The following is a 70,035-nucleotide window of genomic DNA, read 5'->3' on the forward strand; positions in this document are numbered from 1 at the left end:
ATTGCCCTGTACAATCGTTGGGGGTTAATCCTAGGGGTCTTAAACCTAATCAAATTTGGCAAATGAATGTCACCCACATACTGGAATTTGGTAAGCATAGATGGGTACATGTTAATGTAGATACCTGCTCCCACTTTATCTTTGCAACTCCCCAAACGGGAGAGAGTGCCAAGCACGTAATTAATTAATCATTGCCTAGCTGCCTTTATGGTACTAGGTCCTCCCTTAGAGCTAAAGACAGACAATGGACCTGCATACACTAGTTCTGCTTTTCAACATTTTTTGTCTGCAATATCAAATTTGTCATAAAACTGGTATCCCTGCCCTAACTGGTTTGGCTCAATGGATAGAGCATCAGCCTGTGGACTGAAAGGTCCCAGGTTCGATTCCGGTCAAGGACATGTACCTTGGTTGTGGGCACATCCCCAGTAGGAGGTGTGCAGGAGGTGGCTGATCGATGTTTCTCTCTCATCGATGTTTCTGACTCTCTATCCCTCTCTCCCTTCCTCTCTGTAAAAAAATCAATAAAATATATTTTAAAAAAACTGGTATCCCTTACAACCCTCAAGGTCAAGCAATAGTGGAAAGAGCCAATCGTACTCTTAAAATACAATTACTAAAACAGAAAGGGGGAGATGGATGTTATGTCACCTCAAAACAAACTCAGTCATGTTCTTTATACTTTAAATTTTTTGAATTTTCGATGCAGAGGGTCATACAGCAGCCAAAAGGCATCAAGCCTCCTGTACAATAGCTTCCATGGGGTAAGCCCGATGGAAGGATGCACAAACTGGACAATGGTTTGGACCAGATCCAGTAATGATGTGGGGAAGAGGTTGTGTTTGTATCTTCCCAGAAGGAGCAGCGCAGCCAATTTGGGTGCCAGAGCGTTACGTGCGTCACCACAATAGACCCAGAGAAGCTCCTTGTCCCATCGTTCAAAAGACTGAGAGTTGCCCCGATGACAGGTAAACGGAAAAGGAAGATGATGAAGGCTATGCAAGAGACCGAGGTGCCAACATGGGGTCAGCTGAAGAAGTTAACAACTGAGGCCCAGCAGATGGCAGAAAAGCAAGAAGTAGAAGCTACTCCCTCAACCATGTTTCTGACCATGCTAGTGTTGGTTAGCTGCCAGTCTTCTGCAAACTCTTGCGCAGCCAAGTCTGAGGACTCTTGAGTAAATCAGCGAAAGAAACTTTCATTTAGTAGAAAAATATTACTGTAGTTTGATTTCTCTATTATTGTTGTGTTGCATTGGCATTGTTTTATTAATAGCCATGTCTGGGTTTTGCATTGGCATTGTTTTGTTAATATTTTAATGGTCAGAACTTTGTTCTTGATGTTTAAGTTTTACTTCCATTATTAGTAGCTTAAAATTAAAAGAAGGGTGAGATGTAGGGAGCAGTTACAGGGTTAAGCCTCGGACTGACCTGCTGGCAAAGTCACAAACAAGTCCCAGCTTGGAGGGCACAGTCCTCTAAGCATAATTAAGCTTGATCTTGTGACTGCTCCCTAGATCTTTCCTCGGTAGCTAATGGGCTGTAGGAGGGGCAGCAAGTGCTACCAAAACAAGTAAAACTTATAAGAACATTGTAAATTACCTTGTTTTCCCCTGATTATAAATAAAGCATCAGCTTTGCAGTCTGGATCTGTTCTGTGGCCTCAGCAAGGCACAGAAGATCCACCTAGACCCAGCTTATTCTCTTTGTCTGTCTTTTTCTTCATCCTTCACCGGCCCTCCCTCAGGCTCGCCAAACCCTTGGCTGTGCTGGCGCAGCACACTTCTCTATTCCTTTCTCCCTTTCTGCCTCTTCTGGCACACCTGCTATTTTAATATTGTTACGTTTCACGTAGTCCCACAGGTCTCTTAAGCTGTCCTCCTGTTTTTTAATTGTTTTTTCTTTTTCGTTCTCTAATTGAGTGATATTTTCAACTCTGTCTTCTAATTCACTGATCCGATCCTCAGTTTCTCTTAATCTGCTGCATATTCCTTCCAATGTGTTCTTTGTGTTGTCATTCTTTATCTCAGACTGTTCTTTTTCATAGTTACTGTATCTCTTTTTCATAGTGTTGAGCATTTTTAACATCATTACTCAGATAAATTTCTTATCTCTGGTTCATTTATCTCTTCTGGAGAATTCGCTAGTTCTTTCATTTGGGGGTTGTTTCTTTGTTTCCTCATTTTGTTTGTCTGTTTGGGTTTGTGACTATGTATTAGATAGATCATCTACACCTCTCAATCTCTAGTGCAGTAAAGTGTTGAAGGCTGTTTTTGATTAATTGGATCAGGCAAAGACTCAAAGCCTCCAGAGACTGCCTCTGTCTACAGACTAATAGGATTCCGACTTGAATTGCCCTGAGGCAATTGTCCTTAGGTGGGGCGAGAGTTTTTTCAACCAGGTGGGGCAGTTGCTACTTTTAATCTCTTAAGTGGCCTCAGGGCAAGGTGTTTTCTAATAGGGTGTGTCGACTGTCTTCCCCCCAAGCAAGGCAGATGTCTATGTAGGAAAGATGTCCTCTGGCTATATGAGGGAATGACTAAGCCCAAGAAACTTGGGGTGTCTGCCTTCTGAGCTCTATCCCCGAGTCCCCAGTCCTGGGTTCTGTCTCACAGCTCCAGTCCACTTCACCTTCCCTCTGCCAGAGCACAAGGTGGATGCTCCACAGGGAATTTTTGTGCATTGGCCTTTTAAGAGGGTGCCCGAACTTCCAGCTGCCACTCCCTGGCAGAGAGCACCCCACTGCTTTTCACAGCTAGATGTTATGTGGGTACCCTCCTCAGTTTGGTGTTCTCTACTGGGGAGCCCAGCTCCAGGATCAGATCCCAGAATTCTCAGTGGCACACCCCCGCCCCCCACGGCTGAGATATCTCTCTGGGACTTCAGTTGCTGTCTGTGGGTGCCCAGCCAGCCCTTTCACATCTCTGCCCCTCCTACCAGTCTCTATGCTGGCTCCACCTTCGGTCCTTGGGTATCAGGGTTCTCTCCTGTGAGTTTTCCATTGATTATTCAGGAAGCCTTTCTGTATTTCAGTTGTAATTCCAGCTTGTTCCTGGGAGCATGTCCATGCAGCATCCTCCTACTCTGCTGCCATTTTTAATCTTGCCACAAGCAGTACTCTTTTTTTCTTTATTCTTAATAGACTATTTTTGTTGTTGTTAATCCTTATTTGGTTTCCATTACTTTTTAAGAGAGAATGGAAGGGAGGAGGGGGAAAGAAGAAGAAGAAGAAGAAGAAGAAGAAAGAGAGAGAGAGAGAGAGAGAGAGAGAGAAACAATGTGAAAGAGACACATATATGGATTGTCTCCCACTTGGCAGGGCAACCAACCGCAACCCAAGTACTTGCCCTTGATGGGGAATCAAACTCCTGACCCTTCCGTGCCTGGGCTGATGCTCCAACCACGGAGCCACACTGGCCAGGGGTTAATGGACTAGCTCACAACAACTTTTTACCTTTCTATTTGTTTTTCTTGTGGTTGTTTCTTTTTTCTTTTTAAAAACATATTTTTAAATTGATTTCAGAGAGGAAGGGAGAGGGAGAGAGAGAGAAAAACCTCAATGATGAGAAAGAATCTTTGACCAGCTGCCTCCTGCACGCCCCACACTGGGCTTGGCGCCCACAACCCAGGCATGTGCCCTGACTGTGAAGGGAACCCTGACCTCCTGGTTCATAGGTCAATGCTCAGCCACTGAGCCATACTGGCAAGGCATGGTTGTTTCTTAAGAGTAAAATTCCTGACTAGCACATTCAGGAGGCCTGCTCTGGCAGAGGTGAGAGGCGAAGGGACTTGGGGTGCGGGCAGCAGGATTGGGACTTCAAGAGCCAGCGTCCTCCTTGGCTCTCGCGCTCCCACTGAAAACTCAGGAGGCGGATCCAGAACTGGGCGCTTACCTGCCTCAGAGATCCGCGTATTGCAGGCTCTCCGCTTCCCGCCTTTGTGGCGCAGAGTAATCCACTCCGGGTTTTCCCGCTCCCCGGTCCTCCCTCTCAGGCTATAATCCGTTCCGCGTTTTGCTTGAAGCCCGGAGAGCCGAGCTTGGGGGCGGTAACGCGCACGCGCCCTGAGAGCCGCCCGGGCCTAGCGCGCGGCCCGCGGATTGCGGGTGAGGGAGGTAGGACCACTGCGGTGGCGGGCTTTGGGGTCGCGGCCCGGGCGGGGCAGGCGGGGGCCCAGCGAGAGCCTCGGGGCTCCCCGGCATTCGGGGACTCGGGGCTGGACCTCTGGCCGGGGCGGCCGGTCGTGTTGGGCCACTGGGCCGGGTGGGTGCGAGGTGGCGCCTCCTGGTCGCGAACTCTCGGTGACCTTGGCCTAGTCGCTCCATCCCCTCAGAACCGGCGACTTCATCTGTGAAGTGACAACGATAAGCTCCGCCTACTGCACGGGGTGTTTTGGAGGTTCAGTGGCGAGACCCCAGGGACGGCCGCAGTCCTGGGCGGTTTGCGGGGACCGCCCACCCGGGTATGGACAAGATCCTCCTGGGGTGGCATTTTGTTACGGGCTTCGCGAAGGAGCCCTCATTTGTTCGTTTAAAAACTCCAGAGTATTAGGAAGTTGTTGCAAAACTTTTACTTAACATAAAACAGACTTCAGAGGCCTCCTTGAGGCCCATGCTGCCCCGCTATAGTGGGTGCTTTGAAGCTTAGGGGACGGTGAGGAGCAGTAAGACCCTAACCTAGCTCCGGAAGAATTAACACTTGTGATTCGCGTTGTTGGCTACAGCCCTTCTGGCTCTTTAAGAAACGGAGGCGCCGGCCAAGCAAGTCAGTGTCTGTTGGAGGGAGCTTTGCGCCAGTGCCGCCTCCGGCCTCTAGCGAACGGAGACTGCGTGGAGCACTCCTGGTGCCAGAGCTTTCTGAAGGCGGAGTGGGATCTCAGGACCCTCCCTGTGGTGGTGAGGGTGCACAGTGCAATGACGTCTCAAATGTGAATGATAGAAGGTCACAAAAGTCAGGAGCATGTGAGATGTTCCAGGTTGGGAGAGATTTAGAGTATTTGAATTGACACCCTTTCCGCTGCAGGTGGCCAGCATGCAGACAGCTGCTCTCTGACTGGCTGCCCCTCCACTGACATGGCCCACCGGGGTGTGGAGAGGGACTTCCAGTCTTCAGCGAGGCGCATGGGCACCTCACTGCTCTTCCAGCTTTCAGTGCACGAACGGGAGCTGGATCTGGTTTTTCTGGATCATAGCTATGCCAAGCCTTGGAGTGCCCACCCAGATGCCAGTAGTGCCCGGCCCACCCGCATGCTCTTTGTTACTCCCCGGAGGCAGCATGAAAGTACCATGTGAGTTTGGGTTCCTCTCCTAAGGGCTGCGGTTGCCCTCACTGGGCAGTGGTCAGATGGATTAAAGAGGACTTTACTGTGAGGATTGTGGGAAGCTCGGATGTTTAAATCGGGCATCTCTGGTAAGCAGTGCGAGGATATCAGGACTGAATGGACATCAGCATTCAAGACATCTGACAGGAAAGCAGGATGTTCCAAAGAAAGTAAACAGCCTATTCCATTTAGGTAATAGGACATATGGAAAGAGGATTATTTAACTGATGAAGAATAAGACTGACTGAAGGGCAGTTGACTTAGAAACTGCCACACAGGATTAGACTCATTCCTTTAGTCCAGTGTGCTGGCTTGCCCAAACACTGGCAACAAGAAACTTTTCCTGGTTTCACCCAAAAAGTTTAGTAGGAGTATATTCCCAAGACCTTGCTTTCTCCCTTAGCTGTTCAGAACTGTCACCCATGGGTGATCTAAACCTTTCTTAGGTCTGGTTGTATTTTCAGCCAGACTAATTACAGGATAAGGAATTTTTTAAAATATATTTTTATTTATTTCAGAGAGGAAGGGAAAGGGACAGAGAGATAGGAATATCAGTGATGAGAGAGAATTATTGATCAGCTGTCTCCTGCATGCCCCCTACTGGGGATGTGCCCTTGATCAGAATCGAACCCAGGACCTATCAGTCCGGATGCCATGCTATCCATTGAGCCAGACCAGCTAGGGCAGAAATTTTTTTCATAAATTTGGTATGTAATAGGTGATATAGTTACATTTGGCTTAAATAAACCTAGTTAGCAATTCTTTTGAGCTTTAAGGTGTTCTAATTATATTTTAAGATTCGTTGGTATATTTTGATGACCAAATCACACCATTAGTAATCTTATAAACTGTTTTGGGGAGGAGCTTTTGTTTGTTTGTTGGCTTGTTTTTAATTTTATTTTTTGATTTTGGGGGGAGGGGAGGGAGAGAGAAACATTGATTCTTCTTACTGCATTCATTGGTTGATTTTTGTGTGCCCCCTGACCAAACCAGCAATCTTGGCATATTAGGACAATGCTGTAACCACCTGAGCTACCTGGCAGCCAGGGCTTTGTTTGTTTGTTTTAATCTGATCTAATGTCTAATCTTTCCTCTAGCACAGGTTTTAGGTTTGTTGGGGAGTAGAGATCTTATATTTTTCTTCTTTAGATCCCCCATTGAGCCTTAATGAGCTAGAGTTACTATGATATGTGTTTTAAACACATACAGAATAGTGGTTTTTGTTTCATTTCCTAAGGATGGCAGCATTTTGTTGGCTTTTTTTGTTGTACAGAGCACAGGATCTCTGATTTTAGGGAATTGTTCAGCATAATCTTGATGCCTCTGGCTTGGGGCATAACTCATGAGCTCCTTTATGTAGAACTTTAAATTTTTTCCTGTTTTCTAATTATGTAATAGCTTCTTGCTAACATTGAAACTCCTGTGTTTGTATCTTGTATTTTTTTAAAAGTGAGGTTCTGTGGACTTGGCTATTTCAGTCCTTAGAAAATTATTTCCTTTTATAAACCATCTCCATATATATATATAGCCCTCGAAAGTGGGAGTTTGGCATGTTCTGTAAACTCACTTTAGGCCATTGTGTATGGAGTATAGTTGCAATGGGGATGTAAGTGAGAGCTAGGGGAGAAGTTGGATTTATATTTTTAAAAGGTCACTTTGAATTTTTGTTGAATTTTTGCTAGGAGGCCATTGCAATAGAGGGGGCCAGAGGTCATGATAACTTGGATAGGGGCAGCAATAGTACAGATGGAGAAAAATGGATTGCTTTGAGATTTATTTTGTAGGTAGAGTCAACAGGACCTGCTGTGCTGCATTGGAAAGGGACCAGGGTTAAGGCCTAAGGTGATATTAGGATGACTTTTAGATTTCTGGCTTGAGCAGCTGGGTGGTAACCTGAGTTGGGGAAAGCTCAGGGAGGATATGTTGAAATGATGAAATCAAGAGTTCTTTATGAGGCACATAGGTCTAATTGCCTGGTCCAGAGAAGATAATCAGCTCTTTCACCCACCACCCAATCTAGCTGCACATGATTTCTCTTCATTTCAGAATGGTGTAATTATCCCAGCCATTGGGAATGGATGCAGTAAAATCATGGACGTCAGAAAGTTAAAGTGATGTTTGGCAGATAATCATAGACCAGTTTGATTGGCATAGTATATAGGGTGACAGTTGGTGCAGTGAAGGACCCTTATGGTACTAGGATTTCATTAACATTTTAAAATATGAAAGGTTCTTCAGTCTGGCCTGAGTGGCTGAGTGGTTTAGTATTGGCCTATGAACCAGGAGGTCACGGTTCGATTCCTGGTCAGGGCACGTGCCTGGGTTATCGGTTCCATCCCTGGTGTGGGGCATGCAGGAGGCAGCTGATCAATGATTTTCATCATTGATGTTTCCGTCTCTCTCTTCCTCTCCCTTCCTCTCTGAAATCAATTTAAAAAAAGAGGACACTTTAATAAAGTACAAGAAAACTGAAAAAAAGAGTATCTTAAAAAAAATATATATATATACATAGAAATATAGAAAATAAAATATGAAAGATTCTTTAGATGTCCATTTCTATTTGTTTCTGTTCTAGGCCCTTTTCACAGTGACTTAAATCGCTGAGGTGTCTACATTCCAAGTGATCTTAGACAATCATGGGCTTTTACAGCATATGGTTACTACCAGTTGACTTGCTGGTGAAGGGGAAAGTTTGTATGAATAGTTAAAACTCAGATCAGTACTGTCCAACAGAACTTTCTGCAGTGATAGAAATGCTCAATACCTGTGCATCTGATATGGTAGCCACCAGCTACATATGTCTGTTGCACACTTGAAATGTGGTTAGTCTGACTGAGAAACTGAATTTTTAATGCTGTGTAATTTTTCTTACTTTAAATAGTTTCATGTGGCCTATAGTTGTTGTATTGGAAAGCACGTATCGGCATTCAACTATTTGCTTATGGAATATATTTGTCTTTTTAAAAAAACTGTTATTTTTTGCATATAGTCATTTAAAATCGACTTAATGTCCCTTAGCACATCAGAGTGTGTCAGAGGACAGAAACTTGACAAGTGTGGGAAAGATGACTTTGAACCATAATTTTTTTGTGGATATAATGTGCTTGTGCATATTTTAAAGCTGATTATATTCAAGAGACATTTTTGGCAACCAGATGATTGTTAAACATCTGTGTTGTATACAGTACATGTGGCCTGGTCCAATCTTCTCACCTGTTTACAGCGAGTCAGACGTCCCAATAGATGTGGAGACAGTCACATCAACCCCCATGCCACTCTACGACAATCAGAAGGCACGCAGCGTGATGAACGAGTGTGAAAGGCATGTCATCTTCGCCAGAACTGATGCAGACGCCCCTCCCCCACCAGAGGACTGGGAGGAGCATGTCAACAGGTAGGCTACTCTGCAGGAAGACTGGTCACTACAGGGTTGATGCTCACTGCCCTGTAAATGTTTTGTACCATCATCTGCATTGAAACACATTTATTAGGCACTTATTTCATTTGCAGCCACACACATGTTCTTCTAACTGCTTTGTAAGTCTCAGCTCACTGTGTGCAGTGAGCTCCTTGAGAGGAGGGTTTGCATCCCAGCCGTCTTTGCATCCCTGACACCTAGGACACTGCCTGGCACATAGTAGGCATATGATAAATGTTTATCAAATAAATAAATAAATTAAATTTGATAGTTATAACTAACTCTGTAGCTTATGTAGTATAAGATCTGATATGAGAGTTTTCCAGACTCCAAAAAAACAACCCCCAAAACATTAAATAATGTATATTTGTAAGATACTGTCTTATAAGGTCTGTAGCTAGATCATGAAAGTGTTTTGGCGTCACATGAAAAGCTAACATGATTGATTTGAGTGGCTGTTAAATACACATTTGCAGTCTGTGTTTTTGAGGGAATACTTCAGCCCGTTTTCATGAATTGCCTGTCTTACTACCATGGTTCCTACTGACCCAGGGACTCCACACTCCTCTCCAGGTCATTTGTCATTGTTCTTTTGGCAAATATTTATCTTTTGCTTATTGCATAACAACCTTATGAAGATAAAATTTACATACCATATAACTCACCTATTTAATGTCTACATTTTATTATATTCATCACCACAATCAATTTAATGAACATTTTCAGCACCCCAAAAAGAAGCTTCATATCCATTAAAGTCACTTCCCATTTCCTCCCAACCCCTCCAACCTCTGGCAACCACTAATTTCCTTTCTAAGTTTGCCTATTCTGAACATTTTATATAAACGGAATCATACAATATGTGGCTTTTGTATCTGGCTTCTCTCAGAATGTTTTTGAGGTTCATGTGTATTGTAGCATGAGTCAGTACTTCATTCCTTTTTATAGCCAAATTATATTTCATTGTACCACATTTTGTGTATCCATTCATCTGTTGGTGGATATTTGGGTTGCTAACACTTTCTGGCTGTTATGAATATTCTGCTTTGAATATTCATGTACTTGTTTTTGTGTGGCCCTATGAATATTTACCTAGAAGTGGAATGGCTGGGTCATGTGATAACTTCATATTTAAGTTTTTGGGGCTTTCTAAACTAATTTTCAAAGGGACTACACCATTTTACGTTCCCACCAGCAGTGTAAGAGAGTTCTTATTTCTCTACATCTTTGCCAACATTTATTACCTGTTGTTTTTTTTTTATTATGACTATTCTAGAGGTTGTGAAGTGACAGCCAGTTGTGGTTTTAATTTGCATTTCCCTGGTGGCTCTCTGTCTATCTGCCGAATGTAAGGGAATATTAAAATGCTTACACAGGAGTTGGTAGCTGGTACCCTTGCCATAATGTCGGAGAGATCTTATTTTATAATCATGGAAGAGAAAAAGGACACTCTGTAGGAAAAAAGATAGGAAGTTTGAGGCAATTGTAATGATTTATGAGTCTGGTCTGAAGTCAGGAATGAGGTTGAGCAGGTTTGTCCTGTGATCAAGGTGGGAGCTGTTAAAGGAGGAGCACTTTGAAGAGCTTGTGAATAAGTTGTTTAGGATCTTGAATTGGAATGAACGTTGTGCCCTAAGAAGGGGAAAATGCTCTCCAAAGCTTCAGATACAGAGGAAAACTCTGCTGTGAGTGAAGATCAACTGCTGGAATATTCCCAGAGTCACTGAATTCAGCAAAATGGTTATCGTTGTTACAGTTAATAATAAAAAATAGTGACAGTGGTAGTAACAAAAAACAAAACAAAACACCTATCATTTGTCAAGTGCTTTCTGGGTGCCAGGCATTGTGCCAAGCGCTTCATGTCCATGATCTCTTACTCCTCACAGCAACTCTTCAAGGTATATCCCTTCTTCGTCTCTATTTTACAGGATGGAGAAACTGAGCTCAGGATCTTAGTTAGGAAGTGATGGAGCAGGAATTTGTTCAGAGCAGACAGTCCACCTCCAGAGCCCAGTGTTCTCAACTATTCTACCCACTTCTTAAGGGCAGTCATTAGCTGAACAAGGCGACCCCTCATGGTTAGGTATCCCTCTGTGGTGTCCTCTGTGTGCAGTTTCAGAAACTGCATGGGAGAACTGCATGAAGTTTTTTATCAGTTCACCATGGACATGATTGAGAGATTTGGGGGGACTTTTTATACTTACCAAAATCATAAGACACTTAGTAACACATATGAATACCAGTTTCTTAATTTACAAGGACAGCTATATCTATAAGGCAGATGAGACACTGGAGTGGCCTGGCCAGAGCATCGATTCTCATTGGGAGAGTCTGGGAAGCCCTTCTATTCCAGAGTGGATGGCAAGTACAGAGTCTGCCCTAGAGGCTTCCTCTTTCAACAAGGTAGTTGGATGCACTATTCCTCAAAGCAAGAAGGGCTCCTGAATAGGCCAGGGCACATCTTCACCTGCCCTGCAGAAAAACACTGACAGATTCTTATCTTTGGCTTATCTTTCTCCATGGGGACCTCCATCCTTCTGTTATGACATTACCATAGATTGATATGGTTAATTAGCGCTCAGTTTATCTCAGATTATTTGTTTTTTTAGTGTCTGATGAAATTTTGGAGGCGTCCTTCTCATTAGCAACAGGCTTACAAACCATCTCTTCAGGTAGGTCACTTTTGCACACAGCTAATTTTATTATTTGATGATACTTGCTTCACTTTCAGAGGTCACCGAACTCTGACCTTGTCCCCAAACTCTGGATCCGTAACCTGTTTGGAGCTTGCAGTTAGGTCCCTCCACTCTGATTATAATCAACTTGTTGCCACTCTTACCCTTGACTTGATTGTTAAATTGCTGATTCTTTTCTTCTTGTATAAAATAATGTAAAATTACAGTTTCCCATATGAAAAACTCATGGTCTATAGGACCAGAAATTAGTTTTTCCTCAGAGATCTTTCAGTGGAATCAGAAACTTAATTTTCTTTGTTAGTGCCCTGGGTTCCCCTCTTGAATTATTTCAGTAGTAACTGCCTTCAGATAACTTTCTGTGTATAGAAATTGAAGCTTCCCCAACTGACTCTGACTTTCTGTAGTAATGCCTGATATTTTGTGAAACAGTTTAAAAATCTTCTCTGACTGATTGAATTGTCTAGATGAGGGTGAGCAAGCCAGTGCCCAGGCACCACCTGGAGTCCAGTGATTGTTTTTACACAGCCCTTGAACTAAGAATAGTTTTCACATTTTTAAGTGGTTAAAAAAAATCAAAAGAAGACACATGAGCCTAAGCTGGTTTGCCTCAGGATAGAGTGCCAGACTGCAGACTGAAGGGTTTCAGGTTTGATTCCTGTCAAGGGCACATGCCTGGGTTGCAGGCTCGATCCCCAGTAGGGGGCATGCAGGAGGCAGCCAATCAATGATTCTCTCTCATCGTTGATGTTTCTGTCTCTCTCTCCCTTTCCCTTTCTTTCTGAAATCAATAAAAAAATATATTTTTTTAAAAAGACACATGCAGCCCTAACCGGTTTGGCTCAGTGGATAGAGCATCGGCCTTCGGACTGAAAGGTCCCAGGTTCGATTCCGGTCAAGGGCATGTACCTTGGTTGCGAGCACATCCCCAGTAGGGGGTGTGCAGGAGGCAGCTGGTCGATGTTTCTCTCTCATTGATGTTTCTAACTCTCTATCCCTCTCCCTTCCTCTCTGTAAAAAATCAATAAAATATATTTAAAAAAAAAGACACATGCAATTCAAATGTCAGTGTGTATAAGCAGTTTTATGGGACCCCAGTCATGCCCACTTTTAGGTATTGTTCATGGCTGCTTTTGCATTACGACTGCAGAATTGAATAGTTGTGACAGACCATATGGCTCACAGAAGCAAATATGTACTATCCAGTCCATTATAGGAAAAGTTTGCTGACCTCCTGTGTCTGCATGCCAAAGTTGTGTGACTTGAAGAACTTTGAAAACGATTTACTTTTTGTTGGGGTAGTAATGTCCTGAAGAAGTTGGACCAGCTTTTTCCCCCCAAAAATGTTTCTTAAATGTCAAGTTTAATTAGATGCACAGCTTTTAAAAGACATTCAATAAAATACTTGATACATGATATGTCTCAGCATTGCTCAAATGGATTTTAGGACATTTCCAATATTTCAGTAAAAGAGTCTAGTGTCCTAAGGCAGGTTGCCTTATCTTAGAAATCAAAACTTCTCTGAATTCAGCCAAAAGAAAACCATTCTCCTTTTCTAAATTTGCTCTAATCAATGCTTGAAATTTTGAGTCCAAGATCTTTGTGTTGTTTATTTTCCCTCTCTCCTTCCCTCCCTCCCCCCTAACCTTTTCCTCCTTCCCTCTCTCTCCTTCCCCTTCATTCTTTTCTTCCTTTCTCCTGGTGTTTAAGAAAAAAATTTTATTATCTGAAAAAGTAAGTGTGACATTCTGTCTCTCTTGATGTTCTTTGTCTCTCTGTTTGACTTCTGGTTTAAAATAAAAAGTCCTGTAGACATTTTAATATTGAATTCGTCTCTCTTGAAAAATAAGTATCAGAGAAAGAATAATTACCTTTGAAAATTGGTCTAGAACCAATGTGACTTTTTGGCTTCTTTGGATAAGATGATCCAGAGGTCTCGACATTCAGGATCAGAGCATGGGGACCATGAGATTATCTGATCTCATCTAAGAAATGGAGAGTAGGCGTTTCTGCACTTGTGAAAATGGAATAGGATTAGGTGGAGGGACTGGTTGACTCACTGTAGTTCCCATCAGCTATTTGACTGTTTAGACTTATATTTAAAATTCTGTCTCCTGTTTTTAAATTTTTCCTTAATTATATCTTTTGCATGCTCTTTATCTTAATCTTAGGTTAGATCTTTTTTTTCCTGCCCACTAAATTTTCCAGCCTTCCACAAAGCTGACAAAATATAGAGAACATATTTCAATTCTTGGAGTCACTTTTTGTATATCCAGCAATAATCCTAAGAACTTTTTCAGGGATTTTAGACTCCCAACATTGTGGTTTTTTAATTTAATTGTAGCTGTCATTGATGTAACTTCAGGGTAGGAGAAACTTCTAAATAGCTTTCTCACCCCCTTCCCATTTTGTTCACATCATTTTCCTTGCTGTCATCATTTTGGGTTTCAGAATAAATATAGAGTAAAACAAACAAATGGAGAAAGCATCTTGTTATAGAATAACAGGCTAATTTTGGAAATGTTCCTGGTGCCTCATAAATTATGCCTCATTCACTGTCCTTGCAACCTGATCAGTAGACTCTGAGAAAGCTTAAGAGATTGTTGAACATGAAGAAATTGTGTTCTTGACTAACCTATAAATGAACAGTATTGCTGGGGATAAGGCTGCAGTTTAATAATGCTTCCATGATGTTGCAGGTTCTTTACACGTATTTTCATAGAACTAGAAATTCGAAAATTTTATAGCCTTTGGTCTTTCACTTCCACCTCAAGAAATTTATCCTTCAGAGATACTCACACAGCCATATAAAGTTGGAGATAGATGTGTGTGTTGGGGGAAAGGAGGGGTGGGCACTGCAGCTGTCCATAAGAGCAGTTAAAGGGACACAACCTAAATGCCCACCAGTAGGGCAAAACCAGCCAGTAAAAACAAAGAGGTGTGTTAATATGGAAATAGATCCACGTATCTCCAGAGAGTTTTTCAAACTGCTTGTGAACATCCTGTCTCCTCCCCGCCCCCCCCACCAGATCCCCGAGCCCACTCGAGACTCACTGTACATGAGAGAGATGCTGCTAATAATGTGAACCAGTTGTTCCCATAAGCCTTCCTGGATTCAGGGTGTGCTGAGACCCAACACTTAAATTGAAGCTTCCACTCCCCGCCTCCCATGTCTAAAATCTCTGAATCTAAAACTATAACCAAACCTGACTGGATCCTGATGAAGTAGCAGAAATAAACCAAGAGAACTAGTGGAAAATAAGAAAAAGGACAGTTCTCAGGAACCCAAGACTGCTTCTGGTCGCCACAAGAGTGTTACAAAGTGGGGAGGTTTGGAGGTTGAGAAGGGATTTATTGGAGCAAGGAAAACTTCTGAAGAATTCTGTGATCATGGACTTGAGCTGCTTTCCTTCAACTTTTGCTTCCATCTGTAATCCTAGCTCATCTGAGTTTTTATTGCGAGGAACCTTAGAGATCCATGTTTATTTTACAGTCAAGGAGACTGAGGCACACATCTCGCTCTTCACTGCAGAGCTGGTTAGAGTTGCGGCTCTGAGTTAGTGTTCTCCTGGACTGTGTAACTGTGGTCAGTTGTAAAACATAGGTGAGATTTTATTTTGCAGCAGGAAAAGAAGTTGAACCATATATTCCTCCTTTGTAGAGGGTATTTACTCTTTCCAAGGACAGTGAGATAGTTGTACAAAGTGAATTTATCCTCCCCCTTTGGTTGTGATGGGAAGGATGCTGGTCTGCTGTAAAGTAAGAGGTGTTTGGAATTGTTTGACCACCCTGGTATGGTGAAAGGGCTCAAGTTAGTTTCACCTAACTCATGTTTCAGTGTCTTCTGCTGCTCAGTTGCCAAGGGCTTAGTGTGGTGAGGAGTATAAAGGTTTGAGTTTGTGCTCAGCTGTTATCAGGGTGTAGAATGTCTATACACACAATTTATCCATGTATTTAGCAGATGTCAAGTCACTGCTATAGGTCAGATACTATTTTATGTGCTGGGGATCTAGCAACAAAAGTCCCTGCCATCTTGGCCTCTACATTCAGCAGAGGGAGATGGACTAAAGAAATAAACAAAACGGATAGAATGTGAGATGATGATATGGATGTAAGGAGGATAGGGAATCGGTATTGGCGGTTTTATAAGTAGGGATTAGTCAGGAAAGCAACAGTGGAGGTTGATACCTGAGCAATGACCTGAAGGAGGTAGAAAGAGAGCCATTGTTCCAGGGAGGGAATGGACAACTGGGGCCCAGCCGTGATGTAGGAGCATGCAGAATTGGGTTTGTGGGGGGCAGTGTGGTGAAGCCACAGAAGTCAGGGTCAGTCATGTATGATGATGTGGCTTATTCCTGCTACTTCATCAGAATCCAGTCGGGTTTTGTTGAAGTTTGATATTCAGAGATTTGGGACTTGTGAGGCAGGGAGTAGGGTCCAGACAGCCTATGGCAATGACTTTGGCTTTTAACAGGTTGTTATGTGGCCACTGAAGGGCTTTGAGCAGAGTGACATGATCTGATTTTTGTTTTGTTTTTTAATATATTTTATTGATTTTTTTTTTTTTTTTTTAAAGAGGAAGAGAGAAGGATAGAGAGTTAGAAACATTGATGAGAGAGAAACATCAATCAGCTGCCTCCTGCACAACCCCTACTGGGGATGTGCCCACAACCAAGGTACATGCCCTTAACTGGAATCGAACCTGGGACCCTTCAGTCCGCAGGCTGACACTCTATTCACTAAACCAAACCAGTCAGGGCTGACTTAGATTTTTTGATTGATTTCTTTCCAAAATTAATATTCCAAATTTACTTTCCAAAGGTTGTACTAACTTATATTTCCATCAGCAAAGTAAGGAGACACCTATCTTCTTACACTCCCACAACACAGAGTAGTATTAAACTTGTTAATTTTTACCCATTTGATAACTGAAAAATAATATTTTATTATTTTAACTAGAGACCCGATGCACGAAATTCATGCATGGCATAGGGGGGGTGTCCCTCAGCCCAGCCTGCACCCTCTCCAATCTGGGACCCCTTGATGGATGTCCAACTGCCCGTTTAGGCCCGATCCCACCGGGATTCACAATCCGGGACTGCTGGCTTCCAACCGCTCGCCTACCTGCCTGCCTGCCTGATTGACCCTAACCACTTCTGCCTGCCAGCCTGATCAACACCTAACTGTTCCCCTGCCGGCCCGGTCACCCCTAACTGCCCTCTCCTGCAGGCCTGGTCCCCGCCCCACAACTGCTCTTCCCTGCAGGCTGGTCCCCCCCAACTGCCCTGCTCTGCAGGCCTGGTCACCCCTAACTGCCCTCCCCTGCCTGCCTGGTCACCCCTAACTGCTCTCTCTTGCAGGCCTGGTCCCGCCCAACTGCCCTTCCCTGCAGGCCTGGGTCCCCTGCAACTGTCTTCCCCTGCAGGCCTGGTCACCCCTAACTGCCCTCCCCTGCCTGCCTGGTCACCCCTAACTGCCCTCCCCTGCAGGCCTGGTTGCCCCTAACTGCCCTCCCCTGCAGGCCTGGTTGCCCCCAACTGCCCTCCCCTGTAGGCCTGATTGCCCCAACTGCCCTCGCTTGCAGGCCTGGTCCCTCCCAACTGCCCTCCCCTGCCGGCCATCTTGTGGGGGCCATCTTGTGTCCACATGGGGGCGGTCATCTTTGACCATATGGGGGTGGCCATCTTGTGTGTTGAAGTGATGGTCAATTTACATATTACTCTTTTATTAGATAGGATTTGCATATTTGATTTTGAACAGGGTTGACTATACTTTTTTGTGAACTGCCTTTTCATGTTCTTTATCCATTGTTTTGAGTATGTTGTTTTTTTCTTAATTTTCTAGTGGCTTTTTCTACTTTAATGAAATGGCAGGTGTTTTGACTTTGTTTATGATACGTTATTTTTCTCCTTTACGGAAGTTTGAAATACTTATGTAGTTATATTTATCTTTCTCCCTTTTGTAGCTTCTAGGTTTTAGGTCATACTTAAGGCCTTACATATTTTAAGATAGATGATTGATAGATAGATATCACTATTTCTTCTAGTACTTTGGTAACTTTATTTTTTTATATTTAACTTTTTATTCTACTTGAAATTTATTTTTGTACGAGTCCAGGGTGCCTTTTTTAAAAATGTATTTTTATTGATTTCAGAGAGGAAGGGAGGAGAGAGAAACATCAATGATGAGAGAGAATCATCAATCAGCTGCCTCCTACATGCCCCCTACTGGGGATCAAGTCTACCACCCAGCATGTGCCCTGACCAGGAATCGAACCGTGACCTCTTGGTTCGTAGGTGGACTCTCAATTATGAACCACACCAACCGGGTAGCATTTCTTTTTCCAGGTGGTTACTCCTTGTTTCAGCCCTGCTTCCTTTATCCCCACTGGTTTGAACTGCTACCTTGGTTTCATTCCAGGTTCTCTTTTGAATCTGGGACCTACTTTAAAACATTTTTTTAAGGTAATCTTACCACCAGTTTAATTTATGGCTGGGAGATTTGGTAAACAAATATTGGGTATCTCCTATTACCTTTCTCTCAATGTCTTTAGGAAGATTACTGAGCAGAGTTGGGGTCTCAGAGTAATAAAGATTGACATGAGTGGGATGGAGGGGGACTTTAATAAGCTCCATTTTACTGTGCAGGGTATAACAGGTGGGGACAGGGCAGTAGGATGGGTTTCTAATTGCAGGGTTTCTAAGTGTGCCAGCTGAGTTGGAGGGGGGCACATCCCGCCATCCACAGCAGGGTAGAAGTGTGCCTGTGTCTGTGCTGAGATGACACAGTGTTAACTCACATGGAACAGGCATTCAGAAATAAATTTGTTAACTGAATGATTACAGAAATAAAAAAAATTCATGGTGAAAAAGGGAGAGAAGTGGGAGAATAGCCACTTCACTTGTTATATTTCTGTTCCTGAAGCTAATTTATTTATTTATTTATTTTTTTAATAAATCTTTATTCAGATTATTACAATTATTTCTCCTTTTTCCCCCCATAGCTCCCCTCCACCCATTTCCCACCCCACCTTCTGCCCTTACCTCCCCCACACTGTCCTCATCCATAGGTGCCTGAAGCTAATTTAAATAGGCCTGTTAGCGTAGTTTGAGGTTCTAGTACACTAAAATGCTTGCTCATCTTATCTGCCTCTTTGTGTGAAAAATTAGCCTTGTGAAATTCAAATATGTTTGTGCAATGGAGCCATGCTTTTATTTACTCATGGATTATTTTAGCCACTAGGTAAATAATTAGCTTGGCTAGCACTAGAAAGACTTCATTGTGACTGATTTTGACTTGTAGTGTATATATCAATACAAGTGTATGCTGAGGTGGCTTGTTGGCAGGACTGGGACCAGAATCTCGGTCTTGTGCTTTAGCTCCATGGTCTTAGACTAAGCTACTTCAAGGTATGCTGTTCCAAAGTGGGAACAAAAGACATGGCATAATCCTTTTGCAGTGTACATGTATGAGGAGTGCTCCCAGGGTTTGACTTTAATTCCTCGGAGTTTTCCCTACAGAACGGGCTGGACAATGGCCCAGAACAAGCTATTCAACAAGATCCTCAAAGCGCTGCAGTCTGACCGGCTTGCCCGCTTGGCCAACGAAGGGGTGAGACTCCAGAAAGCTGCCCATGGTGTGTGCCCCCCTCCCCATTGCTGACAAGGTGGACCTCATGTTTTATCGCTCCATATCCATCTTTCAGGCTTGCAATGAGCCAGTGCTACGTCGAGTTGCGGTGGACAAGTGTGCAAGGAGAGTGCGGCAGGCTCTGGCAAGTGTAAGCTGGGACACCAAGCTGATCCAGTGGCTGCATACCACCTTGGTGGAGACTTTGAGTCTGCCCATGCTGGCGGCCTACCTGGATGCCTTGCAGACACTAAAAGGGAAGGTAAGGCTATGATTGGTCTCTGTCTTGTGCTGGGGTAGCCAGCCTCTGCTGTGGGTTCAGGAAGTGGAACTTAGCAAGGTCATTGCTTGGTCAGCCAGGAGGGCATGACTGAATGGCAGGTTTGCTATTAAAATAGGAGACATGGTATCACTTCACATTTTCGTCTGGTATAAACGTCTTCAGCCCTATTGGCTCCAGGATGAGGTGTGGGCTTGAAAACCAGAATACACTTGTAGCCTCTCCAGCCTTGCAGCTTGTGGTTTGAGTCACCTCTGAGGTGAGGTGAGAGGAGAATTGAATTATCATGCAGAAGATGAAAGGTTTACCAGGCAGGGGTATTGAGAAGGGGGCCAGAAGCAGACCTGTGAACTTAAGAGTGCAGGGATGGGGGAGGGGGAGGTGTCCAGAGCAGGGAGGGAGATTTATGTCTCAGTCTCTCCTCATCGTGGGGTGAGCCTTCAGTAGCAACACTTTGATTTTAATAATTCTCTATAAAACATCTATATTTTTCTGCTTTCTCACTGAGACAGTATTGCACAAAGTTAAACTGGTTTGTTTTCATGATTCCAGTTTGTTGTGATTTCAGTTACTGCCTGGGCTGTGTTCAGTGTGGTAGATTATGGGTTTTGGGGCAGATAGCCCGGCTCATCTCATCGCAATCACTAGTCAACTGTGTAATCTCAGATGTGTCTCAGTTTCCTCATCTCTAATACATGGCTAGTAATAATACCTATCTAGGTTTTTTTGTGAAAATTAAATTAGTTGATCCAGATAAAATGCTTGGCACAAAATTTGACCAAGTAAGCCCACAGCAACTGTTAACAGTTGTATAAGTTTATAGGCTCTTGACATTTTTAGAGCATTTTGCTCTGATACAAAATGACCCCAGACAACTTGGATTAATTCAGTTCTTGACTTTTTTTTGCCTTAAGTTTTTCTTCTCCTTTGTGGGAAGCTGCCCATTTTGTTGGTATAATTTGCCTGGCCAACAGCTTCCCCAGCCCTACCCCCAAATTTTCAAACTCATTGTTTCCTACCTGTTTTTCAGTAGAAGGATGCTGAGTTTGTTTGAAAACAAAAGTAGACTGATTTAGTACAGAAATAAAATTCAGGACTAGATACAATAATGATATTCATGGTAGGAAATTTGATATTAGTTTATTTATTCAACAAGTAATTTATTTTGTGCCTATAATGTGTCAGGCATTGGGGTGGGCAAAACATAAATACCCCCTACTCTGATAGAACCTATTTTCTAATGGAGAAAGAGACAAATGAAAAGGTAGCCCCAGACGTCTCCTTTGCTGCTGCTCCGCAATAGAATCCTGGGCCCAGGAGGTGAATGGTGCGTGGGGGGTGGGGCCATGATAAGACCCGGCAGAGAATGGCAGCCTGAGAGTATTTCAAGCATTTTCAATGTTCTCCACAGACTCTACCCATGTAAGAGTACAGCACTGGTACCTGTGCTCTGCAGATGAGTGCTGGTAGTGCCAAGTCCCATTTTCCAGTGACTGCCGTACTCTGTGTGGCTAGTATGACTGCACTGTAATTCCCCTTGTAAGGAAGTTTGCATTGCTTCCTTATTTAAGTTACTGTCTGAACATTCCCAAGTGAACGGGGTGGTGTTCAGGTTTTATGAGCATCACAGACTTCTGGGAAGGAAGGAAGGGCCATTTTGGGGGTGAAGATTTTTTTCAGTTTGGTCATAGCCTTTGTTACTAGCCTTGTGTCCTTATTCCGTACTTGAATCTTTGACTTTGGGCCATCTGTGCCTAAAATAAGCTCTTCACATTCTTTTTTATTTATTTTTATATTTTTAAAATTATGATTGTTTCAGGTGTACAACATAGAGATTAGACATTTATATATCTTTCAAAGAATAACCCGGAAAAGTCTAGCACTACCCATCTGACTCCGTACATAGTCATTATGATATTTTTTATTCTGCTCCCTATGCTGTATTTTACATCCCTGTTGCTGTTTTTATGACTGGCAATTTGTACTTATTAATCTCTTCCTCTTTTTCACCCATCCCCCAATCCTCCACCTTTCTGGGATCATAAATTTGTTCCCTGTATCTATGAGTTTGTTTCAATTTTATTCATTCTGTTTTTTAGATTCCACATATAAGTGAAATCATGTTATTTATCTTTCTCTGACTTCTTTTACTCAGGCCCATCCATGTTTTGTAAATAGCAAGATTTCATTCTTTTTGTGGTTTAGTAATATTTTATTGTATATACATACCACATCTTTATCCATTTGTCTATTTTTTTAATCCTCACCCATGGATATTTTTCCATTGATTTTTAGAGAGAATGGCAGAGAGAGGGAAAGACACAGAGAAATAATGACGTGAGAGAAACACATCGATTGATTGCCTCCTGCTCGAGCCCCAACCAGGGCCCAGGCCAGGGAGGAGCCTGCAACTGAGGAACATGCCCTTGATCGGAATCAAACCTGGGACCCTTCGGTCCACAGGCCAATGCTCTATTCACTGAGCCAAACTGGGTAGGGCTATCCATTTGTTTATTGATGGACACTCAGGTTGCTTCCATATCTTGGTTATCTAAATATATAAAAGCCTAAACAACTGGCCAACCAGCCAGTAGTTATGACACGCACTGACCACCAGGGGGCAGACACTCAACACAGGAGCAGAAACCACAGGCATGGAAACATGGAATAGACTGATGAATCTCAGAGGGAAAGAGGAAGGGGGAGGGAGGGATGAGATTAATCAAAGATTTTATATGCATACTAGAGGCCCAGTGCACAGATTTGTGCACCAGTGGGTCCCTTGGCCTGGCCTGTGCCCTCTTGTAATCCGGGACCCCTCGGGGGATGTCAGAGAGCTGTTTTTGACCAATCCCTGCAGGCCAGGCTGAGGGACCCCACTGGTGCACAAATTTGTGCACTGGGCCTCTAGCTGTAAATAATGCTGCAATGAACATAGGGGTGCATATATCTTTTTGAATGAGTGTTTTGGATTTTTTTGAATAAATACCCAGAAGTGGAATTTCTGGATCATGTGATAGTTCTATACTGTTTTGCATAGTGGCTACACAATTTTACAATTCCCCAATAGTGTACAAGGGTTCCCCTTTCTCCACATTATTGCCAACACTTGTATGTTGATTTATTGATGATAGCCATTCTGACAGGTGTGAGGTGATATCTCATTGTAGTTTTGATTTGCATTTCTCTGGTGATAAGAGATAGTGAGTATATTTTCATGTGTCTGTTGGCCATAACTCCATAAAGATCACTATTAACATTTTGGTATATTATTGTCTTTTGCTGAATAGAGATAGTTTTTATATTTTCTGTTTTATCTTTAACTTTTTAGCAAAATGATTTCCTTATGGTACTACAAATTTTTAAAAACATTTAATATTAACTCATACCGAATTATGTAGATAATTTGCTTAACCTCTCTCTTATGTATGCATTTATATTGTTTCTGCTTTTTTGGATATTATTGAGAGTGAATTTGGCTTTTGTGTAATAGCATGGAAGTACACACACACGTGTATCTCATATATTTTGATAGGAAAGGTTCTCAGAAGCAGACTCCTTTGGGGAAGAGGTAGGAATAAATTTAAGTTTCCTGATGCATATCACCAGGTGTCTTTCCAAAGGATTGTACCCACTTACCTTTAATGGTGGGAGGCCATCCATGTAATTGTATCTTTGCTCCTGAGGTAAGTTCAAGGGGCATAGTTAAGGTCTATCTGGCTCATAGTGGGGCTCTGTGCTCTGCCTGATTGCTGCTGGTGGGCAGGTCTCCTGCTTCCCAGTGGAGCACCTTTGTTCTTTCTTGCTTCTAGATCCCTACCTTGATTGACCGGATGCTTGTATCATCCAACACGAAGACTGGGGCTGCAGGAGCTGAGGCCTTGTCCCTCCTGCTGAAGAGGCCCTGGGACCCTGCTGTGGGAGTGCTTTCTCATAACAAACCAGTAAGTCGGGCAGCTCAGGACTTACCTGTAGCCCATGGAATTTTTAGAATCTGGTCTCAGAACTTTGGCAAGAGGATAGTAAGTGGGATGTTTAACTTTTTTCATTGATAACTAGTTGTGTATAATGCTTAACAGTTTCAAAAGCAGATCAGCATTGGTTAGGATAAGAAGGTGTGGGGACACCTGGGATTTCGTGGAGGAACCCTCTCCATGCCCTGGTTCTCTGGTGGCATTTTTTCCCTAGAGCAAGCTCCCTGGTTCTCCACTCATTCTCATTGCTTCCTCCGGGCCCTCCAGTTCTGCATTTCCCACCTCACGCCGCCACCGCTTCTGGCAGTCTCAGCTCTCCTGCTTAGGCAAGGTATGTGTGGGGACAAGAGGGACTCTGTCCTGGGTGGGAATATAGTCTTGGAGGATTGAGCAGACAAAAATGCAGCAGGGGGCCAAAATGAATGAACTTAAATATGGAGCTTTCCCAACTCTCTTTTCATTTGGAATTCTAATGGTGCTTATCCAGGGTTGATGGATTCTAGGGTAGGTTAAGCGGATTTGAGCAAAGACTTGAAACTTAACCTTTGCTGGCATGGCTGCCACTTCCTTTCGTTAGGTCATCCCTGTAGCCACCCATCTGCTGAACAATGGAAGTGGGGTAGGAGTTCTGCAGTGTCTTGAGCATATGATTGGAGCAGTGAGAAGCAAAGTGCTGGAGGTGAGACTGCCCCTGCCTGAGTTCACTAAGGCACACCCAGTCTCCCGGGCTTCTGCTCCCATCGTTAGCCTCCTGTGTAACTGTCTTGTCGTCTTTCTCTTTCCACAAAGATTCACAGCCATTTTCCCCACAAACCCATCATCTTGATTGGCTGGAATACAGGAGCTCTGGTGGCCTGTCATGTGAGTAATTCCCAACTTACTTGGAGGTTGTCTCGGAGTAGAATACTGCTGCTGCCGCTGCCGCTGCCGCTCGAGTCCCCTTTTATGTTCCAGGCACAGTGCTGGATGCTGGACCTACATAATTACAATTTAAACGTAAAAGTAAACCCCTTGGGCCCTCACCCAGCTTTTTCCAGTGATCAACTCACAACAAGGCTTTTGCACCATCTGTTTTCTCTGTCAATATTTTGAAGAAAATCCCAAATATTTCATTCATACGTATTTCAGCATGTTTCTGTGAAACAAATTCCTCTCTAGGCTCCTCCCTCCCTCCCCCCCACCCCCGCAAACACAAGCACTGTTCTTCCACCTAAAACAAAACAAAACAATGCTAGCAGGCAAAATTTTTAATAGCTCTGGAATTTCCTGTTGTGTTCATGTTCTGCCCCTTTCCAAGACATCAAGGAACCTTTCCTTTGTTACTTTACATACCATTTATTAGCTTGCATATTAGCTTGCATAAGTGTCCCTGACCTGTCCAGAGCCCCAGTTCTCAAGTGGATAAACTGAGTGAAGTCTGTGCTGCTTGCTATGGTCTAGTCAAATATGACATCTTTTTTTTTTTTTTAAATATATTTTATTGATTTTTTACAGAGAGGAAGGGAGAGGGATAGAGAGTTAGAAACATCGATGAGAGAGAAACATCGATCAGCTGCCTCCTGCACACCTCCCACTGGGGATGTGCCCGCAACCAAGGTACGTGCCCTTGACCGAATCGAACCTGGGACCTTTCAGACCGCAGGCTGACGCTCTATCCACTGAGCCAAACCGGTTTTGGCCAAATATGACATCTTGGGCCATGAGCGGGGAAGGCTGTCTCCTCATAACCCTGGTCCCAGGATAGCAAATTCTCTAAGAAATTGGGGTGCCTGTGAGTATGGATGGGTGGGGAGTGAGCAGGAGGCCTGTAGTCTAGGGAATTGACAGGATGGAAATACTAAATCTCCCATCCTGTGGTTCAGCTGGTGTCCTCCCAGGGCCCAGTGTTCCAGGTGGTGGCTTCTTGTGGAATGGCACATCTGTATCTGTGTTACTGCTGCCACCATGGCTGGTACTCCTGGGGGTTGGGATGGGGAGGAGTAGATGGGACTATCTGGTAGCTCTGGACCAGTTCTGAGTTCTGGGTAGGAAGGCAGTTGACCTTGAGACAAACTGTTCCATTATTTCTAGGTGTCAGTGATGGAGTACGTCACTGCGGTTGTCTGCCTTGGGTTCCCTCTGCTTACCGTGGATGGCCCCAGAGGGGTAAGCATGGGGCACCATTGATTGCTGGGCAGGTGAGAGAGAGTAGGGAGTGAGTGCCTCGCCCAATTTGGTGTGCAGTGACTTCGGGGGCCCAGCTGGCTTCCTGAGCCAACCGGCCAGGGCAGTGCTCAGTGACTATGGACTGGCTGATTGTGAACCCTGCACTTGTTTTAGGATGTGGATGATCCCCTCTTGGATATGAAGACTCCAGTCCTCTTTGTCATTGGTCAGAATTCCCTGCAGTGTCACCCTGAAGCCATGGAGGACTTCCGGGAGAAGATTCGGGCCGAGAACAGTTTGGTGGTGGTTGGGGGAGCTGATGATAACCTCAGGTGGGTAGGCCACCCAGGGCTGTGAGACCCATGCTGTGGTGTTGGAGAGAGGCCTACGAGGTGGTGAGGTAGCTAGCTATATAGACTAATCTGGTTCAGACTACATCTGAAAGGGGGCATTAAAAACCTTTTTTTTTTTTTTTTTAATTTTTTACATTTTTTTACATTTTTAACTAATTCAGATTTATAAAATGTTGCAAAAATAGTACAAAAAATTCCTGTATACCCCTCACCTGGATTTCTCAAATATTAACATCTTACATAACCAGTGTATTATTATCAAAGTCAAGAAATTAACTTCAATATGATACTGTTATCTAATCTACAGACTCAGATTGCATCAGTTGTCTCTGGTTCAGGGTCCAGGATCACATGTTGCTGTTGGTGCCATGGCTTCCCTGTCTCCTTTAATTTGATTCATTTGATACTGCTCAGTCAGTCTTTGTCTTCCATGACCTTGACACTTTTAAAGACTTTTGGCCAGTTATTTTGTAGACTGTCCCTCAGTGTAGGTTTTTGACATTTTTTTATGAGTAGGTTGAAGATATGTATTTTTGGCAGTAATGCCCCAAAGGCAAGGAAGGTACCGTCACTGCACCTCCTCCAAGGATACATGATGGTGACATGTCTTATCACTGGTGATGTTATCCTTGGTCACGGGTTACGGGGGCCTCTGCCAGGTTTCTCTACAGTAAAGTTACTATTTTCCCTTTGTAATTAGTAGTTACCTTGTGGGGAGAAGATACTTTAAGACCCTGTAAATATAGTCTTTGTCATCATGGGATTCCTGGGGAAGGCATTTCTTCTTCTTTTTTTTTTTTTTTTAATAATTCTTCATTGTTGAATATTACATATGTCCCCTTTTTTCCCTCATTGACCCCTCCAGCCCGCCAGGCCTTCACCACCCTACTGTCTGTGTGGGATAGGCATTTCTTTACATTTTGTTCCTTCCTCAGGATGACTGTGAACACATTTTATTTGTATAAAGTACCTTTTACATATTTTGGAGGATAAACAGCCAAAGTCTGAGAGAGTTTTATGAAGGCACCTTTAGTCTTGAGATGTCTACTCCCTTACAAGGCCAGCTCCCTTATGGGCCTTTAGTTACATTTCCATGAAACATACTGAACGTGTCATGTATGGGGCCTCCTTTTTCTATATGCTCACTCTGAGAGATTCAGTCATTTGTGTGCTTTAACTAGAGTTTAAAGTGGGTGCCTACTCACACCTGTCTTTTCGGTTTCTTACCCAGAGGTGTTTGGGAGAATTCGTTTTGTTCTTGGTCATTTGACAACTTCTCAGGGTTTGGGCCTTTGTTGGGGGTCTTGTAAGGTTCATGAGGACATAGGAGTGTGTAATTCCAGCACTTTCCTTATGCTCTTTTGTGCAATCTCCCAACTCTATAAGTGAGGTATTATGGTTCTCCATTTTGCAGATGTGGAAACTGAGGTTCAGACAGGTTGCAAGACCTGCCTAAGCACTAACATAGTCTTCCCCCGCCCAGGCCTTGAAAATAACCTCCACTTGATGCCATAGAATATTTAGAAAGTGAACATTTCCTCCTTTTTGTCTCTTAGGATAAGTAAAGCAAAGAAGAAATCAGAAGGGTTGACACAGAGCATGGTGGACAGGTGTATCCAGGTATACAGTTGCTTTTGTGTTTTCTCAGCTAGGCTTCCTATCTGCAGCCTTTTGGGCTTAGTCTTGTCAGTAACAGCCCTTTTTTCTCTGAAGAGTAAGGGGTATATCCCCTGGGGCCTCTGGTAGCCTAAATCACAAGCAAAGAGAAAGAGAAAAGAGGGAGAAGAAGGGGAAAGGAGAGTAATGAGCTAAAATGTGGAAAAAGTATCAGGGAAGAAGGAGTTCACAGGGGGAATGGTAGTGCGTGATCACCCCAGGGCACCACCTCTCAGGTTCCTCTAGCCTCTGGCTGAGGTTGGGGTTTGTGCCAGGTTTTGTGCACATGGGGAGGGACTGGCATCTCAGATGCCAAAGCCAAGGTAATCAGTTTTAGTTGGAACTATGGGGCAGTCCCCGTTCTCCAGCCGAGGACTCTATGCTGGCCTCTCTTTACACCAGGATGAGATTGTGGACTTTCTGACTGGAGTGCTCACTCGCACTGAGGGGCACGTGGGTGCCGAGCCTCGGGACCAGGATGCTGAGAAGAAGAAGAAGCCCCGAGATGTGGCCCGCAGAGACCTGGCCTTTGAGGTCCCCGAGAGGGGCAGTCGACCTGCCTCACCAGCTGCCAGGCTTCCAGCCTCCCCTTCAGGCTCTGAGGTAATGTGGCAGGGCAGGGCCACTTTTTCAGGGGAACGAGGACCACAGAGCTGGTGTTTTGGCTTCTTGGGGTCACCTATGTGCTGGGGGCCAGTGCTTGTAGGCCTGTGAGTTCCTACAGGGTGAATTCCTAACGAGGGAATTCTAGGAGACATGCCGATAGGTGGTGAAACCTAGACAATGTTGGCTCGGCTCTTGCCCTTCTCACCTTGCTCAGGATCTCTCCAGTGTGTCCAGCAGCCCCACCTCCAGTCCTAAGACCAAAGTGACCACAGTGGCCTCTGCCCAGAAGTCCAGTCAGATTGGGAGCTCTCAGCTGCTGAAGAGACACGTGCAGCGGACAGAAGCTGTGCTGACCCACAAACAAGCCCAAGGTATCGGTGCCTGGCCCAGTGGCCCCTCTCTGTGCTCTGCAGTTGACATCATGTGGCAATTGGAATGTATTGGCATCTGCAGCTTTTTCCAGGGGCATGTGAGAAGCACCTTTCCCACATTCCTGTCCAGGCAAAATTAGGGCAAAATGAATACCGAGGGCTATTTTCAGGGTGAAACATCACTTGAGGTCTGTGTGAAGGGGCTGCAGCATTCCACTGGCTACATCTTTGTCTTGGTGTTCTGGGCAGTTAGGCTGTGTGGGCTGACTACATGTATACTGGCCTCAGGTGCTTTTCTAACTACTAGTTGGGGGAGCTACAGCTGCTTCAGGCCCTGCCCAGCCACTCCTGCAGCCAGGATGCTCTCCAAGGTGCTTGGCTTGTTCATCAGATTACAGGGCAGCTTAACTGGGTCATGCCCTTTCTTTGTGTTGCTCTTGAAGAGTTAAGATTTCCACACTGGGACTTTCAGTGAGGTTTATCAGATAGGTTTTAGATTAGGCTGGGAAATATTGGTATGGTTGAAATTAGAGTTTGGAGATCAGTGAGTGCTATGTAAGAAGCTCTAGGCAAGGGAGAGTTCAGTGGATGGGGGAGAAGGAGATGTAGTGGCTCTATCCCTCTCCCACTTTGATCCAATTGGGTGGCTCTGAGATGAGGTCTCTTAGGCATTGGTGTTTGATGATGTATCCAGGAGCACGTATCAACTGAGGTTCAGGGAGGAGGCAGTAGCCAGATCTGGTTGTCAGGTAGAGAGAGGTGGAGGTGACAGCAGGCTCCTCACTTCCCCTGTGTTTCCTTCAGTGAAGCCAAGGGTAAGGACTTAAAACTCAGGCCTCTTAGGAAGTTGCCCTTAAGGGAGGTGCTGACAAGGAGCAGAAGTGCGAGTGGTTAGAGAAGGCAAAAAGGCCAGACGCTCGGGTCATGTGGATGCTCTGTGACCTGGGCTTTCTTAAGTGGTGGCCAGAGACAAGTTCTAGATGGGCGGTATCCACTCAGGGCTTTTTTTTTTTTCTTTTTTAAAATTTATTTTATTGATTTTTTTACAGAGAGGAAGGGAGAGGGATAAAGAGTTAGAAACATCGATGAGAGAGAAACATTGATCAGCTGCCTCCTGCACACTCCCTAATGGGGATGTGCCCACAACCAATATACATGCCCTTGACCGGAATCGAACCTGGGACACTTGAGTCCGCAGGCCGACGCTCTATCCACTGAGCCAAACTGGTTAGGGCTCCACTCAGGCTTTTGATGAAGAGAGAGCCAGTGGTCTGTGGTGCCTCTGGAGGGGATAATTGCTTGAGAATCCAAGGAGTTTTGGAAGGCTGATTGGTGAGCTGGGTTCGAAATGGAACCCAGAGTATCATGGGGGGCAGCAGCTGTAGCTGCTTTGACTGAGCTCATAGACAAAGGGGAGGATAATAGCTGATGTTATAGAGCCCTCACTACGTGCTTGGGCCTCTTCCTGGTGCTTGACTTGCTGTGGCTCAGTGAATCTTGGCAGTGGCCCCACGGGGCAGGTGCATTTGTATTTTCAGTTTATAGATGATTTCATGGAGCTGCTAAAAGCAGTAATTCCAGAGAAAGCTCCTGTTGACTATTTTCTAGAACATTCTCATATCTTTTTCTTACTCCCTCTCTTTCTCTCCTTTCTCTGGCTAGCTGTGATTCTATAATTCTTTCTGATTCATTCCAGCACAGTTTGCTGCTTTTCTGAAACAAAATATGCTGGTGAGGAAAGCTCTTCCTCCCGGCACCTCCTCCTGTCTCTTTGGTGAGTATTACTCTTTCTCACCTTCTCCCTCTCCACTCCCCCACGCCGGCTTCTCATTTGTCTCTGTTTGGTTTCTTCCTGTCCTTTTCTCTCTGCCTTTTTCTATCTTTTCATTTTTTTCCCCCTGACTCCTTTTGCTTATTGCTCCATTATCTTTGCTTTTTCTCCATTCTTTCTGTTTGCCTCTCATGGTGTTTTTCTCTTTTTGTTTCTTATTATAGTTCTTAGCTCTGCTTCTCCCATGAGTGCCTGTGGCCATTGCCTGTGAGCCTGCGTTTCCTTGGGTGTTTTTCTCCCTGCCAGTGGTTTCCTCCCTCCATCCTGGCCGCTGCAAGCCACTTACCATCATAAAACTGCAACTCCTTTTCCTTTCATTACCTCTTTCCAATGCAGATTTTAATTAATGCCTTTTTTAAAGTATGTTTTCTAAATTAACTTTTAGAGAGAGGAACGGAAAGGGATAGAGAGATAGAAATGTCTATGAGAGAGAAACATCTTTGGCTGCCTCCTGCATGCCCCCTACTGGGGACTGAGCCTGCAACCCAGACATGTGCCCTGACCAGAAGTGAACCGGTGACCTCTTGGTTCCTGGGTTGATGCTCAACCACTGAGCCACACTGACTGCGCTAATCCCTTGAGCAAACCTTCCAAGCTGGTTATGCCCTGACTATGGTCTGGAATAACTCCCTATGGCCCATGCCATCTCCCCCACCCTCCTGTGACTGCTGCCTTCTCCTCCCAACCCTGATTGCCTATGCTAAGATGGGGACTGGAGCTGGGGGGCTCTGGGTGTAAAGAGGGGATCTGTGAGGAAGCCTGAATGATACCCAGGCTTGGCCATATGCAGGGTGAATCTGTTTGAGTCAATGGAGGGAAAAGCCTATGTGTGAACAGGTAGCCTCTCTCTGTACCTAGGACAAGGGACCTGGGGACTAAGTTGTGACATGGGCCACTGTTGCCCTGTTACTTTGCTATAAAGGTATCTTGGCTGAGGTGCTTCCTTGCCTAGGAGCACCTAAAGCCAGACTGAAGTCCTGGTGGCAGTCCTCTGTGTGGCAAGCAAACCCGCAACCTGGGCTCCTAGGGCAGGGGGACTCTGAGCCCTGTGAAAACCTGCTGTGTAGGGAAGACTGTGTAGCCTGCTCCCCCATTGCTTCTTCCTGGAATGTTTCCTGCCCATCAGCTGAGTCATGTGGGCTGGGCTTGAAACAGGAAAAGGATCACAGTTTTTGAGCCTGGGAAGTGCTGCTTAGATCCACTGTGATGAGCCCTTTGGTTGGCCTTTGCTAGGCAGGGCTGCAGTTCTTCTCCTTTCTTTTCCAACTCAGAGCCCCCGTCTTTCCAACTCCAGGACAGAGTGAGGAGTGGGGATGGCGCCATGCCCTGAGAGGGGCAAGGTGCAGTTTCATCACAGTGGGGGCTGAGCGAGGTGGGACTAACACAGAGGTCGTTGTCTTTGGATTGTGGCTCTGTGTGTGGCTGGTACTCCTGTGTGTTCCCACGTACAGCTGTACCCGTACTGGTCCTGATTGTCCGTGTCGGGGAACTGTGGAGGACCTTACTCAGCTCTCTCTCTTAGTTCCCATCTCATCAGAACAAGCGGAGGAACCAGAGAAAGAGGACCTTAGGGTACAGCTAAAGCGGCACCATCCCTCCAGTCCTCTGTCTAGCAGTAAGGCCTCCAAGCGACCCAAGATCAAGGTGTCCCTCATCTCCCAAGGGGACCCAGCTGGAGGGCCTTGTACTCCTTCCCAAGGAGGAACCCCAGAAGGTGAGTTTCCCTTGACTGAGCTCTCCCCGGGCTCATAACTTTGCCCTCTTGGGGCTGCTTGCTGGCACTCAGCCTCAACTGCAATGCAAGGGGTGCCTGAGCAGGGGGCTCAAGGTGGCCCACAGGAAGGGGGGCAGTGACCTGATCTACACTAGCACCAGGGAGGCAGGACGAAGATCAGAGGAAGCTCTGGGTTCATGCAAGCCATCATATATCTGGGGTTTTTGTTTGTTTCAATTAAAAATAAAATATTCCAGAAAGTTTAGGCAACAGAAGGAGAAAAAATAACTCCAGCTCTTCCTATTCCCATGTACTTATTCTTCATTTTTCCTTTTCCAGTCTTTGTCCATAATACCTTGCATTTAGCCTGGCTGTGGAGGGTGAAAAGTGAGTCGATCAGGACTGACTGGCGGCTTGGGGGCTTTGTTTTGCAGCTGGGGGAGGAAAGCCCATCATGATGACCCTGGGGCAGGTGGCAGCAGGTGCCAAGGAGCTCACAGGGCTTCTCACCACAACCAGGTGAGTCTGCTTCTTGGCCTGTCTCTGTCCCCTTCTTTCTCTTCACCTTTCTTCTGGTCCACATATGCTTTGGGCAGATGGTAGATTCTGGGTTCTGACCGTCTGAGGAGTATAACTTCATTTAGGGTGGGATATTTATTTTTCTTTTGGACCAACTCAAGAGTTCAGTTCATTTTCACCTAAATTTTGCAAAGCATCCTGTAGCTCTTGCTTCAAGGCCTGAAGTCTTTACTTTAGGCATAACTTCTAAAAGGACTAGTGGCCAATTCAGAAATGGAATGAAGAAACCAAAGTTTCTTGCCTTGTGTCCATTGCTGAAACCTTGCTGAGCTCCATTCCGGCCCCTCCCTGTGCTGCTAGGGCCTGCTGCCCTCCAACCTTTGTGTAACGGAGCTCCTGTCTTTATATCCAGGCCCAGTGCTTCTGAAGCGGGTGTGTCGGCCAGCCCAGCCTCCTCCGTGGTCTCCAGCAGCACTGCACCCAGTCCCTTGCACACACTCCAGAGCCGGCTGGTGGCCACCTCGCCTAGCAGCTCCCTCCCAGGTATCTGGGGCACAGCATCCCGACCTTCCAAAGTCTGGGCAGCTGTTGGAGGGTGGTCCTGGCAAAGCAGCCTGGAGCTGAATCCGGAGGACATTCCTCAGGTCTCAGGCATGTGAGGGAAGTTTGACAAGAAGCTGGAATTAGCTTCAAGAGGCATGAAGTTCTTGGCCTTAATATGTACAATGAGTAAACATCACAGTCTGCAGGCAGTGCATCCTATTCTGTAAGGAGGAGAAACTGCTGGTAGGAGATGTAGGTATTGTGTTTTATTTCGGTGTTTTTAAGATTGAATAAAACTGGAAATGGTGCCATGCTGGGTTTTAGTGAGACATTTCTGGCTATGTATGTCTCCTCACCTTCTCCACCTCCACCCGACACTGAAAGGCTGATTGCCTGAGCCCAGCAGGGCCAAGTCATATACCCTTCTCCTTCAAGAGGACCTTTCTCTTTGCTTTGAGGCCACTGGGCTGTGTGTAAAGTGTGGTGTAAATCAGGTGCTTAGAATTCTTTTGGCTTAAAAAAGTCCTTTCTCGCCCAGCTGGTGTGGTTCAGTTGGTTGAGAATCATCCCGTGCAACCAAAGGTTGACTCCAGGTCAGGGCACATACCTGGGTTGCAGGTTTGATCCCCATTTGGGGTATGTACAGAAGGCAACTGATAGATGTTTCTCACATCGATGGTACTCTCCCTCTCCCCCTTACTCTCTCCCTCTCAGCATGTTCTCAGGTGAGGATTAAATTACATTTTTTTAAAAGTCCTTTCTCTTCCCTAGAAAGTGAGGGAATTTAGAGCTCTGAACAGTGGGATTCAACCTCTCTGGTTTTCCTAAAACTGTCCAAACTATAGGACAGGTGGTTTGGAGCAGGTTGGGACATGCAGAAGGAATGGAAGGCGTGCATCTGCATAGACCCTTCCTCACATGGGCCTTCATCAGGCATGCTGGGGGACCTGCTGGCTTCCTGAGAGTGAGGAATATCCAGGGGAAAGAGCACGCATGGTGTTGGCTGGGTTGTTGAGGGTGGACGGGCATGACTGCTCTCGAATAAATGGTGGAGCTTGTACTGATGTTTGTCATATTATTTCCTAGGGGCCACATCCGCCAGCAGCCTCCTCCAAGGCCTCAGCTTCAGCTTACAGGATATCAGCAGCAAGACCTCGGGCCTCCCAGCAAGTCCCTCCCCAGGACCATCCCCACAGGTGCACATCTGCCTTCCTTTTGGGCTGGGCAGGTGTGGGGAGGAAGCCTAAGCTTGGTTGTTTTTGGTAGGGAGACTGGGTCTGGAGTCTGGGTCAAGGACAAATAGCCTCTGACTTCTCAGCTGGGAGCTACCAAAGGTTAAGGCTCCATCACTTACTGTGAGACACTTGGCAAGTTTCTTGACCTCTCTGTATCTTTGTTTCCTTGTCTGTAAAATGAGGATAGTAGTCTATCCCTCACAGAGCTGTTTTGAGGGCAAAATATGTGGGGAATGCCTTGAAGAGCACTTGCATGTGGTGTACACTCAGTACATGGCAGCCTTTAATAACATGCTGTGGGCACACTACACTTGTACATGGCTGTTGGGCAACAGCTTCTGATCACCTGGGCTTGTCTGTCCCACAGGCCACCAGTGTGAAGTTGCCCACTCCCATACAGAGCCTGGGTGCCATCACCACAGGCACCAGCACCATTGTCCGTACCATTCCTGTTGCCACCACTCTCTCATCCTTGGGTGCCACTCCTGGTGGAAAGCCTACAGCCATCCACCAGCTGCTGACCAATGGGGGCCTCGCCAAGTTGGCAAGCAGCCTCCCTGGTCTGGCTCAGATCTCCAACCAAGCATCAGGTGAGTCTTTCTTGAGAACCATGGGGATTCCCAGATATGGGATCTTCCCCCAGGACCTTCTTGTCTCACATGGGCTAGGGATGCTATTGAATCCAACCAGGGTCTTGGCATCCACCCTCGGGGATTTAGCTGTGTGTGTTGGTGTGGGGGTGGGGTGGGGGGTCCATCCCCCAGACAGGTTGAGAGAACAAGGTGGGAGGCCAAGGAGGGTGTGCTGTGGGGAAGAAACTCCCCAGGAAAGGAAATAGGGGTATGACAAAAAACACACACACCCTACTACACACACACACCCTACTACACACACACACACACACACACACACACACACACACACACACACACCTCTCCCCACCCCCTCCCACTTCTCTTCTCAGGCTTGAAGGTCCCCACCACCATTACTCTGACCCTACGAGGGCAACCAAGCCGAATCACCACACTGAGCCCCATGGGCCCAGGAGTAGCCCCATCCGAGGAGCCCACCTCCCAGGTGCTGCCCTCCAACTCACAGGTGAGTCTGCCCAGGAAGATGGAGGAGACAGGCTCTAGCAGTTTCAATGTACTGGGCTTGTAGTTAGGTCAGATTCAAATCCAGACCTGGGGCTTGTAGATTTGAAACTTTGAGCCTCCTTTTCTGTCACACTCCCTGGACCGTTGTGAGGTTAAATATGTAGAGTCCCCGTGTGTCCTAGTGCTTGTGTTTCATGTTTTGGTTTACTTTCCCTCCCCATTCCTTTTTTTCTCTGCTGAGTTCTGTCATGCATCGGTTGTGGCACAGGCTTTCCAGCATTGTGCCCTTCCAGATCTGGGCACTCATTGCCATCTTTTTCAGGCACAACTAGGTTTTGTTTTGTTTTTTAAATATATACTTTATTGATTTCAGAGAGGAAGGGAGAGGGAGAGAGAGAGAAATATCAATGATTAGAGAGAATCATTGATTGGCTGCCTCCTACATACCCTGCACCAGGGATCAAGCCCACAACCTGGACATGTGCCCTGACTGGGAATCGAACCATGACCTGGTTCATAGGTCAATGCTCAACCACTGAGCCATGCCGGCTGGGCCACAACTAGGTTTTATTATTGTTTTTTTTTTTAATAAATCTTTATTCAGATTATTACAATTGTTTCTCCTTTTTCCCCCCATAGCTCCCCTCCACCCGGTTCCCACCCCACCTTCTGCCCTTACCTCCCCGCCACTGTCCTCATCCATAGGTGTATGATTTTTGTCCAGTCTCTTCCTGAACCCCCTATACCCCTTTCCCCCTGAGAATTATCAGTCTACTCCCTTTCTATGCCCCTGATTCTATTATATTCACCAGATTATTCTGTTCCTCAGGTTTTTAATTCATTTGATTTTTAGGTTCACTTGTTGATAGATATGTATTTGTTGTTCGTAATTTTTATCTTTACTTTTTTCTTCTTCCTCTTCTTTGAGAATGCCTTTCAGCATTTCATATAATACTGGTTTGGTGGTGATGAACTCCTTTAGCTTTTTCTTATCTGTAAAGCTCTTTATCTGACCTTCAATTCTGAATGATAGCTTTGCTGGGTAGAGTAATCTTGGTTGTAGGTTCTTGCTATTCATCACATTGAAAATTTCTTGCCACTCCCATCTGGCCTGCATAGTTTCTGTTGAGAAATCAGCTGACAGTCGTATGGGTGCTCCCTTGTAGGTAACTAACTGTTTTTCTCTTGCTGCTTTTAATATTCTCTCTTTGTCTTTTGCTCTTGGCATTTTAATTATGATGTGTCTTGGTGTGGTCATCTTTGGATTCCTTTTGTTTGGGGTTCTATGTGCTTCCTGGACTTGTAAGTCTATTTCTTTCACCAGGTGGGGGAAGTTTTCGATCATTATTTCTTCAAATAGGTTTTCAGTATCTTGCTCTCTCTCTTCTTCTGGCACCCCCATAATTCTGATGTTGGTACGCTTGAAGTTGTCCCAGAGTCTTCTTACACTATCTTCAACTTTTTGGATTTTTTTTTCTTTTTGCTTTTTCGGTTGAGTGTTTTTTGCTTCTTTGTATTTCAAATCTTTGACTTGATTCTTGTGTTCCTCTAGTCTGTTTTTGGGTCTCTGTATAATATTTTTTATTTCAGTCAGTGTATGTTTAATTTCTAGTTGGTCCTTTTTCATATCTTCGAGGGTCTCGTTATATTTATCAGCCTTTTCTAGGATATTCTTGAAAAGCCTTATAACCGTGGTTTTGAATTCTATATCCAGTCGTTTGTTTTCCTCCATTTCTTTCGTTTGTGATCTGTTTCTTTGACGCCGCATTTTCACTGCTTCCCTGAGTTGGTAGGGTAGATTTGTGTGCTAGGTTTCCTATATGGCCCAGTGGGTCGGCCTCCCCAGTTAACCTGAGGTGGACACTCTTGGTGCACCCCTTTGTGGACTGTGTGTACAGCCTTGTTGTAATTAAGCCTTGATTGTTGTTGGTATCACTGGGAGGAATTGACCTCCAGGCCAGTTGGCTGTATGGATCAGCTGTATCTATGCTGGGAGAAGTTCGGTGCTGGAGACAGCCTTATGGGGCAGGACTTGCCAAATTGCAATAGCCTCTGTGCTCAGCTTGGATGGGGTGGAGTCTCAGGGCGGAGCAGACAGTCTTGGCTTCCCGTCAGCCTTGCCCTTGTGCGCACATGCGCGCCTTCAGACCTCTGCCTTCCCCGGCTCCTGAGTCTCCGCCCGAGAATCCAGACTTCCCCCACAAGAGCGTGGGTCCCCAGGGGCTCGCCTGGAACTGGGGTTCAGTGCAGTCAGAACTGGGGCCCAGTGCAGTCAGGAGCCTCCGACTCCCCTCCACTAGGGGAAAGCCTGTGGCAACCTCTGCAGCCTTTGTGCGCACTGGCACGCGCGCGCCTTCAGACCTCTGCCTTCCCCAGCTCCCGAGTCTCCGCCCGAGAGTCCAGATTCCCCCCACAACAGTGTGGGTCCCCAGGGGCTCGCCCAGAACTGGGGTTCAGTGCAGTCAGAACTGGGGTTCAGTGCGGTCGGGGGCTTCCTTCCCCCTTCTGCCAGAGAAAGTCAGCCAGGCTCTCAGCTGCCCTTCCTCTCTGCGCGCACGAAGACCCTTTGCCGTACCTCCAATTCTCTGTGAGCTTTTCTCTTTCCTTCTAGTTATAGAATTTTCATTCAGCCAGCTTTCCTGTGGTTCTGGATGGTGTCCGTTCTGTCTTTTAGTTGTAGTTTTGAAATTGTTGTGCGAGGAAGCAGTTTAGGTGCTTACCTATGCCGCCATCTTGGTTTTCCCAACTAGGTTTTTTATACCTCTTACCAGAGTCACCTCCAAGTCCTCTTAGCTGATCTGATTTCCTTTATGACCTTTTCCAGTGAAATGTTTCTAATCTTAATTGGTGATCTAAGAGCCACCCAAAGGCCAGAGATTAAAGAGAACCGTCGTTTGTGCCCAGTGTTGAGTGTGCTTACTTCAGTGCCCACCATTCCAGCAAGGCCTTCCACGTAGGAACGGTGCTGTGCCGGCTGCGTGGCAGAAGCTGGCCCTGAGCCTGGCATTCCCACACAGGCTTTGCCTGGGAACAGGGTCTGGGCATGCTTGGCAAGGGACCGTTGCTGACTGGACCAGAAGCTCCTCTGCACAGAGGTTGTTCCTGGCTCCGCTGGGGTCAGAGCCACCCCTGCCGTCTGCAAGAGGTGGAGGTGTTCTCATTATTTTATTTTTTCAGTCACAGAAGTAATTATGCTTATCTATATATATATATATAAACGCCTAAGTGACCAAACAACCGGTCGATCGGTCGCTATGATGCACACTGACCACCGGCGGCAGTCACTAAATGCAGGAGCTGCCCCCTGGTGGTCAGTGTGCTCCCACAGCGCAAGTGCCACTCAGCTGACTGAAGGGCACCAGACGCCGGGCTCACAGCTGGCCAGTGCAGCTGCGGCGCCTCTGTGGCAACATGCTACCCAGTGGCCGGGCAGGCACAGTGGGGTCGGGATGAGCTGGAGTGGCACGGCACCCGGCCCCACTACTACATCCCTGAGGGGTCCCGGATTGCAAGAGGGAGCAGGCCAGGCTGAGGGACCCCACCGGTGCACTTAGAAAGTGTAAATTTCGCATGATACCATTCCCAGACAGGATATCCACTGTTAGTAGTTTGATCTTCATTCTTCTAGATTTTTTTCTGTATACAAAGTGTATTACTTTAATTTTACTTTTTGACAAAAATGAAATCACAAAATATGGACTTTTGTAGCTATCTTTGTTTACAAAACACATTATGATGTGTCTCCCTGTTAATTGCAGAGAGACCTATCTATGCTCTGACAAAGGAGATATTATTAGATTCAGACCTATCTATGTTCTGACAAGGTGGGTGTAAGAAAGTGGGCTTCACCACCGCTAATAGAGAGTTGGGTTATGTTTTGTTTTTTGACATCATAAGTAATGGTGTAGTGTACACCCTCGTCATGATGTTTGTTTACCTCGGGGAACTTCTACAGGCTGGAGACCAGTACATGGAGGGTATATGCATCTACCACCTGCTAGCTGCTAGTTGTCCTTCACAAGGTTTTGCTAATTTACAAGTCAAGACACAGTGATGAGAATATCTGTTTGTCTATACCATTGTCAGGTGTGGAAATCAGTATTTTTAATTTTATTGATTTGATGGGTGAGAAGTGAAATTGTTTTAATGTGCATTTTTCTGATTATTTATGAGGTGGTATGTCTTTTATGAATTACCTGTTATATTCTGTGTCTGTTTATTTTATAGCAACTTTAAATATTCCACTGTTAATCCTTTATCCATTATACAAGTTGCATATACTTTATTCCAGTCAGTTGCGCTTTTTTTCCTTTCTATTGAAATATTAAGTTAATGTCTTTTAACTTTTGTTTCTGGATCTTTTATCATGCAGACATTAAAAATTTTTATACAGTAAGGTCTTCAAATCTTTTCCTTTATGCTCTTCCCATTGCAAGATTATAATCCTATTGCATTTTGTTTTTTAATATATTTTCTTTTTAGGATTGTGGTAAAAGATACATACATACAAATTACCATCTTTACCCTTTTTTAGGCCCAATTGAGTGGCATAAAGCACACTCATATTGTTGTGCAACCATTAACTCAGTTCACCTCTAGAACTTCCCCATCATCCCATATTGAAACTGTTTTCTTATCATGCTTGTTTGTTTACCTTTAGTTTTCAGTCCACTTGGAATTTGTTTCTTTTATTTATTTTTTTTTTGAATTTATTTCTATATGCTAAGTGAGATAAGGATCTAACTATAGAGCAGTCCATTCATTTTTCGTTGTTTGACATCCGCTGCTCTCACATTCTAGATTACTATGCACACATGGGCCAGTTTTGTACCCCTTGAACTGTCTGTTCCTACACTGGCTTTATATTATTGTTTGGTGATGCAGGTCCTCAAATTAAGGGAATATCAGTTGTGTTTCTTGTTTGCTAATATCTTTATCCTTTTCCTTTCTCTTGATAAATAATGGGTTTTTAATTTTGTCCATTGCCCTTTTGGAATCAAATGAGATGAATGAGCATAAATAGTTCCTTGTAATTAGTTAAACTAATGAATTACTTTAATAGATTTCCTAATATTGAGCTATCAAATTTTCAGATTCAGGAGTTTGTCTAATATGTCCTATTCTTTTTTTCACATGTCCACATTTATTTTTATTTTGCACACATGGGAAAGAAGACCCTATCAAAAAGGAACAAAACATAATAGGAAAAAAAACCACAATAGAAGGAAAAAAGCCAAGTGTTTCAGAGAAAGGCACTCTTCTGATTTGCTTTTATTTTAGTAAAGGTTTTGGCCTCTGCTTATTAGTGATATTGGCCTATAGCTTTCTTTCAATCACCTCTGCTTTTGTGTGTGCTTTCCTATCTTATAATATGAGATGAGAAGTATTTTATGTTTTTCTCATTTTCTCAAACATTTATATTTCATAGAAATGACCAGTTCCTAGGTGGTTTGATGGAAATGACCTCTAAGCCATCGGGCCTATTTTCAGGCAGTTCTAACCTTTGCTGATGCCGCCTTGAGGCACAACTAGAAACAGGTCCCCACACAACGCCCTCCTCTCTGTTAGGTGGTCCTTTGGGCTGCTGTGCATTGGGGAGCTGGTTAGTGTTGAAGAGATTAGCGTCGTTGGGAATCCTCTTCCTGGCTAAATGGAAGCCCAGAATAAAGATAATATATTACTTCTACCTAGGGCTGTGGTCGGCAAACTGTGGCTCGCGAGCCACATGTGGCTCTTTGGCCCCTTGAGTGTGGCTCTTCCACAAAATACCACGGCCTGGCCGAGTCTATTTTGAAGAAGTGGCGTTAGAAGAAATTTAAGTTTAAAAAATTTGGCTCTCAAAAGAAATTTCAATTGTCGTACTGTTGATATTTGGCTCTGTTGACTAATGAGTTTGCCGACCACTGACCTAGGGAAACTAACTCGAGAGCTTAGTTTTTATCTCAGTAAAATGGGTGTGTAATTACTAGGAAGGTTCTGGTGATTAGATTCAGACTTGCTGACTTGAAAGCTTCTAACAATTATCTTACAGTGTTCAGACTTACAGACAGTGGTCAGGCCCTCTGTCTTCACCAAGTTGTGTGATCCTGGGCAAATCACCCAACCTCTCTGGACTTTGGTTTTCTCGTCTAGTCTAGTGACGCGGTGATTGTTGTGGTGCTGGGATTAGTAGGACCCGTCTCAGAATCTCCTCAGACTTTGGAAGATGAATTTCCAAAGGTTGAGAAACAATCCACCCATTTATGACATTTATAATACATTTGGAAATTTGAACACTGACTGGATAATTGTTGATATGAAGGAATTATTAACCTTTTTGTGTGTAATAATGGTGTTTAAAAGTTGGAAACAATATCCCCTTCCTATTTTCGGGTTCCATACTGCAGTATTTTTGGATAGAATGAATTTACAAAGAAAGGCAGTGTGAGCACCAGCTAGACGTCTCTGAGGTTGTGCAAGCACGAATGTCTGCTTTGTTTCTGGCACTGAAGGGTGCTTACTGCGAGTTTCCTTCATGGAGATGAACTGCGGTGTGGTCCTGAGAAGCTGAAGGGGAGTTGGGACAGAGACTGCTGTGCCTGCGTCCAAGTCCTGAATGCATTCTTGCCTGTGGTCACCAGGCTTTCCTCCTGCCTGGCCATATCTCTGTGGCCACACTGTGGCCGTGGCGGCCCCTGGGAGTGGGCTATTGTCAGGTGTATTACTAACCAGGACAGAGGAAGCGTCAGTGCATAGCCTGTCTTTGGGCGGGGTGAGCACGTGGGAGGTGTATCCTTTCCGATTCTGAATGTCAGACCCTCCTCACTCCTCCTCTCCCGCCCCTCTGGCCTCCCCTCTGTGCTGCTTTTCCAAGGTGAAATCTAGAGAAGCGTGAGAACCTTGGTGAGAAAAGGCCAGCTCTCTCAACCTTCCTTCATTCTTCCTGAGCTGTAAGGCTCAGCAATTCAGGGCATCCTCCACAACACATAAAGCATGGGGAGACCTGAAAAAGGATTCGGCAGCACAAGCGTGGAAAACTTCTCTCAGTGCTGTCATCCTTAACATTCACCTGGTTCCTTTCCTGCATTTACCCTGTCCTCATGTGTAATAAGAGCTCACCTTTGTAATTAAACAAGTTTACTCTCGGTGATTTATGCAGCTTGTCTCATTTAACCTCACAAGTGCCTGGGACGGGGGGCGGGTGCTATCATCATAAGATGAGGAAAAGGAAGCTCAGAGAGCATGGTCACTGGCCCTAGAAAGTTGCGGGGGTCTCCTAGTGCAGCATCCATGCTGTGTGAACCATTGGCTGCCAGAACGCACGTCCTTGTGCACCCAGCTTTTTCCCTATTGAGAGTCTCTTTGGCATAAATTCTCAGGCATGGGGTGAGGGGCCGGAGGATCTGGAAGTGTTAACTGGCCAAGTTCTGACCCTTGTTCACTACCTCTCCTGCCGTAGCGCCTGCCTCCAGCTCCCTGAAGACACACATGAGGTTGGTGATGCTGCTGCAGGGAACCCCGGGCACATGTGCTGTCCTGCTGAGCTGTCCACTTGTCTGAAGACCCCTTTAAGACACTCATTTTTGCCTCTCTGCCAGCTGTCTTCGGGGTTGGGCCTGTGGGTCCTGTGAAACTGTTAGGCTAAGTGACATGGTGCCAGCAAGGGGAGCATCGTCCTTCAGCATCTACAGGTCTGGTTCCCAGAACCACCGGCTCCTCGGCAGGTTGGGACATTGGCAGATGACCAGTACTAGCTGTGACTTGCCCCGGGCAGCATTTCATGAAGGAGCCTTTTGGAAGTCTGTGCTACGCTATGCCAAGTTGAGAGGAGACATCCTTGTGGTCTAGGGCTGCAGGGGTTCAGATTGCGAGCCCTTTGCTGAGGGCCAGGGTCATCCTGGCCCACCAGCTGGCTGGTCAATATTAAAAGGACTTGTTTTGGACATTCTGCTGCCTTCACTGAGTAGCATGGGAGAGTGTTCCCCATGCCGCTCCCTCACAGGAATCACATCAGTAGTCTGCTGCGACTGAGAATTCCTAACTCAGATCCATGAGAGGGCAGAGCAAACTGGGCTGTCCTCTCTCAGTCCCTTTGGCCACTGTACATGTGGAGAGCAGCAGTTGCTAAGAGATGAAAACAGGCCCCCTTTTTTATCATGGGTTGGGCACTTCCTCTATGCAGAAAGCCTGCGGGTCCAGAAAGGTTGAAGAAAACCAATGATCAGCAAAGGAAGTAGCTTCAAGGATGAGTCAATAAGTCCTGCTGCTAAAACGATTTGGGCTTAAGGCTTTGCCTCTCGATCCTAAGGAGCTGCAGAGTCAACTGGAGATGAGAAGAATTTGCAAAGTCAGGGGGAAGAAAGCCCCACCCCCAAAACCTTTCTCCCTAGTGGTTGGAGGTGAAACAAGGATAACCAGCGAAGTTAACATCTGGGCCGTCCCAGGAAGCCTAGGCATTAAGACTACAAAGGCCGTGCTTCTGTGTTTCTGTTTCTGTTTCCCATGCAATTTGCCTTTTTGCTCAGAAGTGGGGAATCACTGGCACTTACGCACCTGTGCAGCACTCCTGCTCTTGGTGCCAGCCTGAGCCCGGGAGGAGCAAGTTCCTGGACAAGTAATTGCTGAAGATGTAGCTTGGAGTCCCTCCTTCCCCCCTCACAATACTTTTGTACAAAGGTAGTTTTAGATTTGGCTTAGAACACATTGTCTACAGCAGCCTCCCTTCCTTTTCATACTCTAGAATGTTTCCAGCTATGGTGATGAGTCAGGCACCCAGTGGGACTCTGTGCAGTATCTGTAGGCAGGGAGGACCCACAGCATGCCATGGCTGGAACTGTGGTCCAGGGTCCTGACCCAAACCAGACAACCTGCATTCAGTTCAGGAGTGTCACCCTTCCAGTCTGAGTGGCAGCCAGGAGGGGTGCACAGTGTGCAGGAGTCGGGAGACAGATCTGGGCATGTGTAAGATAGGAGTGGAGAGGGCATCTTAAACATCATGCCTTGACTCCCGCAGAGCTGGTCTCTGGTGACTCATAGAATGGCGCTATGTTCTTGCATCAGCTGGTAGGTAACTGCTTTCTGAAATTCAGGAAGCATTTAGTAAGTTTGAAGAAGATATGAAATCTGAAAGAGGCATCCATAGGTCAGGGGATTGATAACTTTACAGGTAGAATAATAACATACCAACAGGACCTGAGGATAGTGGGACTGTGTGAATATGTGAAGCTTTTAGTAATCATTTGGGACAGGCAGAGGGTCCTGAACAGCCATTCGTGACGTAGCAGTGCCGCCTAGAGAGCGCAGGCAGGGCTGCTCCTGAAAGATGCTGGCTTGGTGTGTGCTGGGGCCAGAGCAACAACTAACACACCTTCCTGCTGTCATGCAAGTCCTAGTCCTTCCCACGGATGACTTCCTGAGGCTTGGATTGCATACCCCGAAGAATGCCAGACTGGAGAAGGGGAGTTGTAAGGACATGGATTCTTCACCTCAGAGGGACAGGCTAAAGGGAGACGTCGTTGAAGTCCATAGAGTCATGTTCCCCCGTTCCACATGTCTTCTCCAACCACACTGCTTGAAATGTAAAAGGAAGCTTCTACCCATCATCTAGCAGACCTGGGTCTATAACCTCAGATAGGATACTGCTGGCCAAAATGTAGAAGGATCAAAAAGGCTTTGGGTAAATTCTTGGATGATAGATGTATGTTGATGCCCTGTGGGAGAAGATGGAGGAAGACCTTCTGTCGGTTCTTGGGCCCCCCCCCAACAAGAACAATCTTGGGCTGGATGGTTACAGACTGAGCCCTGTGACGGTTCTGTTCACATTAGTAAGAACAATTACAGAAATAAAAACAATTTTGCATCGCTCCAGCTCGTTTCAGTTGGCTTCTTGTGTTTGTTCTGGTAACTACCCAGGAAATAGAAGCTAAGATATTGTGGTAATGCCTGAGTTCATCTCATTGACACCCAGTGCCATGGGGTAGGTACTGTAATTCCTTTAGAGGTGAGGAAATTGAAGCACAGAAAAGTCACACAGTAGGAAGTGGCAGAAGCAGGACTAGAACCCAGGCAGTCTGCTGCCAGTGTCTGTTCTACTATGCACTTGCTGGGGTTCTGAGATGGGAGACCAGAGTGGAGGTTAGCCCAGGAGGTGAGGAAACGGTGGCTTGGCCTTCATGTGACCCTTTTCGGTTTACGTCCCACCAGGTCTACAGTGATTGCTGCTGGCATGGCGGGACTCTTGACTGGGCCTGACTCAGTAGGTGGGGTTCCTTGCCCTTGGTCCTGAGAAATTGAAATCCCTTTTCACATCCTATACCTCCACCCCCTCCAATAAGTAATGAGGTGAATAAATGAATTCCAACCACCAGATTATTTGTAAGCTAGTATTCAAGAGGACCTTTCTGCCGACCCTTAAATTCCAGGCCCCTGTGCTTTCATTGGAACCCTCTCTGGATGGAAGCCATGGTGTGGTGGGCCGTGTGGGTCCTGTACAGTGGGCTCATCTGTCACCATCCGTGGTGGAGACTCAAGGTGTTCTTTCCCTCCCTTCCAAATCTAGTCTCACTGACTTGGGGGAGTCAGATGAAGTGAGGGATGAGGACTAGGTGTTCAGATGATAGCTGTCTTAAACTTCAGGAGTGGAGGGACAGGGCCATAGCAAATTATGATGCAGAAAAATCTTTGGTATCTTTAGCTCCCTTTTTAAATTTTTTGTAACCCTCACCTGAAGATATTTTTCCCATTGAATTTTCAGAGAGAGTGGGAGCGAGGGAGAGAAACATGGATGTGAGAGAAACACATGGATCATATGCGCCCCAGCCAGGGTCGGGGATTGAACCTGCAACCCATTTACGTGCCCTTGACTGGGAATGGAACCCTCAGTCAACCCTTCAGTGTTCAGACCCATGCTCTAACCATTGAGCACACCAGCCAGGGCTTAGCTCCCTTTCTTTTTTTTTTTTTTTTTTTTTTAAAATATATTTTATTGATTTTTTACAGAGAGGAAGGGAGAGGGATAGAGAGCCAGAAACATCGATGAGAGAGAAACATCGATCAGCTGCCTCCTGCACACCCCCCACCGGGGATGTGCCCGCAACCAAGGTACATGCCCTTGACCGGAATCGAACCCGGGACCCTTCAGTCCGCAGGCCGACGCTCTATCCACTGAGCCAAACCGGTTTCGGCTTAGCTCCCTTTCTTAAAGCATGTTAGGCTTGGTGGTTGCAGGAAGCAGAAACCATTCACCACCCAAATTAGTTTGTAAAGGGAACCTTCTCCCAGTAGGCGTTCTCAGACAGGACCTGACGGTTTCTGCTCCGGCCTCATGGCCCCTGCTGCCGAGGGACCAGTGTGGCCCTGTTTTACAGGACTTCCGCTATAGAGCCCTTCGTGGACGATGGCCTCCTCTCAGTCCCTGACTGCGCAGCCCACTATGTCTGGGCCTTACGCTTGCTCATCCAGCTGAGTCGTTCTGACAGTTGGATTGAACGTGGTGTTGAACTCTGACACTAACTGTGGGACCAGCTGTGCTCCCCTTCAGTTCTGTCCGTGTTTGGGCCACAGAGCTGGCAGTTCCATCATCTGGTCCATGTGTACACAGCGAAGATGCCTGTGTCTTGTGGGTTGTCATTATGTAATGTCTCTTTACCTGCTAATTTTCTTGACCCTGCACTTTATTTTATCTGACATTCTGATGTCAGCTCTGATGTCAATCTCTGTCTTTTAATTGGTGTGTTTAGACTGTCTCCATTTAATATAATTATACAGGGTGGGGCAGAAGTAGGTTTACAGTTGTGAGCACGTAAAACACAGTTTATTCTTGTATTTTATTTGGTAATTATTATTTTCCATACAAATAACTGTAGACCTATTTTTGCCCCACCCTGTAGCTATGTTAGGGCTTACGTCAGCCATTTTAGTTTTTGTTTTCGGTTTGCTTTCGTTTTTTTCCTGCCTTCAAGTGCCTAACTTGAACATTTTTTTAGGATGCCATTTTGATTTATCTGTAGTGTTTGTTTGTTTGCTTTTAATCCTCACTTGAGGAGTGAGGATATTTTTTCCATTGATTTTTAGAAAGATTGGAAGTGGAGAGAGAGAAATATCCATGTGAGAGAGACACATCAATTGGTTGCCTCCCACACGGGCCCCAACTGGGGATAGGGATTAAACATGCAACCCAGGTACATGCCTTTGACTGGATATCGAACCCGTGACCCTCCAGTGCGCAGGCCAACACACTAACCACTGAGGCATGCGGGCCAGGGCTCTGTAGCATTTTTTTAAAAATATATATTTTATTGATTTTTTACAGAGAGGAAGGGAGAGGGATCGAGAGTTAGAAACATCTATGAGAGAGAAACATCAAGACGCTCTATCCACTGAGCCAAACCGGTTTTGGCTTTGTAGTATTTTTGAGTGTCTGCTTGTTTAGACAGCTTTTAGTGGTTGCTCTAGATGTTGCATTATGTATACATGAAACTTACCAGCCTACTGGTGTCCACACTTACTAGTTTGAAGTGTAGAAGCCTCACCTTCCTTTCTGTTCCTTTACCCTCCCCCATTTCTGATATAATTGTCTGTATGTTGCGAAGCACATTAGACAGTGTTATAAGTTTTGTTTCAAATGTAATTTAGAAAACTCAGGAGAAGGAAAATCTATTGTATGTACCCATATTTTTATTCTTTACAATGTTCTTCCTTTCTTCCTGATGTTCCAAGATTCCTGCTTTTATTATTTCCTTTCTGTTTAGAGAACTTCCTGTAGGCAGTCTTATTGAGGTCAGCTGTCAATAAATGTTTTTAATTTTCCTTCATCTGGCAATGACTTAAATTCCCTTTTATTACTTAAGGATGTCTTCACTGGATATACAGGGTGCCCCTCAAAATGTGCACATGCACTTTGTTTTTTTTTGTTTTTCTGTTTCTAATTTTTTTTTATTAAGGTATTATATGTGTACATATCTTACCATTGCCCCCCCACCCCACTCCCATACATGCCCTCACCCCCCCAATGTTTTGCATCCGTTGGTTACTCTTATATGCATGCATGTAAGTCCTTTGGTTGCACATGCACTTTGAATAAACAAAGGCAGTGTTCATTAAAATACATTTCATTTTCAAAATTGAACTATCAGCTGTTAGAGTGTGTATACATTTTTTGGGACACCCTGTATATAATTCTGGGTTAACCATTCTCTTCTTTTAGCACTTGAAAAATGTTAGCTACATCCTTGGTTTCTAATGAGAAATCTATCATTCAAAAAAAATTTTTTTTCCCTATAGAAAAGGTGTTGTTTCTTTCTTTGTGCTTTCAATATTTTTTCTTAGCTCTAAAATAAATAAATCTCATTGAGAAAGGTTCTTTAAGAGATCTGTTATCTAACATAATCTAATCTGAAGGTAAGAAAATACTATATACTCAGACACGTAAGCATACAAACAGGCCTTACAGCTTTGCCTTTAGAATTTCAACCATATGTGAAGAACACACAGAAAAACAAAACTCGGGTTTGAACATTTCAATGAGCCATTTGTTCTCTTCCCAGTGGGTCTGAATGCTTAATTGATTTGAGCTCACGGTGCCCAAACAGAAGAGCTACAAACTAGGTGCTCCGGTCTTTCGCCAACAGCAGCACGACCTCTGTAAACCAGCACATCCCTTTGGTCACTCCTCCCATGGCTCCCTCACCCATCTGTGTGTCTTGTCTGATTGGTGGCACCTAGGTCGGTCACATGGCTGCCCGGGACAGCAAGGGTGTTTGTGAATATGATTTTTTCTAGCTTTTGCCTTGGGAAGATGGTTTATAATTTAAGAGAGGACCAAAGCGAAGGGGCCCAAATGACTTGGAAGAATGTTGGGTAGCCAGACTCCCTGCACACTCCCTGGGTGTTCGTGATCACCTTCCCTCGTTCCTCGCTGGTCAGTGGAAACCTCTTCAGGGGTGGGGGGCAGATTCATTTCTCTCCCCTCTTCCCTCTGTCTGACTTAGACTCCAGATTCCACTGTGTCCGATGTGACTTCCCCCTGCCTCCTGTACAAGCATAAGCTTGACCAGGCCCGACAATGGGTCAAGGAGCCTGCAAGGACTGCCTTGAACTGCCGGCACTGTTTGCATACAAACCATGCTAGGCTTTTCCTAGAGAGCATCAGTCCGCCTCCTTGGTCCCAGTTCTTGAGAGCTTGTTTGGAGGTTCTAGCAGGGGAGCGCAGCTACTCGTACACCCTTGACCGAAGACTGGTCCTCTCCTCTGGGGGGAAGGTCATCCTCTTCAACCAAGCACGCAGCTTCCGGAGGGACACACATGGATCGGTGAGGGAGGAGGGGGACACCCGCCTAGCCAGCCAGAGCAGCGAATCAACGCTGGCAATCAATAGGGTGACAGATGTCGCAGCCAGATCGCTCTCACATCCGTGGTCCTAGTTCTTTAATGCAGCCGAACTCAACTATTTCCTGAAAATTCCGGAGTGATTCAAATTTCCTACCTGGTAAGCCTTCCTGCCCTTATCACAAATCAGAGGCCTGTCTTCCGGTTGGGACAGAGCCCTTCACTTCCCAGTGAGAGGAAGCTCGGGGCTGTGAGCTCCTTGCCCTCAGGGCTGTTCCCATCCAAAAGTGAGGGAGTAGAGGTGCTGTCCCCCAAAGATCAGTACCCTTGCGTGGGTCATGGAGGCTGTTATGCTGGCCTGTTTGGTGGCCCCCAGCTCAGCACAAAGTCCAGTGAGTCCTCTCAGTCACTGCTGATGTGGCAGGGCAGCAAGCTCAGCCCCACACCATCAGCCGTCCAGGTGTCCTTCGTGGTGAATATCCAGAGTCGCAGGCGGCCAAGCCGCGACTAGCTTGTACCGCCGGAAGATGGCTTATAATGTCAGCTAGACGTGGCTCTGCCGCCTGGGACTGGATGTTCACCACGAAGGACACCTGGACGGCTGATGGTGTTGGAGTGGCAGGCAGCAAACATTGTGTCAGCTGGCTTACACTCAAAGAGGGACTCCTGTGGACGGTTCTGGGAATGCTTCAGACTCCTAGGAAGATTTGGGGTGCCCAGGACATGCAGCGTCTCCTGGACCATCGCCATAACTGACTCCGCTTGATGAGCCCAATTAGGTCGTGCCGGCCCTGGCAGGGGATAGGTTGTGCTGGACCTTTCTGGAGGTGGTTGCGAGCAGTCTATTGCAGCTACACGGATGTCAACAGTCACAAGAGCGTGCGATCATCATGACCAAGGCTCGGGCATCTGCGTGTGAAGTGGAGCATATCTCAAGTCTACAGCCAGGTGATGCAAATTCACACAAAGCCAGGCAGGAGCTGTTACCGGTTCAGAGCTTTAACACTAGGAATCCTACGGCAGCAGCCCTCCAGGAACTCAGGCAGGAGACGTAGCATAGGGTGGCAATCCAGGGCTGGGCAGCACTGGGGGGCACTGGACACAGAGGCTGGACTCAGCTAAAGACAGACTGGGTCACTGTTCGCAGCCCCATTTGTCAAGAACAAGTTTGCAAGTTACTTGGAAGGCTGCTGTGGTGACCCCCTTTTCCCAAAAAGGGCAAAGTGTGTCCCTGATAAGGATACCAGTCATATTGGATTTGGGCCACATCCTTATTTATTTTTAATCCTTACCCGAGGATATTTTTTCATTAATTTTTAGAGAGTGGAGGTGGGGGAGAGAAACATTGATGTGAGAGAGACACGCTGGTTGGTTGTCTTCAACACCACCCCCCCACCACCACCACCACCAGGGATCGAACCTGTAACTAAGACACATGCCCCTGACCTGAATCGAACCCGGGACCCTTCAATCTGAGGGCTGACGTTCTATCCACGGAGCCAGGTGAGGGCTGGGCCACATCATTATGACCTCATTTAATCCTAATTATCTCCTTAAAGTCCCTAATTCTAAATACAGTCACATCTGGAAGTGAGGGCTTCACATATGAATTGGGGGGTGGCAGGGTTAGGTCAGGGCTCCCAGCTGCCCACAGGACAAAGAGGGATTTGGAATGATTTCATTCGTCATCTATTGCTTCCCCCACACCCAAGGCCACAGGCATTGCAGCTTACAAATGAGACTGCAATTGTCCCATTTCCACTCTACCCTTGGTGTCAATCACAGACCAGTCCTATCCTCACAGCCAGGAGGAAAGACCACTTGAGGGGAGGGGGGCGGGGGGGGGGGGCGGGCAGATCCAGCCTACCTGGATTTTCTCCAGAGAAGTTGCCTCCCTAATTAGTACCCAGGCATTCAACTCGGTAGCACACGGGCAAGTGATCCCACCCAGGTCCTGCTCCCCCACAGCCTTCCTCTGGGTGGGAAACCACACAGCTCTGCACGGGACCTGGGGCTGAGGTGTGGCACTGAGGCCAGGCCCTCAGACTGTCATCAGGCAGTCACCAGCTAGTCAGCATGGCGGAGCTGGCAACAGAGCTGGGGCTGCCTTGGCAGACATTGCCAATCAATGGCACCACTTTCACACTGAGGCAGCTCAAAGCTGCAGAAAACAGTCAGAGCTGGTACCTGGGTCAGGGTTAGGCTGAGTCAGCCAGATACGTCACATGATGGAAGTTAAGAAGCCGCGAGGTGAGGGCAGGGCAGGCTAGGCTGGCCACAAGGACCGTGAACAAGCCGGTGATGCACATTCATCCAGGGCTCATTTGCCAAGCACTGTCACTAGAGGGTGCCCATAGCTCTTGATGCAGGAATCACTCACCTCCATGCCACAGGTCATGGGGTTCTGGGAAGTGTTTTCGTCTGATGTCACCATGTGGTCCACACACACACACTTCCTCAGAGGGATACTTTCTCGGGAACACAGGTAGCACAGGACAGACCAGATCCTCCTGAAAATGTGTCCTGGAGCTGCGCCCGCTGGGAGGGGCACAGTGGGGTGGCGGGGGGGGGGGGTACAGGGCTGGGAGCGATGGTGGTAGTGTGCTTCCACGCTGCTCAGGCTGGGAGCCAGGGAGGAGGGAGGGCACCTCTTATTTGCAGCTGATTCGCTGAGGATGTGAGTGCTCTCACTTTGGCCCTGTTCAAGCTACCAGTGTGGCACCACTAAACGCTGACCTGGAAGAGATGAGCCATGGGGAGCCAGCGACAGCTGAAAGCACAAAGACTCGGGCCGAGTCCTTCAGGGTTGGGGACAAATGGGGCCAAGTGGGGACTGTAGCAGATGGGCAGGTACACCCGTCCAAGGGGTAGCAGCTACTACCCAGCTCCAGGCAGTCGTACCACGTGGCCAGAAATTCTGGTTTTTAAAGAGAAGCCCAATATCCAAATTTTAATGTGTGATCTTTTAAGTGCTGGCAACGTTACAGAAACTTTAAAAAAATCACATGGGTCAAACCAAATACATCTTCAGGCCTAATACGTCTTAAGCCTAAATCCTCCCTGAGCCACGCAAATCTCTCACCTATGGGGGGCCCACCTGCCCCTTCCTCTCCCTCCCATTGCCAGCCTCGCTGTGCCCACCAAGACCCCTCCCCTGCCGCCCCTCTCGGGTGGGCCTCTCTCCACACCACCCTGAGGGCTGAGCCACCCACTGCGTCCAGACCCTGTGGCTCCCACTCTGAAGGTCAGGCCTCTGTCATGGGTGGACCCGCAAGTCCCTCCTCCCCAGTCTTGCAGATTGCTGTCTTGTGTGTGCTGATCTCAAGGCTTCCACATCTTGACTCCTTGACCTCCTCTCCTCCAATGACGGTCTTCCCTCCATCCCCACCCCCCACTCACCACCTGCCTGGGTCCCTCACTCCCTGTCCTCACCTCTCCTCACCCAGCCTCAACCCCATGGCCCACTGCTATCACTCTTGCGTCACCTCAGCACCTGTTCCCCCTCTTGCTTCCTGGACACTCCCAGCACAGCCCCCCCCCCCCCCACGCGCATGAATCCTCTCCAATGTCACACCCAAGGTGGCCAGGAGAAGGCCTCACCGCTGCCAGTCTCAGCGGAACTGATGCCACTAACCTCAATCAAGTAGAACTGGTGCTTCCCAGAAACCCCAGGGCGCTGCCCAGTGCAGCCTTCTCCCTCTCTCCAGAGCTTTTGTTCCCCTCCCCCCACTCCCACCCATCAACTCCTGGTCCCCATCCTCACCAGGAAAACCAAAGCACCGCCAGGGGAGTTCGCACCCCACCTGCACCCAAATACACTGCCTGCGCGTCGCTGTGAGTGGTCCCTGCCCGCACCCCAGCAACTAGTCCCACCCAACAAGTTCAGGGCTCTTGTTAGGCCAGGCCAGGCCCCTCGTCTGCTCCCAGCTCACTCTGAGAGCTGAAAGGCTCTATATACACAGCCTCAGGAGCCAGAGCTCTTCCGCTCAGCCCAGCGCAGTGCCTGAAGTTCCAGAGCTCAGGGCTGTTTCCCCATTTGTAAATGAGGTCAGTCCCTTCTCCGGGATTGTGAGAAGGAAATCGTGCATAGTGGAGCTGCAGGGCACAGTGCACGGAGGTTTTCGAGGCAGCACGCTCACATTTAGCCCTGGGCACTTGCTGACACCCAAGCAAGGCACAGTACTGTGTCCAGCTCCAAGCGGATATGTGTAATCCCCAGAGCAGCCTCTAGAGGGCGCCGCTACAACAGCTCTGAGAAGCCTGTACCCAAGTACCACCGCCAGTGGACACCACCAGAGGCTGCCGTGGCTTTGCAGATGAAGGGGACCCTGCACACAACAGGTAGCTCTCACACTGCTCCTTACCAGGGGACTTGACCCAGCACCCCTCTTTCTCAACCACTGAGACTCCAGAGGCTTGGAGAGGTAGGCATTACATGGGTGTGTGTGGGAGCTGGAGCTCACGCAACTACTCACAGGTACCTGAACTGGCATCCGGCAGCTCCCAGGAGGGGTCGGAGAATTGGGACGTTCCCCCCTGCAGAGCCTGAGAGTGTTCCCAACAGCGGTGCCCATCCCCCCCAGCTTCCCCGTCGCCATCCCCAGCTTGGAGGGCAGGTGCCTCACCTGTGCCGTCTGAGCTACTTGAGTTGGAGGCTGGGCAGGATGGCCTTCAGCCCTGGCAGCCACCCCCTGCTGCCAGACATGTTGTGTGCCCTGTCCAGGTTTGTCATACTTAGTGGTCTTGTATTCCTGGCCTTCTCACCTGACAACTAAGGGGTGGTCACACTAACTGCCCCTCCAAGGTCTGAGGTTGTAAGCACCCCAGAGGGCAGGGTGAGTTCCAGGGGAGCTAGGAAAGGCCACCCATTGACCAATCTGAGGCCAGAAGTCAGGAATCTGCTACCCCGGTGTCCACCTCCCTGCCCAAGAGGGGCACTGCCTTCCCACTGGCAGCCCCACCCACAAACACGTCTCTGCCTCACCAGCCCTTGAGAAGTCACGCCATGTACACCTCAGGGCAGTGGATTCACACGGGCATTTTATTGGATTTTCTGTGGGTATCTGGATGCCTCAAGCTACTAGCTGGCTTCTCAGCCCCTCACCCTATTCTTGGCCTCCGCTCTGGGGTCCAGCGGGGTGCTGCCAGCTCTGCCCTGCACCAGCTTCTCCTAAGGCCTTTCTACAACTGGACCCCCCCCCCCCCCCGTCCCCAGGCTACCGAGACAAACCCCACTGCCACCCCTGGGCCAGGCTGCCCTCCACGGCTGGGCCCGTTCTTGCATTGGGCACAGCCAAGCTCTCCTGAGGAATGGGCTGGAAGCCCCCTGGCATCTCAGGCTGCATCAGACTCCACAGTGTAGCGCAGAGCTGTGGGCTCCAACCTACAGCTTGGTATTAAGGTGGAAAGAGAAGTGGGGTGCTGCATAGGTTGTGGCAGGTGGCATGTGCCATGCAGATGAGGCTGGGCAATGTCTGTGGCGGAGGGCACTGTCGAAAGGTGCTGGGGAGAAGTGCATAAGGCCAGCGGCCATGGGCGAGGGGGCTGTAGTGGCCAGGAAGTGAGCCGGGAAGGCTGGGATGACCAGGGGGCTAAAGGGGAATGTAGCCTGGCCCTTTAAGGGGTCCGGGGTGCTGGTGAAGTTCAGTGGACAGCGCATCATGGTGCCCCTGTAGGCCTCTGGGAGGGCAGGCCCCAGGGCTGGGCCCAGCAAGCAGGAGACAGCCAAGCCAGGTCCCACAGACTTGGCCCCACACTCCTTGGCATCCACCTCCTTGAGAAAGGGAGGCACTGCCTGCAGTTTTTTGCTGCCAGGGACAAAGCCCTCTTCCTCCCGGCTGCGCTTGCTGAGGCCTGGGCTGCCAGGGAAAGCGGGCAGGGGCACGGGGCTCTCGGCAGAAACCTTGGCCATGGGGGACACCCAGCAGGCTTTGGGCCTGGGGCAGAGGCTGCCTTTTCTGGAGCCACCTCTGTGGAATGCAGAGGGACGGTTGACATCCCCGCCCCAAACCAGCGCCGACTCTTTGACTGGCAGCCCCTCCTCTTTGCCAGGGGACCCCAAGAGCACCCCATCTTTGAGATGGGGAAAGAAGTCCCGGGGGTGCTGGCTGATGGGCTTGAGCACCTTGGTGGGGTAGGCGTGGAAACAGCCGGTGAAGGTGGGGGCTGGCGGGTGGGGGCCCGCCTGAGCCTCCTCCCTGAGGCTGCCACCAGGGCCCTGTGATCCCTCCTGAGGGGCCAGCTGGTGTCTGTGGTTCTCAGGTGACCCTCCTGGGCTCCGGGGACTATCTGGGGGGCGAGCAGCTGGGGACACCTGGGGCTCCCCATTAGGGCTGCCTGCCCCATGGCGACAGCTCTCTGCCTGGCACTGCAAGGCCTCCGCCTTGCTCACCTGGGCCAGGAGCTTCTTTTTGGCCAGTGGTGACATGATGCCATGTGTCTCTTTGCAGTAAAAACTGGACAGGAGCCGCTTGTATGCCTCAGGGCAGCCGCTGGCACCCACGAAGGGCAGAGAGGGCCCGGGAGCTGGGCCTGGCTGTTCGGTTCTGTCCTGCAGTGGCTCCTGGCTGGGGGGCCTCACCAGGTCGATGGGGTCAATCTTGGTCTTTCCTGGCATCATCTAAAATGAGAAAAGGGAGGCCTCAGGCTGGGCGTGAGCCACGCATCTGCGCTGGGCGAGTGGTGCCAGCAGGGCCCGGGGTACCAGCAGCCTCTGTGGACCACTTCTTTGTTGTTCTGTTAATCCTCACCTGTGGCTATTTTTTCCATTGATTTTCAGAGAGTAAGGGAGGGGGAGACAGAGAGAGAGAAACATCAGTGTTAGAGAGACACATGAACTGGTTGCCTCCAACAGGCGCCCCAACCGGGGCTGGGGATCGAGCCTGCAACTGAGGTACGTGCCCTTGACCGGAATCAACCCTGAGACCCTTCATTCCGTGGGCTGACCCTCTAATCACTGAGTCAGACCAGCCAGGGCTCTTACGTTTTCAAAAGATGCCCGGGTCTCAGAATGGACGCAGCCTGGTGTCCGGACACAGGACCCAGAGAGTGGAGTTTGGAGTCAGACCCCATGGGCCTCAAATAGAACTTACACCAACAGATTCGGTGTCCTGGGCAGGGAGCTGTGCGGCCATGCCAAAGTGGGGGGGCTGGGAGGGGGCAGCTGAGAGGCAGGACAGGGAGGCCCTGGCTCACCTGGTGGCCCTGGGGCTCGGGGCTCACCTGACCCAGCTGCTCCTCCTTGGCCTTCAGCCTCTCAGTGGCCCCGTCGTCCCCTCGAGGCTCCTTGGCCATCTTGTATTGCTTCCTGGGCTTGGAGGGGGGCAGGGGCTTGTCATCCTCCCCCTTCAGGTGCCGCACGTATGGGAGGACCAGCCTGAGGAGGAGCGGCACGTCCACCAGGAGGCCAGGACCGGCAGGCACCCGCCTTGTTCCTCCTACAGCCTCGCACACTTCTGTGGACAGTGCAGGCAGCCAGGGCCTCCTCTTCCTGCTTGCCCGGGAGGCCTGCAGCCTGGCTGCCGGCAGGGGCTCCCCTGAGTGGCAGGGCGTATGCCCCACACCCCACTGCTCATCCTGCCCCACCCCTGTCCACAGTATATTCTCAGGCACTCCACTCCTGCACCACACCCCTGGGAGGGCAGGGCCGTCCTGGAACAGCCCCAGCCGCACCTCTCGTAGTGGCGCCGAGTGCACGTGGCCGCGCTGGTGCTGCCTGGGCTGCCCCCCAGCTCGTCATACACGTTCTTCCAGAGGCGGCGGCCGGTCACCTGCAAGGGCACCAGGTGAGGCAGGGTGCCCGCTAGCAGTGGGGCCAGGTTGAGGTTACTGGAGGGGCTCATCTGGCGGCAGGCCAGCACCCCATCCCCCACCCCTGCCACGGGACTGCTGGCCCAAGCAGCTTCCCGAGCTCACGAAGGCAGAACAGATGGGCAAAGAGGAAACTTGCTTTGAGCAGCAAAGTACCAGCGGGCAAGGCGAGCCCTCTCCCTCCCTCTGCATGTAGGGGCGCTGGAGAGGGGCAGGACCCGGGCCCTGCCTCCTCCTGTCTGGAGGCAAGGGCAGCTCCACTGGGCTCGTCCTCTTTCCCAGCTGCCCCTGGGTACAGCTGGGATGTGCGGGAGACCAGCCTGCTGAGGACTCAGAGGTGCCTTCCTTACCATCTCATAGGCCCCCAGCTTCTCCACAGCCTTGTAGATCTTCCACAGGTTAACTGGAGAAAAGAGAGGGGAGGGCGCTGTCAGTCTCTGCCACAGGAGGGGCGGCCCGCAGCCCATTCCCATGGCCCTGTCAGGCAGGCACAGAACCAGGGCCACTGCGATGGACAGCAGGCTGGGCGGGCCCTGGGCACTGCTGCCCAGTGGCCAGTGAGGGTGGAGATCCAGCCCCGCCCGTTGCCAGCCCAGCACAGGAAGGGGGTACCTTATATGTAACCCTGTGGGCTGGTAGTGTCAGGGTCACCAGAGTGGAGATGCCTGCCCCAACGCCCTGCCTAGCTGGGGTCCCCTACCGGGCCCGCCCTCCCTGCCTGCACCCCAGGGACGCACTCTGCTTGAAGCCAAGATGGGGCACTCTCTCGATGGGCGTGTGTCGCTCCTTCATGAACTTGTAGAGGCTGACCAGGAAGGCCTGCTCCTCCTCCCGCTCCTGCGCCTCCTCCCGCTCCCCGCCTGTCTCAGGGCAGTCCTAGGGAAAGAGCAGGAGGTATAGGGATCAGCCCCCGGTGGGTGGCTGGGAACAGGCTGAACCACTGGGCTCCAACCCCAGGTCCCACAGGAGGGAGCAGGCCCCTAGCAGCCAGCCTATTGCTCGGGCTGGATGATTGTTCTGGTGCCAGAGAGATGCTGCTGTCCCCAACCCCAGGCCAGGTCCATGGAGGCTGGCTCCTGAGATGGCCGTAGCCTCGCACCTTCTCCAGGCCTCTCTCCAGGCACAGGTCACCTCTGTCTTTTTAAAAACCGTGTATTTTTATTGATTTCAGAGAGGAAGGGAGGAGAGAGAGATAGAAACATCAATGATGAGAGAGAATCATGGATCAGCTGCCTCCTGCACGCCCCACACTGGGGATCAAGCCCACAACTCGGCATGTGCCCTGACTTGGAATCTAACCATGACCTCCTGGTTCATAGGTCGATGCTCAACCACTGAGCCAGGCTGGTCAGGCCAGATCACCTCTTTATCTGGCTTTAAATCGGTTACATCTATGTCTCAGCTCCTCTACCAGACTGAGTTCCTGGAGACAGGCTTGTGTCTCTAGGCCCCCAAATGGCCCCAGGGGTCAAAGCTGAAGGAGCAGCCTTGGCTGGGTGGCTCAGTTGGTTGGAGCATCGTCCCGTACACCCAAAGGATGTGCATACAGGAGGCAGCAGCTTAATGTTTCTCTCCCCCACTCTCCTTTCTCTAAAATCAATAAACATACTGGGTGAGGATTAAAAATAAAAAAAGGTAAAAGAACAAAGGTGCTTGTGCTTTCCGGCACTGGGGGCTGCTTAGCCGGGCCTGTGCCCAGCCAGCCTTTGCCATGGTGCCTCCCTCCCTGACCCACCAGTCTGTGCTGACCTCAGGGAGGAGGAGCCGCCTCCTGGGTTCCTGGCACACTGTCGAATGCACAGGACTTTTGGCTTCTGCTCTCAGAGGTGCAGTTTCTACTGGTGCTGTGCATCTGGCTAGTGGCTCAGGGCGGGGGGTACGGTTGGGCTGGGGCTGAGGGCTCAGGGAACAGAAGTTCCCAGGTCGTGGGTAGGAGGCCCCAAATACCAGAAGGACCTGGAACAGCACAGAGAGCCATGCGTTCCCCAGATACTCCACCAAGTGCCGTTTCCATGTTCTTTTTTTTTTTTTTTTAAATATATTTTATTGATATTTCACAGAGAGGAAGGGAGAGAGATAGAGAGCTAGAAACATCGATGAGAGAGAAACATCGATCAGCTGCCTCCTGCACACCTCCCACTGGGGATGTGCCTGCAACCAAGGTACATGCCCTTGACCGGAATCGAACCCGGGACCTTTCAGTCCGCAGGCCAATGCTCTATCCACTGAGCCAAACCGGTTTCGGCACCGTTTCCATGTTCTTGATAAAAACACACAAGCTCACGCGTTACCTATGAAACTAACATACTGGAGACCAAGGCTCTGGGTGGTGCTGCCCCAGAAAGAAGCTCGTCACATGCATTTGTGCTTCTCTGAACTCTACGCAGGCCATTAAACTGTGACCACTTTTCTACATGGATTAGGATTTTCACTCCCGCCTGCCACCAACGCAAACAGCCGAGATGAGTGGGTGCCGAACTGGCCCCTCTGCAGTGTCCCCACAGCTCCTCAGCCTCCCTGACCTCACCCAGTGATGTCGTGTCCACGTTATACGTGTGGGTGGATGGGTGGGGGTAAATGCAGTTTTACATGGTAGGACAGTGCTTTTATCTGTCGTCTGATCAGAGCTCCAGGCAAGCTTCGTTTGACACAGGGTTCCACTATGAAAAAGAAGCCTGACAATCACCCTGGTGAGGGCGAGCCCTCCTGCCTGCCTGGCTCCCACGCCTCCCAGAGCAGGGCCGGGCCCTTCTCCTTGCTCTGCAGCATTGGGGGAGGGAACACATCTCCCTCCTGAGAACTTGGGGGTCTCCAAGTTCACCTGGAAAGGACCCCGGGGAATCACCTAACTCACCTCCAGCTGGATTTGGCTCTGGCTCCTGCTGTGCTCACCATCGGGTTGAGGGGACACAGGTGTGTCTAGGGGGTCATCCCCCTCTGACTGTTTCCTTTTCCCTTCAGCAGGAGATGCTGTGAGGAGAGGAAGAAGAGGGAGAGGGGAGGGGACACATGAGATGCAGGCAGGGAGGAACAGGAGGTGAGGGCAGGCTCCCTGGGGAGGCGCCGGATCTGAAGGGGCCAGGAGGGGAGGGTCCTCTCCCTCCTCGGCTGACCCTCTGCTCTCCCGGGTTCACCCCCATCAGACACCTGCCACTTGTCCTTTCTTGTTCCATATCCCCCCACACCTCCGAAAGAAACCCTAACCAGCTGGGGATCGAGTCGGAGAGGCTGGGCCCCGGCACTGGGGAAACCTGTCTTCAAGGTCTGCCCCACATGCAGGCCGGAGGTTGTCCCAGCAGCTCAGCTGACCTGGGAAAGCCGCTGAGCTGCCATGTGTGTGGGCCCCCAAAGCATCACAGGGGTGCTGGGCCCGTAGTCCTCCAGGAATAATTCAGGAAAGAGTAAGTTCCCGTTTGTGATGCATTGGGCCTTTCCCTGAGCATCTGCAGGTGCCCCTCCTTTCCCCACCTGCAAGGGTCTGGTGACCCTTCAGTTCCCCGATAATCACTTCCTCTGCATGGCCCTTCCCAGCCAAGCACAGTCTCCTGCTTCTGTCTGGCCTCCTCACTCCTCACTCCTCACCACTGTCCTAACTGTCGCCTGGCGGCCAGTGAGGGTGAATGCAGGGGGGAGCCACGGACCCTTCACTCAGGACAGCCATGCGCTGACGGGTGCAAACCTCAATACCCCTGCCACTGCCAAAACACCGCCATGGAAACTGCCCCGAACCACGTGGCAGGCTGGCAGCAGACCCAAGACCAGGAAGCCACATCTTTTGACCACCCTTCCTTCCTTTTTTTCCTTTCCTTTTTTTCTTTTCGTTACTCTAATATGAACTGATCCATAGTCCTGGTTCGCTCCAGGGACTGCTGGGAACCTGTGAGGCTAGCACATCTCCTTAACAACAGACCCCCACCAACATGGCCCACGAGGCCGGGGCCCCCAGAAGCACATGCTATTAGAACCTTTGGCCACTGGATGCTGTCCCCTCCAGTAGCTGTTCACCGAAGGGCCACTATGCCTTATGCCTGCCGTCATTCACGCTGCGTGGGTCCTCGGCTCTGTGACCCCTGGCTCTCTCATTCAGTCCCAGAAGGAATCGTATTTTAAAGAGGGGAAAGCTGAAGCCGGAGAGGGAAACCAGAATTCAGACAAGGTCTGACTGACCCCCATCCACCACTGACCTGGCCACCACTGTGGCTGCTGTGGTTACCACCAACGTTTGCAAAGCCCTGAGGAGGAGCCTCACTAAGCCTGGGAAAGACACCAGTCCTACTGCTTGTCAGAAAGAGACACAGACATCCCCTCAGGCTGGTTTCTGACCACCAGAGACAGGGCTAATCTCCAGAAACAACCAGTTGCTAACAATGACACTCCCACCCTAGCCCTGGCCAGGTGGCTCGGTGGTTGAGTATCGACCCATGAAACAAGAGGTCATGGGTTTGATTCCTGGTCAGGACACATGCCAGGGTTGTGGCCCCATCCCCCCTACTGGGCATGCAGGAGGCAGCCAGTCTGTGTTTCTCTCCCATCGATGTTTCTATCTCTTTATCCCCTTCCCTTCCTCTCTCTTTAAAGTCAATAAGATATAATGATTTTAAAAATATTTTAAAATAAAAAGGTTGTGGGCTCAATTCCCAGTTGGGGCACATACCCAGGTTGCAGGTTTGATCCTCCATCAGGGTTCTTATGGGAGGCAACCAATTGATGTTTCTCTCTCACATTGATGTTTCTCTCTCTCCTTTCCTCTCTCTAAACATATCGGGTGAGGATTAAACAACAACAATGACGCCCCCAGACTGATACTTTTCCTTAGGCAAGTCTGTGCCTGTCTTCCCTCCTGATTCAAGTCCTCCGCCAGCTGTTCGTGAATTCCCAAAGTCTCCCCGTCACGGGAGCACGGCTGCCAGCAGCTTCTCTCCTTTCCCCTCCGCCTCTCCACTCTGCTTTCCCGTCCTCTCCCTTCTGTCCTGCAGGCTCAGATCCTCAGCATCACAGGCCCCTCCCATCTGTCCTGGGGCCTGGGCTTCTCACGGGAGCCTCCTGCAGTTGGCTATGTGACCCTGGCCAGTCACTGCCCTGGTCTCAGAGAAACGGTTGGTGGGAACAGGGCCTGTTAGAATCACCTGGGGCTCATTCTAAAGACACTCATGCCTGTCTGCCCACCCCCACCTGTTTGATTTAAGGTCCTGCTGGGGGCATCAGAGTTTAAAGCTCCCCAGGGGACCCAGGGGGGTGGGCAGCCAGGTTGAGCCCCCTGGCCAGAGGATCTCTAGTCCCCTCTTTGGTGTTCAGTGTTGGTGCTCTGCCTGGGCCACACTCAGAAAGACACCTGGAGGCGGGTGCTCCGGTTACCTGGAAAGGAGGTCACCAACCTGAGCTGTTCAATCTCAGGCAGCAAAGGGATAGAGTGCCTGCCGAGAGCCACAAAGGGACTCTCTTCACCTCTGTGTCCAGCTGAGTCCCCACATGAACTCAGCCTCCATTCTCCCCCAACCAGGGCCTGTATGTCTGCCTTCCTGGCAGGGCCCGGCTGTGGCTGCCACAGCCTTGGATGGTGGAGGGAGAGTCCAGGGTGCCTGGCCCTGGCTGGCTGCCCTAATCACTTCCTTCCCAGTCATTTGTAGACCAGGGCTCCAGGAAATCTGCATTTGCAAAAAGAGTTCTGCTGCAAAAAATAAGTTTAAACTCCCCTGCCAGGGTGATGGGCAAGCCCTCCTACCTGCCCAGCTTCCAGTTCTCACACTTCCCAATGCAGGGCCATGGGTCTCCCAGCCACATCCCGCCTGCAGAGGCAGAGCCCACCTGCCCTGAGGGACGCTGTGGCCATGGAGCCACTGCATGGCTGTCTTGCTCTGAGCTTGTAACAGGCACAGACCCCTCTGAGCACAAAACTCGATGCCCTATTGTAACAGAGGAGGCAGATTCAAGGACCACAGCCCCGCTCCCCACAAGAATGGTGTTCGGACCCTGCTTTTTCCACCAGGAAGCAATAATGACAATAATGGTAATGGTGGCCTCACTGTTTACTTTGAATACACTGGAATCTATAAGGTATGAAAGCGGGACCTAACCATAGTCCTCTCCCCACTGGTTAGGTGGTCCCAGTAGTGACTGAGTGACATCCTTCCCCCCAATAATTTGAAATGCTGCTTTTCCCACGATCTAAAGGCTTCCAGGGAGGACACCTGGGACAGGTTTGGGCTTTCGATTTTGTCCCATTGACTGTGGAATGCTGGGACCCGTGCACACTGTTGTCATTTTTGTGGCTTGGTGAAACCACTTACTATCCAGAGGGCATGTCCCCGGCATTATCCTTCTGTTTACAAAAGGTTCCATCTGAACTTTAGGATAATTTTGTCATATTCCCTTAAGAAAAATACAATACCCACTGGGTTTTGATGGAATTGCATTTAACTCTAGAAATAACTTTGAGAAGAAGCAACACCTTTGGGTGTTGCCTCTTCCTTTTCAGGACCCAGAGGCAGGTCTCCCTTAGCGGGCCTCAGATAGTCCTTGTAAAAGGCCCTGTGTGTCCTTCCTTTTAAGCGTATTCCTCCCATTTTTTGAAGCGAGATGCTAGTGTGAGGAAAGCCTTGATAATCGAGGGTAGGACTTGGCTCCACAGACCCCGACACCCCTCGCTTCCCAGTTGAGAAGAGGACAGAGGAAGGCTGGGCCAGATGAACCTGGCCTCACTGGGCAGGGGATTGCTCAAGACCCTTCCTGTGTTAGGAATCTGAGTTAGGTTCATCCCAGAACCTAAACCCACAGCCGTGCAGAAGTTGGTTTCAGCCTCTGACTCCAACAGAGAGTGCTCCCTACAGCCATTCCCTCCTCCCTTTCCACGCTCTGCGTTCCGGCAACTCGTCAGTGCCCTGGCCGGCCTGGCACTAGGCCTTCTGGCACATGACCTCACAAATATTCCCAGCCACCAGTGGATATTTTCCCTTTTTACAGACAGAATACCTAAGGCTCAGAAAGTCTCAGTAACTTGCCTGGGGCACACAGCTTATTAGCAGCACAGGTGGGATTCAGAACCAGAGCAGTTGGACTGTCCCAAGACACTGAACCCTGAGGTCGGGAGGTTTTTGTTAACAGGAGCAGGGAGACCCAAGTTCCTTATCTGTGCTCAGGGGTACAAAGTTGCCTGCATCCTTGAGCAGTCTGCAGCCTCCCATGACATCATCCTGTAATGTGCTGACAAGAGCTGAAATCAGATGAGGTGCAGAGGAGTGATGGGGAGGGGACTCTGCCACCATATAGGTACATCTTTATCAAGCCAGTCACAGCTTCTGTGTCTTGGTGTCCCCACCTATAAAGTGGCTGTTCTAGACTCCAGAGGCCCACGGTGCTGAGCAGAACAAAGTGAGAAATCAGCTTCCCCACAAACTACAGCCAACCGTGTGTGTGAGCTTGTGAGAGCGTGGATGTGCATGTGAGAGTGCATGTGTCACGTTCAGTGTGAGTGTATGAGAATGTGCATGTGAGAATGTGTGTATGAATGTGACCATGAGAGTGTATAGTGGATATTGTGTATAAATGTGTGTACATGTGTAACTATGCAACTGTGTGTGAGTGCATGTGTGCATGAGTGTGAATGCATGTGTGCATGAGTGTGACACCCCTCTGTGAGGTTTGAGGTCTGTGTCCTACTTGCTCCCCATGTTCCACGGCCCAGAGCAGTGTATGGCAGGACCAGTGCTCCACAGACATCAGCCCCAGAGACCAGCACGAGCCATATGATCACAGACACTGCTGATGCCCAGAGAGGGGCTTGGGCTGTGACAAGTTCAAGGCCATCCAACCAGTCAGTGCCAGGCCACACTACCTCTGCCCAACCCCCCTATCCCTCCCGCTCCAGCCCCACCCAATTCACACTTGGTGTGATGGAAGTGACACTTCCTTTCATGAAAAGTCACCTACTGAGAGCACTGTGTCAACTTAATAATGGTACCAGCAGCCTAAACAACAGCCAGCAGACATGGCCCCACCCCTTCTGAGATGTGTGGCTTGTCCTTCTTAGCTTCAGCTGGAGCCCATACAAAGAAAGGCAGCCTTTGAAGCAGCCAGTCCACTGCGTGGCCCAGGAGTGGCTGCCTGGCAGAGTCCTGTGTGGCACTGCTCCAGGGGGCAGTTTCTGGAGGGCTGCTCTCCAGCCAGCACTGAGGACAGACAGCTGGACATGGACCCCGAAGGCTCAGCGTGCAGCTTCTGCCACAGCCTTGCCTCAGTGTCCCAGCTGCTGTCTCCAGCAAGACAGCCTGGAGAGTATACAAGGAGGGGCGTGGGGCACCGAATGTGGACCACCTTCCAGGCCCCATCAGGACGGGGCCCCTCTTAGCAGCTCTGCCATATCCTGGGGCCCTATTCCTGGACAGGGCTGCATCCCTATGCCCCTGTCGCCCCGTCTGAGTGACATCTGATGAGAACAGTTGCAGCTCCAGCCCCGACCTGTTTCCTGTGCCCGCGAGAACCAGAGCAGCCAGGCCAGGGGCATGTCAAGTCGTGGCCAACAGGACAGGCACAGCCTGACCCCGCGGGAGGTGCGGGAACCAGGCGGGAGCCCGGACTATCCCAGCCAGCCGGTCTCCCACCAGGAGACAGGGGAGGGAGGGGCAGTTTTGGTGGGGGGCGGGTGCTGTCCTCCTCTCCAGGCTAAATCAAAGGAGGGGTGTCTCTTCGAGGCCTTGGAGTGACCTCTGCGACTCCAAGTTCCTAACAGCGACGGGTCCCCGGGCTCGCACAGACTCTGGAACTCCACGGGCCGACCTTCTGGCCGCCATCGCCCACCCCTCCCGTGTCCTGCAGGCGCACGGTGCTAAGAAATGTCGGTTCCCCGCCGGCCGACGACTCCGCAAAGGGACGCAGGCCTGGCCAGCGCGGCGCCTCCGACCCGCACCCGGAGCCCTCGGGGGTCTGCAGGATTGGGGGTGTAGGTGGCGCCCCTTGACGCAGCGGAGGAACCCGATCCCTCCCAGCAGCCTTTCCCTCTGGAGACCCGAGGGGGGTAAAGACGAGAGAGAACAGGAGAGCGGAGGGCGGCGACCCCCTGGCCGCCGCGGGGACAAGGAGGGTGGACGGGAGGCCGAAGGGAGCCCCGGACAGGAAAGGGGAAAGCGAGAGGAAAGCGAGAGAAAGGGTGGGCGAGCAGGCGAGCGCCGGGGACCCGCGCGGCCCGGCGGAAAGAGGAACCAGCGATTCTTCAAAGTGCGCCGAGCGAGTTCTTCAAAACCCGCGCAGCGTCACTTTCAGGAAACGGCGGGCGCGGCGGGCAGCGCGCCTCGGACCCGAGCCTTTCCCGGCCGCGCGGCGGGTTCTGAGAACTGGGGCTGGCGGGTAGGGGGGGCGGGGGGTGGGGGAGGGAGGGGGGCAGGTGGGAGGCCCGGGCGGGGGCAGATAGGAGGGCGGGGGCAGATGGGGAGCGATGGAAGTGGGAGGGGGGGCAGTGGGGAGCGCGGACAAATGGGGTCCCGGAGCAGATGGGGCGGGGGGCAGATTAGGGCGCAGACGGGGGCGGGGAGCGGAGAGACGGCGCGGACAGCTGTCACAACAAATTAGCTGAGGCCAGCGCGAGATTGAAACCGCAGCAGGAAGTGGGATGACAGCGTGAGGACTGTTCGTCTCGGTCAGGAGACGGCGAGAAGAGTTTCGAGATAAACGGCCGGGAAGCCCCGCCGCCAGAACTTTTTGTCTTTCCTTTTTCGAAGAGCGCGCGCCGACACCCGGCCTCCCTCCCGAGCGGGCGGAGGCGCTGGCGCCCCGGGCAGGCTTAGTCCCGGGGCCAGCGGGGTCCCCACGCCCCAGCCCCGCTCCGCTCTCCGAGGTGGCGCCCACGCCGCGAGGCCCGGGCAGACCCAGCGCCGCAGCCCCGCGCTCCCCGCGGGCCGCCAGCCCGTTCCCGCCGGCCGCGAGCGGCTTACCCATGGCCCCGCGAGGTCCCGCGGTGCGCCGAGCCCTCCACACGCGCAGATCCCGTACCCCACGCTCCGGGCGCACTGGCCGCCTCGCCGTCCCGCCCCGCCCCGCCCCGCCCCGCCCCGGCCGGCTCCGCCCCGCAGGCTCCGCCCCGCCCCCAACACCGCACTTACCCCCGCCCCTCTCCGACTCTGGTTGGTGGGTCCGAGTCTCCGCGAGGAGCAGCGGCCGCCCCCTGAGCCCGGCGTACTCTGGGAGTTGTAGTGTGCTCTCCAGGCTCCTCACCTTAAAGCAGGACCCTCAGAATCACTGCTGCTTGTAGAGGCACATCTGGAGGCTTGGGAAAGTCCTCCTGTCAGCAGACCACTGCGGGGTGGGCGGCATAAGCAAAGTGCTGCTGACTGACTTGAACTGGGTCCAGCTCAACATTGAAGTAGAGGTGGTGAGTGTTAGCTCAAGAAGGACCCCAGCCCAAACTAGCAAGTCCTTGCCAAAGCTCTGTGGGGTCCTAGACATGCCTAGAACAGGAAACGTGCCTTTGGTGGCCAATGTCCACATATGTCATGAAGACAGAGCGTGTCAGCTACATATGCCATGGCCCTTGCTTGGAGAAGTGAGGATGAGGTTTAGTTGGGAGAGGGGGGCCAGAGGAGATGCTGAGCCGTCTGAGGAGAACAACTTGCCTGACATGTGCACTGGCCATGTGCACATCACAGAAGAGGAAACTGATGCTTGGGTCTGAGAGCCCTGGTCTCGAAGCACCATCCACAAAAACCAAAAGAGGGAGCAACCCAGTGTCCACTGATGGGTGAATGGGTAAACTGGAGTATTTGCAGACAATGTGATGGAATATTACTCAGTTTTAAAAGGAATACATATGCTACAACATGAATGAACCTCAAAGACATTATGCTGAGTGAAATAAACGAGACACAAAGGGACAAATACTGTATGATCCCACTTATATGAAGTATTAAAGTCAAATTCATAGAGACAAATAGTAGAATGGTGGTTGCCAGAGGCTGGGTGGAGGGAAAATGGGGCGTTTAATAAGTATAGTTTTAGTTTTGCCAGATGAAAAAGTTCTGGAGACAGATGGTGGTGATGGTTGCACAACAATGTGAATGTACTTAATGCCACGGAACTGTACACTTAAAAATGGTTAAAGTGGTAAATTTTATGTGATATTTACTTTACCACAATTCTGAAAAAGAGCCTAAGGTCTCAGCGTGTGGCCAGCTAGGACTTGGACTTTGTTCCTAACACAAACACTCACAATTTTTTGTTGATTAGTTTTGAAACAACAGTTCTATGCCTTCCACACCATCACTGTCTTCATTTTATAGGGTAAACTGAGGTTCTGGGAGGTTCATTAGCTCAGTTGGCACAGCTGGTAAGTGATGGAGCCTGAGCTACACCCACCCATTGCGGCTCCAGAAGAGGCCTCCTTCACCACTCCCCTCAGGCATCTCTTGGCAGTGCTGTGAATAGAATCAGGACCATGGCCCGAGGAGGAGAAGGAGAGCATAAGGGGGAACCCTGAGCCCTGGTGAGGAAGCAGGGAGCCAGTGGATGTCCAGTTGGTAGCTGGAACTGAGGCCTGGAATACAGGAGCAAGGCACAGACTGCAATTACAGATGGCTAAGGAGCCCTCATACCCAGGCACCCACCAACTCTGTTTGCAACTATTTCCGCCCAGCCGTCACCCTAAACAAAGGACCTTGGCTGCAGGTTGGAGATCCTGGAGCCCTTGCCTCACTCTCTGGCCCTAGTATGGAAGACCTCTCCAGGCTCAGCCCAGAGTGGGTGACACTGTGGCCTACTACCTCCTAATGGGTTGGATGGGTTGGTTTGTAAGAGGCAGCACCTATAGATTTGGTAGCAGACACATCACTGATGATATTTACTAACTGCCCCAAACAGTCATTACAATGGTGATCATGATAAATAGTGCACCCCACTTCCCCATTTACAAGTTGTCGGAGAGAGCTGAGATTGTGGTGGCAGACACTACTATGAAATGCTATCAGAAAGCTTAACAGACTCCTAGTCCCGCCTTCATCCATTCTATAAAGATCGATTGCCTATGGTTCGGGATGGAGACCTGGCTGCTGCCCTCCAGATCAGAGTCTCGACCAACTCCTCCCTCCTGGATTGGATACCCCCTCTTATGAGGAACTCACTACCTTACACAGCAGCAGCTCATCCCACATAGGATAGAGTTATTCTGCCATACAAACAGCCAAGCACACTCTTAGATAGTGACTGTTGTGCAAAGCCTCAGTGAGGCAACACTGCTTGTGCCAACCTGGGAACAATACAATCTAAACGTAATTGTCTGCTGAGGAAACTGTTTGCAGTAGAAAGTAATTTACAACGGCCAATAAATCTCGCCTAGGAATGACATCTTGGTTTGCTTCCCTAAAAGCATAAACACTTCGTTGCTTTAGCCACTAACATACCTCTACTTCCTGCCCACAGCCAGCCTCCAACCACCAGATCCTGCTAGAGAGCAGTTGCCTTGGCCCTTAATGTCTTGGTGTCTCTCTGTATGTCTCAATACACACACACACACACATACACAACCACCACATGCCACTAATAAATGCATTCTTCCTATAA

The 70,035-nt window shown here is 48.8% G+C and overlaps 2 protein-coding genes across 14 annotated transcripts; one reads left to right on the top strand and one right to left on the bottom strand.

Moving 5' to 3' along the window:
- Positions 1-4,036: 4,036 nt before the first annotated feature.
- Positions 4,037-45,224, top strand: KANSL3 (KAT8 regulatory NSL complex subunit 3). 11 transcript variants are annotated; one of them, XM_080685046.1, is made up of 22 exons: positions 4,037-4,113; positions 5,021-5,285; positions 8,542-8,712; positions 18,950-19,040; positions 19,135-19,320; positions 23,151-23,282; positions 23,527-23,643; positions 23,890-23,991; positions 24,102-24,173; positions 25,383-25,457; positions 25,632-25,789; positions 27,367-27,430; positions 27,869-28,069; positions 28,287-28,443; positions 30,140-30,217; positions 31,797-31,988; positions 32,423-32,507; positions 32,920-33,050; positions 34,137-34,246; positions 34,653-34,875; positions 35,250-35,383; positions 42,821-45,224. In XM_080685046.1, the coding sequence occupies exons 2-22, from the start codon at positions 5,071-5,073 to the stop codon at positions 42,839-42,841; spliced, it is 2,715 nt and encodes a 904-aa protein (XP_080541172.1). In that variant the 5' UTR covers positions 4,037-4,113; positions 5,021-5,070; the 3' UTR covers positions 42,842-45,224. The 11 variants fall into 11 exon arrangements, with proteins under 11 accessions (XP_080541172.1, XP_080541177.1, XP_080541182.1 ...); XM_080685052.1 differs by having other exon boundaries at positions 4,069-4,113; positions 8,504-8,712; XM_080685050.1 differs by having other exon boundaries at positions 4,082-4,104.
- Positions 45,225-54,710: 9,486 nt separating this feature from the next.
- Positions 54,711-67,537, bottom strand: ARID5A (AT-rich interaction domain 5A). Of its 3 annotated transcripts, XM_080683819.1 has the most exons (7): positions 67,419-67,511; positions 60,350-60,465; positions 58,233-58,371; positions 57,846-57,898; positions 57,358-57,455; positions 56,908-57,061; positions 54,711-56,305 (listed from the first exon to the last, which is right to left on the bottom strand). In XM_080683819.1, the coding sequence occupies exons 1-7, from the start codon at positions 67,420-67,422 to the stop codon at positions 55,070-55,072; spliced, it is 1,800 nt and encodes a 599-aa protein (XP_080539945.1). In that variant the 5' UTR covers positions 67,423-67,511; the 3' UTR covers positions 54,711-55,069. The 3 variants fall into 3 exon arrangements, with proteins under 3 accessions (XP_080539945.1, XP_080539947.1, XP_080539946.1); XM_080683821.1 differs by lacking the exon at positions 58,233-58,371 and having other exon boundaries at positions 67,419-67,537; XM_080683820.1 differs by lacking the exons at positions 56,908-57,061; positions 57,358-57,455 and having other exon boundaries at positions 67,419-67,521.
- Between the last annotated feature and the right edge of the window lie 2,498 nt (positions 67,538-70,035).

The sequence above is a fragment of the Plecotus auritus genome (genome assembly GCF_963455305.1).
Source record: "Plecotus auritus genome assembly, chromosome: 8".
NCBI lineage: Eukaryota > Metazoa > Chordata > Mammalia > Chiroptera > Vespertilionidae > Plecotus > Plecotus auritus.

Coding starts and splice junctions, on each gene's coding strand:
- ARID5A (XM_080683819.1), bottom strand. Junction 58,372..60,349: donor AGAGCCAAATCCAGCTGGAG/GTGAGTTAGGTG, acceptor CTCTTTCCCTAG/GACTGCCCTGAGACAGGCGG. Junction 57,899..58,232: donor CCATCTTGGCTTCAAGCAGA/GTGCGTCCCTGG, acceptor TCTTTTCTCCAG/TTAACCTGTGGAAGATCTAC.
- KANSL3 (XM_080685046.1), top strand. CDS start 5,071: ATGGCCCACCGGGGTGTGGAGAGGGACTTCCAGTCTTCAGCGAGGCGC. Junction 25,790..27,366: donor GGAGCTGATGATAACCTCAG/GTGGGTAGGCCA, acceptor TTTGTCTCTTAG/GATAAGTAAAGCAAAGAAGA. Junction 27,431..27,868: donor TGGTGGACAGGTGTATCCAG/GTATACAGTTGC, acceptor TCTTTACACCAG/GATGAGATTGTGGACTTTCT.